The 59,581-nt window shown below is 41.5% G+C and overlaps 4 protein-coding genes and 1 long non-coding RNA gene across 5 annotated transcripts; 2 read left to right on the forward strand and 3 right to left on the reverse strand.

Moving 5' to 3' along the window:
- Positions 1-6,901: 6,901 nt before the first annotated feature.
- On the reverse strand, positions 6,902-9,518 carry LOC124199490. The gene is made up of 8 exons (XM_046595314.1): positions 9,424-9,518; positions 9,012-9,351; positions 8,389-8,949; positions 8,159-8,314; positions 7,966-8,097; positions 7,582-7,901; positions 7,338-7,518; positions 6,902-7,273 (listed from the first exon to the last, which is right to left on the reverse strand). Exons 1-8 carry the CDS (start codon positions 9,490-9,492, stop codon positions 6,984-6,986), a joined length of 2,049 nt encoding a protein of 682 aa, XP_046451270.1. The 5' UTR covers positions 9,493-9,518; the 3' UTR covers positions 6,902-6,983.
- Positions 9,519-10,015: 497 nt separating this feature from the next.
- Positions 10,016-12,558, forward strand: LOC124200383. Its single transcript, XR_006877292.1, has 3 exons — positions 10,016-10,116; positions 10,178-10,778; positions 10,856-12,558. It is a non-coding gene; the product is annotated as an uncharacterized LOC124200383 (long non-coding RNA).
- Positions 12,559-27,796: 15,238 nt separating this feature from the next.
- LOC124199315 (mitochondrial proton/calcium exchanger protein-like) lies at positions 27,797-28,323 on the reverse strand. Its single transcript, XM_046595113.1, has 2 exons — positions 28,068-28,323; positions 27,797-28,004 (listed from the first exon to the last, which is right to left on the reverse strand). The coding sequence occupies exons 1-2, from the start codon at positions 28,281-28,283 to the stop codon at positions 27,834-27,836; spliced, it is 387 nt and encodes a 128-aa protein (XP_046451069.1). The 5' UTR covers positions 28,284-28,323; the 3' UTR covers positions 27,797-27,833.
- A 364-nt stretch (positions 28,324-28,687) lies between these two features.
- LOC124199316 (E3 ubiquitin-protein ligase HERC2-like) lies at positions 28,688-39,582 on the forward strand. The gene is given in 44 exon segments (XM_046595114.1): positions 28,688-28,862; positions 28,934-29,024; positions 29,092-29,226; positions 29,297-29,410; positions 29,483-29,688; positions 29,755-29,956; positions 30,023-30,193; positions 30,271-30,453; positions 30,523-30,599; positions 30,601-30,616; positions 30,676-30,797; positions 30,863-31,024; positions 31,085-31,291; positions 31,367-31,594; positions 31,679-32,699; positions 32,776-33,183; positions 33,254-33,327; positions 33,330-33,444; positions 33,517-33,684; positions 33,765-33,851; positions 33,934-34,119; positions 34,238-34,393; positions 34,477-34,639; positions 34,711-34,831; positions 34,921-35,036; positions 35,104-35,321; positions 35,384-35,585; positions 35,671-35,864; positions 35,965-36,084; positions 36,589-36,636; positions 36,725-36,859; positions 36,862-36,906; positions 36,976-37,013; positions 37,119-37,208; positions 37,327-37,490; positions 37,577-37,763; positions 37,870-37,942; positions 37,945-38,058; positions 38,140-38,173; positions 38,256-38,487; positions 38,555-38,770; positions 38,772-39,058; positions 39,127-39,178; positions 39,304-39,582. Coding segments are annotated over 42 exon segments (7,005 nt in total). The 5' UTR covers positions 28,688-28,862; positions 28,934-29,024; positions 29,092-29,207; the 3' UTR covers positions 39,538-39,582.
- A 260-nt stretch (positions 39,583-39,842) lies between these two features.
- Positions 39,843-41,355, reverse strand: LOC124199314. Its single transcript, XM_046595112.1, has 4 exons — positions 41,228-41,355; positions 40,963-41,162; positions 40,280-40,439; positions 39,843-40,170 (listed from the first exon to the last, which is right to left on the reverse strand). Exons 1-3 carry the CDS (start codon positions 41,338-41,340, stop codon positions 40,363-40,365), a joined length of 390 nt encoding a protein of 129 aa, XP_046451068.1. The 5' UTR covers positions 41,341-41,355; the 3' UTR covers positions 39,843-40,170; positions 40,280-40,362.
- Between the last annotated feature and the right edge of the window lie 18,226 nt (positions 41,356-59,581).

The raw sequence follows: 59,581 nt of genomic DNA on the forward strand, positions 1-59,581 counted from the left end.
AAAACCCACGCTCTGTCTCTTCCCGGCAGAGTCGTCCTAGCAGTGTATCCCTAAACAGCATCAAATATAAGTATCTTTATTACAACTATACTCAGTGTTTGTGTTTTCTTATTGTAGTTAAGTGTTAGTTTTTCTTGAGATACGAATCATCACACTACGCGACAATTTCCTGGCAGTCGATATTCCACCAGGGGCGGCGGAGTTCTTTAGGGGATTTGGGGCTATGGTGGGTTGGGATAGGCGGAAAAGCTTTTTGCTGCTACATTGGATTGAGTCTGTGAGTTTTGGTTTGATTTTAGGTCGGACATTTCTTGGAAGGATTTAGAAGAGAGTGAGTCTTCGAGGTCTTTGTTCCACTGGAGCTAGCTGGCTTTGTCGAATATCCAGGTTGGAGGTCTCGAGGACAGGTGGATTGGGTCGGTGTTAAGAGTTTGAGAATTGAACAATTTTTTTGAGAGTTTAGAGCAAATAGGGATGATGTGATGATGGGGTCGTTAGTAAAGAGTTTACAGGAGGATGGGTTGATTCTGATGCCCAAATTAAAAGTAGTGATGAGTAATGCGTGAGTGTCTCTCTCCTATAGGTTGCAGGTGCGCAGTCCAACCCCCCCCCCTCTAATCAGTTCGACCTCTTTTACAGAGAAATTGGACCGCTTTAAAATTTCTTAAAAAGTGGGCCTATTTTGTAGGGTCCTTTTTGACGGGCCTATTCCATCGGTGTCTATTTCGACCGGTCCTATTTCTTGGGCTTCCCAAATACACAGAGTATATAAACTATAATGCATAATCTTGAAAATCATATGAACTTTTACGCTCTTACCGAACTTTTACCCCTTCGATCCTGTTATCATCGAATCACAAATCAGAATAACACCATTACGCAATCATCGTCATCATCCTTTTTTCTACTTTCTTCATCACCAAAACTGTCCGACTGATTGATCGACTACTTTTTATTTGGGAATCGAAAAGAAGAAAAAATCGTGCGTTTCGCTCCAAATATAAATAAACGTGCCTACAAAAAAATCATGATGATCAAGCCGTTCCGATTCCGAACCATTGAGATCCTGATTAAGTATCACGTATCTCCGTTTCTAGGTTTTTGAAAAAGAAAACATTTGATGAAGCTCCTGCTAACTCCGTCTGCTGGAAGCTCTCTGCATCCGAGAAAAAGTCGAAATAAAAAAGCTTGCGAGTTCCCCGACGCAGTTTCAGCAAAATGCCTTTATCGACGTCGCATAGCTAAGAGTCCCTCTGATGTTTCATTCGATTAGACTGCAGAGAGAAAAGAAAGAGGGGGAGTTGCAACCTGCCCTTACGTCTCGCAGCGTTAGGTTGACTTCTGAGTCTCCCCCAAGTCCGAGGCGAGTGGCGAGTGGAATCTGAGTCAAATTTTAATCACTGATGAGCTAATGTCGTGGACACAGGACCTTTAATCTTGCAAACCATGATATCTGGCATCATCCGAAAGTAAACATCGACGGAAAATTCGTCTCCATTTGGAACAAAGTTTTACCTTTTTCTGTAAACAAATCGCTGGAGTTAGTGATGCAACGTTGTGCTTTTTTGGGTTCGTTATCGTTATCGTAAATATTTTTTTCCGATTTCTCAATCGTTTCTTTGTTCGTTTCGTTAACTTTAACGAGTAGCGTTTCTTCGTTTTTTTGTGACTCGATAAGGGAAATAGCACTGTCGTTTTCCTTCAGGAAATGTAAGGTTTAAAATTGGCCCTTGACCTTGGAAACAGTGGAAAGAGCCTATCTTTTTGTAAAGGAAAAAACGATTTCAAGCAATTAACTCGTCAATTAAAATATTTTTTACATCTAACCTTTTTTATCATTTACGTACATTGGTTTCATAGCATACTTTAATCACGACATCATACAGAGATAGCAAGCCTCTTGGCCGTAGTAGGCCATGAAACCAAAGTACGTATACGACAACAAAGATTAGATTGAAAAGTGAATTCTTTTTTTTTTGCTTAATTTACGTTGATTGTTCTCAATTTTCGTGTGACGCTAAACCTATTAAGATCAATAAAAAAAATGGTTATCTTTAATTCGTATGTTTATTTGCTCCACACAAACAGGACACATTGTTATGGTGAACCTCATGATTGAAAACGTTTTCTTTGATGGAATTATTGATCTTTCTTGTCAAATTTTTAACAAGTACCAAAACCAGTTTGATAATTCAAAGCCACTTGCCAGGCGTTTTTGAATTTCTCCTTGCTTGTAACCGTAAAGTAATTTTTGGAATGCAGGTTGCGGCGAATAGGGAGATCGGCAACTCCTGTGTTCCTTCCAGAAAAAAAATCAAACTTCAATGTTGTACCTAGCCGATCCTTCAAGTTCCCTTTTCAGTGTGTCCAGGGGAATGAAGTGACTCCCAGGAAAATACTGTAAACGTCATTCACAGTTGCTTTGATCATCACATTTTCTCGTTGTACGTACACGATATAATATGAAAGGTACACTCTCGCGCTATCCCAGTCTTTTGGAAGAAACGGCGTTAGTAAAGGGTCCCAAAATTTCCCGCCAGGTCCGCTAGGTTAGGAGGCCCCTCGCCTCTCGGGGTATAGCAAAAATATGGGTTTTTCGTTCGTAATATATAAAATTACGAATCAATGGGTCCAGAAATTCATTTCATTAAAGCTTTATTGAATTCCCTATCCATAAATACCTAATTAAATATATTAGGCAATTTAATATATTTTAAATTCGTGATTGAAATTCACATTTTTTTTAAGTTATGCCCCAAAAAAAACAAATCAAATGTATTTTTTATTACTGATTTATGTTCATTCTATTTTAATTAATTTTCAAATCTATTTTTAATATTTTAAAATTCATATTTAATATTTTTAAAAATAGAATAAACAAAAATTTAAAAAGTTCAAATCTCGGCGTTCCAAAAAAATGAAAACTTTTTTAATTGACATTCAAATCGACGTTTTTCGTTACTTCTTTAATTATATGATAGGATAGGTAAATGATAGGAAATCATTAATAATCACCAATGAAATGATTTCATTGACGTCACGAGCTCACGACATTCGGTCAAAATTGACTTGCATGAAAAGTGATTCAAAGTGACATTAACTTTGAATTTTTCCCGCTTTATTGTACAGGATTTGGACAACTTTTTCCTTTTCTCGTCACTTGTCGAAAAATTGACGGTGAGCCTAAGGCTATTGAAATACGGTTATTCTTTTTTACCCGCAAAGGAAATTCCTGTCTGGTTTCATTCACATTTTTTTTTTTTGGGGGGGGGGAGGGGGGGCGGGAGACATAACCAGTGGCTAAATGAGCCTATTACTTCTTTTTCTTTCTTCCCACCTTTCGCTTTGTTCCTAGCCCCCAAAAATTAGGACCAAAAAGCCTAACATAGTTTCCGCATGACAGATAGGTGGCTTTTAGGTTGTTTGGATTTTTTTGGACCATACTGTATAGTGTTTCGCCCAAACAAAGTAACTTTCTTTTGGTTCGCTCTTTGCGACCTTGCGGCTGGTTTCAGGCTGAATCGCGCTCTTTTGGTGGCGTCTCCTTAAACGACTCCAGAGTCTAAAAGCGCGTTGTAGAATTCGTTCTCATCAGCCAGCTCAACCGGCGGCCCCAAAGTGCTAACTTTCTTGTGTTCAATGCAAAATTCAACATCTAACAAAGAAAAATTGAACAAACTTGAAAACGTCGACTTTTATTATAGTCGGACTCACCTGCAGTTCGCTGAACATAGTTATAACGAACTAGTATTTATTTCCCAATTCTAACATGGCAGAAAACTGCGTCAGATTTAAGCTCTGGGGGGTAGCGTTTTTCACTTTATTTGGGCGTAAGTTACGTCTCTATAATATTAGTTGAATTTCATTTTTAAGTGAAAAAGCTTAAATGCGTTTGGGGGACATCTTGATTCCCGTTGGAACGACAATAATTATCGTAGCCGCAGTTAAGTATGCCCGTGTGTCCACATCCCCCTGATGCTTACATGACTTGAAACGTTATCTCGTCTGTGGAATCAATGATCTTGTTTTTAGCTACACCCTCAACCGGTTTTTTAGCTTTCACTTTCTAATCCCGTTCATTATTATAGGAGTAGTTATTATCCATCTCCTGTTTCTTCATCAAAACTGAATAAAAAACGGGACTCGCCTGGTTTGTTGGGCAATTAAAATACGATAGTAAATAAGTAAACGGAACAGTAAAAAAGAATTATGAATCCATGATACCTTTGAACGTTACTTACTGCAACGGTAACGGAGCTTAGGAGAAGATTGATTTCGTTTTCAGATGTCAACATGTCATTGTCCAATGGTGACATAACAACAAAATCACCCAGTCCATAAAATTTAGCGATTGAATGGCATTTGAAGATGAAAATCATGGCTTTTGTTCATCAAAGATTGAAACACTTGGTTTTTTTTCTACAAACGATTCTTTTACCCAATGATGTGTTAAAACAAAAGTTTGTCCTGTAATGTTTTTCAAGTGTAACTACATTTAAAAGAAATACATTTTTAGTGTCACTTTATTATATAACCTGCAAAGCTGATGTCTTCAGACGAGGATTTCCATTCTCCATTTAGATAAATAATTAGATTTTAAACAAAGTAAAAAAAAATATTTTTATTAATTACGTCTGCGAAATATAACAAATTCATTCCAATTATGAATGGATGTGTGTATTGGCCCTTCAGTTTTCGAGACCACCCTAAAAAAGTAGGTTCGAAAAATCCGCATTGAACAACCGCCATCATTTATGGCCATATGAAATTCATCTCTTCTCTTTTTTATTTTGAATAAATCTTGAAAATGATCGTCAAACGATACAGTCTCAAATATTTCGCATATAAACATGAACTGATATAGATGACGAGAAATCTTTACTATTCGTTCAAATTGACGGAATGCTGATGACTGAGATTTAAAAAGGATAGATTATTTCTTTAAATTGTGTAGAACCTACCATTATCCACTTGAACACATTTACCTTTACCAACAAGTTTCTAATATTAAGTATTGTGGTTATTTCCCCAGTAGCTCATATCTTATCGATGAAATATTACACTGTTTGAAACTGGATATGGACTGATCATTTGAATTTTAAAAAAATTCGTTCCCCGACATCGAAAACTATTGGCATTGCCACTGCTGGTGTCTTTGTGATAGTAAAAGGGACGAAAATGTAGTTTCACATTTCTTTCTTTAGCTGTTATAAATAACCATGTTTGGCTTCATAACGCATACACCAGTATTATTCCAGTGTCGCAATCTCACGAATAATTCTAGAATAATGCACTAAATGGCGCATCTTTGGAATTATGTCCAGATTAAAACAATTTTTAAAATTTCAAGAAATTCATCAACAATTCTTTCGTAACAACTCTAAATTTGAATATGGAAGAATTAAAAATAGGTCTGCATAAGTTAAAAAGAGTTTAAAAACAATCCCATGCCATGTCATCCTTTGGAATTGTTAACCAATAAACAAGAAGCAACAGCGCTTCTTGGTATCAAATGTTCCGCCTAGGATGTGGAACCAGTAAATAAGTTGTTTGTTTGTTTTTTATTTTAAAATTTTAAATATTGAGGTTCAATTTCAGATGGCTTATCTCGAGTTCTTATATTGGAATTTTTCAATTAGACCGTTTAGCTCTTCTAAAGTAAAATTGTTTTCTTGAAAATGTATTATGCAAGCAATTCACAAAAGTAAATGATAAAACACTTTTTGATATTTCGTGCATCAAATCTGGGACACAATCACCAATTTCATGAAAGTGAAAAGTTCAAAATACAATTAATCTTAATATCATTAGACCAATGTTATAAATCAGGATCAAGGAGTCCAGTACAGTTCCTTATTTCTAGGAATATGGTCACAATAAAAAAAATTTCTTTGATATCCTCTCTAGTTGCAGGCAAAACAAACTCTTTAAGAACCGATTTGCGAACATTGACTAATGCTCACAATTGACAATCGTCGAACATTGGGAAGTTGCCGGAGGTCATGGTGCGTAGACATTGGGAAATTTAATTTGTTTAAATTTGTCTTATGTTTACCTATAAACTATTAAAGAATAATCAAATCGTTGAGAAACAAATATTTTTTTGTTAACTGTAAAACATATTGTATGCACTAGACAAGTGATAACCAACTTGCCTTGGGCAAGAGCATGTTGAGTTGTTGCCCTCCTCGAGGAGAGGAAAAGCTCAAAATAGGATAGTCTTACTTGTCCAGACCAATCTAACCAGAACCAGTCGATCATGTCTGACGAAGGGGTTTGACCTCAGTTGTTCAGTGATGTGCTTTAGGAACAAAACGGTAGTGATGCGGTTCATACCAATAAATTTGATACCGGTGACGGTCAAGAAAGAAACCCCTATCAAATATCTTGCGGGGCAAAACCAGTTTTTCCCGGGTATTTTTCACCAGTTTTAAGATAAAACCCCGTGTTTTCCCCTGGTGAATAACCGCTTCTTTGCGTGCGGAAAACGGTTTAAAACTAGTATTTATAACCGTTTTAGAACCCACCTTCCATATAATACTGAGAGGTAGTACAGTGAGCAAAAAGGTGAAGAAAATCGGTATTTTACTGGTGGTAACTACGATTTATAAGCCAACCTTCCGTTAGAAAAAAAGAGGTAACACAGCGAGCAATAAGGTGAGAAAAACCGGTAATTTTCTGGTAGTAACTACGACTTATGAGCTAGAATTCAAAAATGGTTCCAGGTACCCTACTTTTTAAAACTACTGAGCTTCCCCTTCTTTTATTCAGATAGTTTACTATTAAGTTAAAAAGACGAAAATTGAATTGAGAAACCATCAGCGTTTATTGCGTTTTGTCTTTGCATATGAAACAACCTTAAATAAAACCAAATTACGAGTAACTGCTAAAAGCGAAATTATAAAATGACAATTTTCTGACTTTAGAACGACACTGGCAAAGAAAAAACGTCAATTCAAGAGGTTTGAAACGGTGTTGAATCTTCAATTACAAAGATCTGGTGCTCGAGCAAAAGCAGGCGGAGGTTTAAAATTAACAACTTCTTTTTCTAGAATAGTCATGTAGTTGTAGAGAATAACCGCGTCATTGTCATCATTTGCATTTGGAAGCTGAGGAGCATCTGCTGACGCATCCGTCTCCAAGGCACCTCGCACATTATTCTTCTTCTTGTAGTTTTTGGCATTGTATTTCCGGCAGTTTTTAATCATTTCAATTAGCCTCCAATTATCAACATTTGCAGTGTTCCGCGAAAGATTAAAAATGTCGAGAGCAACTAAAATAGGAGAAAAATAGAAGGAAATAAGGGCTGTATGTAAGCGCAAACAAAAGATGCTTACCTCCTATAACTGAAAGCATATTCATCAGACCAGAGAGTCCGGGCCTTAAGTCATTGACCCGACCAACACTACGCCACTGCATTTTCTGACTAGTTTCGTCACATAAAAACAAACGATACGCCTGGTTTACAAAAGCGCCTATTGATTTGGACGCCTTATATCGCTCAGATATGAAGAAAACCTGTGGAGAAAATAAGATACAAAATTAATTTTGAAATTTAAAAAAAAATTAACAGCTTCTAACCATGCTTATTGCAATTGTTTTGTCCGGGAGAGCTGTGTTGGTAGCAATGAGTTTTTCTACTGTATCGCAAGAAACACTTCCGAAGTTGGACTCCACGATCCATCTATGGTAGTTGGCGTGCTTGGTAGCTTTTAAGGGCAAATCATTTTTGAAAGACTCCTCCATTCTTCTAGAAACGGAATCTAACTTTTCGATTACTTTACTTCCAAGCCCATCGAGCTTCTTTTCTACTTGCTCAATGGCTCTCATCAATGTCTGAACGTCGAATGATGAAAACGCCTGAGATGACTGATAGCCATTCAATTGCAGGAGATCGCCACCTGTGCGAAAAGGTTTCAATAATATAAAAACACTTGGAAAAGCACGAAAATGAGGTTCAATTACCGTTTGCCCATGACAGTGGAGTGTCATTATTTCTGTTCGAGCTACGTGTGTAAACAGCATCCAACCTCGGGAACTCATCAAAAGTAGTAAAAGATGGAGGACTTTCCAACTCTTTGTCATGATGGCCAACACCTACCAACAACAAAATAGTCAATGGAATACGAAGTAGTAAAGTGACGAAAATAAAATTTACCAATATTCGTTGAACGTGTTATAACGTCGTTGTTTTGAGTGCCATTCAAATATGCCCCATGTCCACGAGTTTGTGTTTGTGAAATGGACGGCAAAGCGTTGGAACCCTGAATATCAATATTATTCAGATTCTGCTCTTCTTCATCTTGTACGTGGCCTGTTTGCAAATTGAGACGACATATAAACATGAACATCATATATATATTCAATTAAATGAAAAAAAATAATCACTTGTAGACGGTAAAGGTGCTCCATTGTTGACCATTCCACTTGCTTTGTTAATAGCTCCACATAATGCTGCTTCAGTTCTTGTTCCAACATCATGCGGTTGTGGACTAGGAATAACGGACGGACGAAGAATACTGCTGCCGACACCACTGCTCCCATGGGGCGCCGGTACAGCTGCATTCGGAACTGGCATGGATGAGTTGTTCAATGAAACCAACTCAGAGTTGGTGGTGATGTTGCCCACACAAGCTCCAACATTTAAGTTCGTTGGGAAATTTTCGAAATCAAACGGGGTGTTCGACTGACAAGATCTTAAGCTTTGAGTCCTGATGGCAACAGCTGGATTGAGGTTGGAGCTGGACGATGGTGTCTCTATTAGAGAATTATTATTCGTACTTCTTTCCTTGCCTTTTCCGGAAACCTTCTCTTCCAATGGACGCTTCTGAGCTGCCTTCCTTAATCCTCTGCCCAAAATACGATCACTGTCGGAAATAAAAGCGTCTGACAGTATGGGTTGACGATTAGCTGCAGCTTTGGCGGCCTTTATTGCTTTCGTAAATTTAACTGCATAAATAAACATTACGGTACAAACAGGTGTGTAGAAACAAATACATTAATTAACTTACCAGCCTTGGTTTGGTTTAAAATGGCATGAATATCATATTCCATCCACGACTCGAATGGTATTTGGAATCTTCTGAATGTCTTCTCTCCCCAGTCAATCGGACTTTTACCCCCTACTGTGAATCTGGGTTGAGGATAAAGTAGATATTCCATGTTTCTCGAAATCCATCCAGTTGGGATAATACCGTGCACTTGTCGCTGTATGCGGTCTTCTCCACATTCCACTGTGGTAACAATGAAAAACTTCACTTCACTCGATGAGTTACCTCTAAGTGGATGACTACCAACTTCAGGCAAAATTTCATTGTACTTTCCCTTCCAGAATTGCTGAATTCTTCCAACCTGAGATAGAAATCATTAGTTACAGTAAAGTGAACAAAAGTATTATGTTTCTAAAATTTCAAAGAAAAATACCTGAAATGTTTCTTCGTCAGATGAAAACGAAACATCTTGTGGTTCATCACTGTCACCAGAGGATGACATCTTCAATATAAAACGCTATATTATCCTGAAAAAGAACCATTAAGAAGTTAATTAACCGATTAGTTTTGCAACCACGTGTAAAACATGTGATTACCACGTGAGAAATTCACAAAAATCGAATGACGGGAAAAAGTAAAAATCAAATATGAAATATGTCATCTCACAATCAATTTAAGTTTTGAAACGTGAAGTTTAAAGCACAAATCACATATTTTGATGAAATTTTACCTGAAAAATCGTCGAATGAGGCACCTTTATTTGCCGTTTTCAACTAGAATAGTTGTGTCAAATGTCCAAGTTGTTACCGTTCAGTGATGTTCAAACTAATCAAATACTGTTGATTGCTGGATACTTTAAACGTGAGCCCAAGAAAAAGGCTGGTAACGTAACAGCGGAATATTCAAGAATCTTACAAAGAAAAGCACGAAAGTACATCGACGAGTGGCTTATAAAAGGTGTCCCACCAGTTACGTTTGATAAATTAGCAAGATCAGCTCCATGGATTTTTGAAAAGTTGAGGAAGTGAGTTGACAAAGTCTGTAGTTGAAGAAAACATATCAACCCAGCCATGTCAATCGACATCAAAGTCAACACCTGTTCCAGGAAACACAACTACACTTAATGGTAACCCAATCTAGTACCGTTTCCTTACATTATTTATTATTAACAACATATACTTCATTAGGCTACCAGCATACATCGCAGGATACTTATGAACAAGAAGGTGGAACGTCACACATTGCTGAACTGTTGTTTAGTGAAGATGATGATGATGATGGAGATGATACGTCACATGAATTTGAAGGAATGCCAGCTAATTTTTTATGTGGTGGGGAGTATTTGGAAAAAACACTGACTCTCAAGAAAATTTTACAGCATTTTGCAGTGTCGACGAATCAAAAGAAAAGTCATATGACATACTTGTTGAAACTTTTGATTGAATATCAGCCTCTTCCAGCCTACGACTCATTGCCAGCTACAGGCCAGCAGTTACTTTATATAGATGGGAGAGATGTAGTGAATCAAAGAAGCGCACAAACCTTGAATTGTCACAAACACCTAGCTCTACTGAACAACCGACGAGAAAAAAAAAGAGAAAACCGATACCTTTACCCCCTGTTATAAATTTGGACGACGAGGGCAATACCCTATACGTGCACTTTGGGCTAGAAAACGCATTATGTGGTGATTCTGTTGGCATCTATTTTAAACACGCGGATATTCTCCAGTATGCTGGCATCTATAGGACAAATCCTGAAGCTTTGCCCTTTTGTTTAAGAAACAAGGTAATTTTTGTTTTTATTTGATGAAACAGTTGGCAAAAAGTCGTTTATTTCTGATCTCCTTTATTTTGTTTTCCCAGATTTACAAGATGGATAAGAAAGTTGAAGTGGAGCAGGCCAAAGCATTTCTTCAAGGCCGTCGCTTGGATGATACGGACAACGCAGTTTTGATCTCTCGTCATGTGACACACTTTGAGGTGGATTTAAGTGCGGATGGAGTTCAGTTTTTCGACAATTCAGAACAGTCTGAATGCATCCCTATCTGTATGATAGTCCATTCAGTGAGTGAGTCTACTGATCTATCCAAGTGCAAGCGTATTTTACTTAAAGTGCGAAAACCTGTTATTATTGGCGTTGCTCATTGCAAAACAAAACCAGACGTGAAGAAATTCCTTGCCCCTTTGATTCAAGAATTAGTGCGACTTGATCCGACGAATCTGGATGACCAAGTTACTGCTGGTCGACAATTTACAGTGTCAATTCGGTGCATCATAGCCGATTGGCCTATGCGATCGTATCTTAAACGAATAAAGGGACATTCAGGTTATTGGTCCTGCGAACGCTGTATTCAGGAAGGTGTACGATGCATTTATCATCCCACAGTGCCACTCAAAGCAGGAGAAGAGCCGAAAACTAGTATTCAATTTTTGGAACTGAACGCCCCCCCCCCCAAGAACTGATGAGGATTTTTTGTCATATTGTGAAAGCGATGAAAGTAGAGATAACCACATAACTAATATTAACGATATTAGTCCATGTGTTGAATTGAATGTTCCAATGGTTACTGCATTCCCCATTGAACCGATGCATACAATGTATGCATGTTGTTTTGGCAGATTACTAAAGGGAATAGTATCAGTTCAAAAGGAGGGTAAAATAAGCAAAAATCTTTTGTCTTTAATAGATTCGAGACTGCGACTTTTCAAAAAGTGCAAGCCATTTGAGTTTGACAGATACCTTCGATCACTTAAAAATTGCGTAAACAAGTATAAGCATCATGAATTAAGAGATTTGTTGATTTACTTTCTTTTTCCAGTATTTAGTGGCATTTTGAGTGAAAAACAATTTAACAACTTAATGTTGCTTCAATATGCGATGCTCTTAATGGGAGGGTTTAACCCAAACCCGGTACCAAAAGAGAATGCCTTGCGAGCATCGCGTGTTTTGAAATTTTTTGTTCAGCAACTTATCGATTTTGGCTATCCAATCAGGCCGACTACACACGCAGTTATTCATCTTCCGGAAGACGTTATTCATTTTGATTGTGGAATTGAATCTTTGAGTGCTTTCCCTTACGAAAATTTCTACAGATTCTTTAGAAACATTCTTTCTTCGGGAAATAAACCTTTAGAGCAGATAAGAAACAGATTAGTATAAAGATCGAAGTATCTTTTGCCCACTTCTTCTGATGGAATGATCATTAATTCATCACAACAGCTTTTGTTGGGAAAAGAGCAAGAAATGAATTCTAGTAACAAGGTCGTTTTAAGTTTCAAAAATGAAAAAGGGCCCGAGAAGGAGAAAAAAATCACGTTCCACGATTTCGTTTTATCAAACAAATTCCCTAACAATGTTGCTCTAATGAAAAACGGAAATGTAGTCGTCTGTACTGATGTCATCGAAAATCCCCCGGAAAGTAAAGTGTTGCTCATCATTGGTTCCAAATTTTCCTTAAAAAAAGATGCGTTCCATTATCCTTATCCCTCATCTACCTATGGGACTCATATTGTTTCTAAACTTGAAAATAGAATAGGTGAATGGAATTAAAATTGCTTACAGGGGAAAAAGTTCTACTGTTTCTTACAACTTCACAAGATTTATGTTTACATTCTTTTAAAAATCAAGCAGCATTTTCAAATTTTAATGCAAGATTCTGATCATATGAAACTGCTGAGCATGCTGAGGAGCATTCCCTATGAGTTGTTTCTCATTTTTACAGGGATGGGTCTCATAACAAAAAAAGGACGGTGGAAAGAACCAGTTAAAAACTGAGTAAAACACGGTATTTAAACCCGTTTCTCAAAATGATAGTGAAGGGGAAAAATACCCTTTTTTAACGGAAAACTGAAGGTTCTTAAACAGTGGAAATCACTGAAACTGAAAATTTACCACGTTTAAGTACTAGGGACGTGGATCGTCAACTGATTCAACTTGGAGATAAGAATTATGAAATTAATTTGGAAAATCTTTTATCGGCGAAAGCATCAGAGCCACGCAAAGACTTCACTGCGGTCGATATATTTCATTGTGGGGAAATGACTGGGGAAATCCCCATTCGGCCCTTCCCCAAGGAGTAGCTCATTACCTTAATCATATGCCCTGTCCCGTAATGCAAACGATCTCAATGGATTTATTGAATTGTGTATAACTATACCTATATCATGCAGGTAGTTTTAAAGATCCGGAAACCACGTCATAACCGATTAAGTTTTTCATGAGCTCCGTCTGAATGAGAAAGGTGAAGTCAAAGTTTAATTGATTACCTGGTTTTGAACCAGAAACATTGCTAAGGCCCCCCCCCCTTTCAAGACTTTTTAGCTACAAAGAGAGAGAATGCCAAAGTGCGAAGACGATTCGAAAACCATGCAAGGTTTCACCGGAAGTAATCAACAACGAAGAACAATTAAAGATTGTCTGCATTATTCAGCTACAAATGGAAGCTTATTGTATTGTCTACCTTGCTCTATTTTTTGAAAAAAAAAGTAATTTGGCCTCTTCAGTCGGATTCTGTCATCTGTGACAAAATTTTCATCAAAAACTGAATGAGTACGAAGGCTCATCAGATTATCGTAATGCAATTACAACATTTTTTTTCTTTTGTGCGATTAATTTAATGGTCAAGCATGAATCGACAGTCAGTTTGTTGCTCCTACATAAGAGAGAAATCATATTGGAAATCATTTAGTAATCGATTACTATCATCAATAAATAATAAATAATAAATTCTTCTTGTCACTGAGAGGTCATGACTTCCGTGGTTCAAACGAAATCATTGGTTCTCCCCAAAACGGCAATTAACTTGGTTTGTTAGAAATAATTGCTTAATACTCGTCGCTTCCTCTTTTGAGCACATGGTGCTACTCCTCCAGTGCAACTCTGTCAGCATTCGTCTTGCTGTCATCTACCGCCCGCCACCCCTGTCCACGAAGTGTAGTGACGGCCAGTTTCTGTCAGATTTCTCTGATTTTCTACAACTTCTGGTGTTAATGGGTAGCAAGCTGCTTATCGTCGTTGCAGACGTCGCGAAAAACGCCACTGCCCGCAAATTTCTTTCCCTTCTCGACTCTTATGGCCTTACCCAAAACTTCCACAACCCTACGCATCTTGATGGCCACACGCTTGATCTGGTGATCTCGCGCCCTAGTGACAATGTCGTCACTAACTGTGTGGTCTCTGCTCTGATTTAAGACCATTTTGCTGTACACATGTTGGTTTGTGCTCACCGGCTGGTCCGGCCACAAAAGAAGATTACGTATCGGGAGTTGCACCGCATCGATGCCGACCTCTTCTTATCCGAACTTCTCACTCTGCCTCTTTTCGTCGCACCATCAGATAACCCTGATGAGCTTCTGCTGCTTCTCTGACCTTTTTTTCTGTCGACAAACATGCACCTTTGCGGTCAAAAGTTATCACAGTACGACCACTGAACCCTTGGGTTTCTGATGAAGTTTTCGATATTCGAAGGAAATGCAGGTCTGTTGAGCGCTGGTGGAGGCACCGTAAGAAGAAGCTGATTGCGTTAGAGGTGAACGGAGAGATTGTTCGCAATATTTTAACGGTGAAGCTTCGTCTGCTTAAGAGGGACAAAACTTTTTTCCTCAATGAGAAGATAGCCGAGGCTTAGGAGAAGAAATCGCTATTCAGCATCGTTGACTCGTTTCTTCAAAAAAAGACTGGCCTCAAGCTGCCGCAACACGACTCCCTCTCCGGACTGGTGGAGCGCTTCGGCGATCACTTTCTAAAGAAGGTTACAGACATTCGAACCAGTCTGGACTCCACCTCCTGTTCTTCTGCTACTAAAGTTCCAAGAAATATTCCTCCTATTTCCCTCTTTGAATGTGTGTCCGTTGATGAAATATCTTCTCTCTTATTAAAGAATGTCCCTCCAAGTCTTTTTCTTCCCGTAACCCGATTCTCACCTCCCTTCTTAAGAAATTTGCTGATGTTTTTTGCTATTCCTATCACTTCCATAGTAAATCTGTCTTTGTCGTCTGGCGTCTTTCCTAATGAAATGAAGCTTGCTTTTGTTACCCCCCTTCTGAAGAAACCAGATCTCTGTGTTGACGAACTGAACAACTATCGTCCCGTGTCTCTTCTCTCTTTCTTATCCAAACTAATTTAGCGTGTGGTAGCCAAACAATTTTCAAAGCACCTTACAGCCTGTGACCTCTACGTCTCAGTTCAGTCAGCTTACAGGCCTAACCATTCATTGGAAACGGCACTGCTCAAGGTTGTTAATGACCTGCTATTGGCTGTGGACAGTTGCAATGATGTCGGCCTGGTCCTTCTTGACCGCGGCTTTTAATACCATCGACCACGTAATACTCTTACTCAACCGACTTATGTGCTGCTTTGGCCTGTCGGGCTCTGTCTGCTCCTGGATTTAATCTTATCTCTCTGGTCGTCGCCAATCTGTTTATATTTCTGGCAAAAACACTGTCGCTGTCCTCCTTCTTTTTGGTGTGCCACAGGGATTGGTTTTCGGTCCCGTTCTGTTAATTTGTACAACAGTCCAATCCACTAAATAACTGAAAAGCACACCATCAGTGACCATTTCTATCCTGATGATGAGCAGATTTACTCGTCCTTCCCTCTTTAGCCCGACCATTCTGGTCAACGCAGGGCCTTCTCCAGGATATCTAATTGGATGGCTGACAAAAAGATAAAGTTTAACGACTCGAAAACTGCTGCATTGGTCGCCTGCAAGAAGGCCAGTCTACGCCAGCTAGAGTACCTCCCCCTGGTGACTGGAGACGCCTCAGTCTCTCCATCAGCTTCCGTCCACAATCTCGGTGTTACCATCGACCGCCACCTCACTATGCAGGCTTTAAAAAAGATCCAGTTGAACGTTTTATTAGTTTTATACCATTGTCTGGTCACTCAGGGGCTGCAATAAATGATTTAGTCATGTAAACACTTGAGAAGCTCCATATTTCTATTGAAGACTGTTTGAATTCAACGGAGCTTGGGTTGATTTTTTTGGTCCATTTTAATTAATTTACAATTTTTTGTCTGCTTCGACTCACGGTTGGGAGGGATTATTATTTCACCTCGACGGTAAGGTACCAAAGTGTCTTTCGGCAACGAGATGGTGTGCTCGGGCATATTCTGTTGCTGCTCTACGTGAAGGATATCCGTTGTTTAGAAAGTGCTCGATGAAATCGCAGTGTAGAAGACACGAGTTTTACAGGGCAATAAAAAATTAATGCTTATAATTTTCACGAAATCTTTGATCATCTTATCAGTGAACTGAACAGAAGAAAACAAGCCTATATTTTGATATAATTGGGTAGTTTCAGTTGGAAACTTTAAATCACCTGCAAAACTTACCCAAAACAACAGATTTGTGTAAAATTGCTGCTTAGACTCGAAAAAATGCTCAAACATTCAAATTTTAACAGAAAAGGAACAAAGAAATGGATAAACTGCCTTTTTAAACTTTTCCGTGGATCGTGGTTATGGGGAAGTTGTTTTTTGTTTTTTGTTTTTTAATATTTGTTTGTTGTTTTATAATAACTTTAGTCTAACGGTTGTGAACAGGGAACCTACAACGTTTTATCTGAAGCTGTTTTGGCGGTGTGTACTGTAAGCTAGTCTAGCTTACAGTCTAGCTTAGCTAGACATCTGAACACATGCAGTGGTTATTTCTAAAATGCGTGTCATAGTTTGCATTCCTTGTTTATTTTCTGAAAATTTTTTGGGTTCGTTGTAAGGGCAACATAATTGTTGTTACTGCTGCTTCAAGTGTCTGTATACCGTATTTTTCTAAACTGCTTCTAGAAGACACAGAATTCAGAAGTTGTCACTGAAGTGGTATTCTAGTGCGAATGTTAGGTCTCCTGTTTCACGCCAAGTTCAGGTCCATAGTCAAGAAGTCATTTTTCCAAGAAGTCAGCACCAAGAAGCCATGGCTTTTAATCAACCCATGAGGTCTGGCTTCTTTGTTCCCAGTGTCTGGCTTCCTGGATTACAATGTCTAACTTTTTTTCCAAGATAGATCGGTCCAAGAAGCTACAGTTAGTCTTCTAAAAAAACCACATTTTTTTTAAATTTAAACTACACTTAGTTGTTCAAAAGAAACAATGTTTTAAATAAAATTCTTCTACTCAACTATCACAAAATAATGACATGTGGTAATGGAAATACTAAGCAGTTTTTCGCATATTTTAGAGCTTCTTTGTACACTTATTATAGAAAGTTTTAGTTTATTTTCTTGTAAAAATAATAACAGTTTTAAAAAATCTCTGGTAAAATCGTGATTTAAAAAGAATTATATCATTTTGATTTTTAAATTTTGCCAACGACGTTATAAGATCAAAGAATGTTAAACCAGTGATCCAAACGTCAGAAAAAAAGGAATTGACATTTTTTAAAAGTCAGTCAAACGTCACGAAATATTCTTCCGTTAAAGAAAAATATGGGAGTGGCAATTTGTTCAATTTTATTGTAAATAATTCTCCTTCATGCTTCCATTATTATTCTCTTTCAAAATTCATCCACTGTGTGAGTCCTACTCTCATGCACATCCTCTTTTCACGCCCCGGGTCCCAACGGTACTTTTACCGCATATGGTATACAATCATGACATTTTTGCATGATAAGGAATTAAACCCTGTACTGTGTAACACGCTACGTTAATAAGCAACACTCTATAGTGGCATGCATAAGATAGTTAAGTTAGCATTTAATTTTTTTATCATTTACGAAATATACTTTTTGTTGGTTAATATTCGCCATCGGCGAATATGCACCTAAAAAAAATAAGAATACTTTTTGTTGACTGTTTATGTTAATGCCCAATTATAGTAATGTTTTTTTAATTTTTTTCAAAGGTGAATGCTTAGCACTTTGAACTGATCGTTGAAGTGAACAGCGGTTCAAAATTTAAACCATATTAAGATTCAAAAATTTTTTTTTGCATGGCATTTTAAAAAAATATATCGCATCTACATTGAAAACCGACGTGTTTTGAGCAATTCAACAACAAAGGGTAATTCAAACAATATATATCTCACTAATTTTTCTAAGGGTAGCCAGATTAGCAAAGTTCCCTCTAAACTAGGGATGCCAGAACTGAAAACTTTATCATGTTCTTTATTAAATGTTAGTGTGGCCCGACACGCCAACTAAAGTATTTAATATTTAATATGGTCCTTCAAACCGTAAAAATTCAAATCAGTGTAATTTCATGTCTCACCCGCCCAACACATTCAAAGTCCAAATTCTTCTCTCTCTCTCGCATTCTTTGGTCATACGATTGACAAGCAGGTCACGGGAGTTTGAGGCTAAAAATTCCTTTAAGAGCCCTTAAACGACATTTATTTGTCTTTCCCTTTGATTGATACCTCATACTTGGGTTTTTCTGTCATCTTAATACTTTTCTGATGTGACATGTCACCAGCCGTGCTAAGGTACACTAGAGAAGAGATTCTTGCCTGTCGCCCGAGGCTTAAAGGCGAGCTGTCTGCAGAGCCCGATCCCAATCTCGTTGCTTGTGATATAGTGCGATCTTGCTTGATCAGCCCAACCACTACCACCGAACCTAAGCTTTTCCTCTTGAACGCAAAATCACTCAAGTTCTCGTGAGTAGTCAGTTCAAGTGCTCAAGTCGAAGAGTGATTTTGTTACGGAGCTACTATGCAGCAGGAGACCGGATCTGCTGTGTGTAACCGAATCCTGACTCACTCCACTGAATGGCGATCACCTTATTGCGTCCATCTGCCCACCAGGTTACTCGGGCCTTCATGAATCAAGGAGCATCAAGAAGGGAGGCGACGTGGCGGTGATTTTCAGATCGTCTCTCGCTATTCAACGAGTGTTCGACATACCGGCGTGTGATTCTTTCGAGTTTCTGAACCTATCCATCATGTATCGACCACGTCGCGTTCGTCTGTTGGTGGTTTATCGACCCCCTGCGTCTTCGGCGACGGTTTTCATGACTGAGTTCCAGGCGGCACTCGAGATTTTATCCACCCTGCCGGAGAAGTTCATCATAGTGGGTGACTTCAATATCCATGTTGATGCACCCTCTGACAAGCTAGCTGTCACTTTTCTTGAACTAATTGAGACGTTTGGGTTCTCTCAGCTTGTTAAAACCTCTACCCATAGCAAGAAGAAGAAAGTGACTAATCAAGGCCATACTTTGGATCTCGTCCTTGCTAGGCAACTTGACGATGAGTTTGTGCGAAGCGTCCAAGTGGGCAATTTTGTTAGCGACCATCGACTGGTTTCCTGTACTATGCAGGCCCTATCTCCCGGTTGGCCGGTATGCGAGGTACAAACTCGGCCGTTAAAGTCGATTGATCCCGTCGCTTTCCTGGCTGACATTCGTGAACTGTTTCTGCTTGTCTCTCCCTCTGACTCGTTGGATGGTCTTGTGCAGCAGTACAATGACGGCCTTCGTTCAGTGCTAGATAAACATGCACCTCTGCGCCTGAAGAAAGTTGTGCTTAGGCCTACTGTTCCTTGGTGGAGCAACGAAATCAATCGAGAAAAGAGGAAAGTGAGGAAAGCAAAACGTGTTTGGAGGAGGGGAAACTGGCAGTTTTCTTCGAGATCTACATCGCTCGGTTGACAGACTTTTCCACTCTCTTGCAGCGCATCAAGACCGAATTTTTCTGCGGCAAGGTAGCTGAGCTGAAGGGAAATCGTCAGGCTCTTCATCAACTCATTGAAGGGTCATTAGACTGCAAGAGGCGTGCGCCTGTTCTGCCCAGCCAACTCGACAGTAAGAGCCTTAGTGCGGAGTTCAGCAACTTCTTCTCTTCAAAGGTGAACAAGATTCGCTCTGCCCTTGATTTGGCTGTCGGCTCTCTTCCTCTTCCTGGCTCTCCATCTACGCCTACTTCACGACGCTCAAATCGACCCCCCTCCCCTGGAGTTGTTTCAACTCCTGCTGGACGGCGTAGGCGTGTTTTGGCATGGCGTGCAACGACTGGTGCGTCGTCGACAGTCTCGACACCCTCAACTCGGCGTCTCTTCTCTAGTCGATCAGATTTCAATGTGCTGCGCGACTTCAAACATCTGTCTCCAGACGATGTGACCAGGCTTGCTAAATTTTCTCCGTCAAGCTCATGTCAGCTCGACCCAATACCGACATTTCTCTTGAAGAAATACCTCCAGCCACTGGCTCCGTCAATCGCAAAGATCATCAACCATTCTCTTTCTTCGGGATCTTTTCCTGAGGCGCTTAAACATGCCTTGGTCAAACCGCTCTTGAAGAAAGCAGATATGGACAAAGAAGTTTTCGCTAACTACCGCCCAGTCAGTAACACACCCTTTCTCTCAAAGTTAATTGAGAGACCGGTGGCGTGGCAACTTCTCGATCAAGTGAATGACATTCTGCCGGAGCGTCAGTCAGCCTATAGGCCTAACTTTTCAACCGAAACATCCCTGCTTTGTTTATTTGATGACCTACTTCGGGCGGCGGATGACAGTGATGGTACGGCTTTGATTTTTCTCGACTTAAGTGCAGCGTTTGATACGATTGACCATCGAGTTCTTCTTGATCGCCTCTCTGGTAGTGGCATCCGTGGTGCCGCTTTTGGATGGTTTGGCTCATATCTTAGTGATCGATCCCAATCTGTCATCGTCGATGGTGTAACATCCGATCCAATGGTACTGGAGTGCGGTGTTCCTCAAGGGTTGGTTCTTGGCCCTCTTCTTTTTCTTGTCTACGTCGCTGCTTTGCCGTATGAGACGCATATTAACGGCGTCGTCGTCGATCAGTTCTCTGACGACACTCAAGCGAGAGCAAGATTCTCTTTCCGGATACCATCCAACCAAGCTGGTTGCTCTTCTACACCTTCATCCTTTTCGGTTCGTCGTAGCCGTGGCTCAACTCGAGGTCGGCGAATTACCGGTCGTAGTCGACGCCGCAGGTGCAGTTCCACTTATTTCCCATCTCAAGCAGATGCTACTGCGGCTTTATCATCGTGGGCTGTTGTCGCCGATGAGTGGTTTACTTCGAACAGAGTGAAGTGCAACATTAGGAAAACGATCATGATGTTCGCTGCACCCAATCAGTCATGCGTGAAGCCAGTGAGTCTCCAGGTTGGTGCGTCTTCTCTCCTTCCCTCGCCTGAGTGCCGTCATCTGGGCGTTATCATCGACGCCCAACTTACTCTAGCGTCTCACATCCGAGCTGTTTGCAAGAGCGCTCGATATCACCTCTGGAGAATATCGAAAATGCGCCGTTATCTGGATATAGATTCAGCGAAGTGCCTTGTGCATTCGCTGGACTTGTCCCGGCTGGACTATGCGAACTCCCTCTTCTCTGGCCTACCTGAGAAAAAGCTGGATTGTCTGCAAGCTGTTCAGAATGCCGCTGCTCGACTGATTTGTGGTGGCAACAGGCGTGACAGTGCTCGTCCTCTCTTGAAGCGACTTCATTGGCTTCCAATCCGCGAGAGTCACCTTCAAGCTTTCCACCATTGTTTTCCGATCACTATGTGGAACTGCCCCGGCATATTTAGTGCAACGCCTGAAAAAGCACATACCAGGCCGAGATGGTCTACGTAATTGCTCGGTAGCCGCACCGACGTTGGACATCCCTCGCTCCCGTAAAGCCCGCTGCGGTGATCGGGCTTTCTCCGTTGCCGCAGCCAGAACTTGGAATTCCCTACCTGAGAGTGTCAGGGCGTCCCCGACCCTCGGAGAATTTAAGACGAAGCTTAAGACCCATTTGTGCTCCCTTGTATTCGCTGTAAACTCATGATTTTCACTGTGACTTGGCTCAATCTTTTGTAACAATGCCTCATCGCCGCGTCTGGTGCGACACTTGATCGTTGGAAAGTGCGCGTAATAAATACAAATCTAATCTAATCTAATCCCATCATTATCTCCAAAAAATTTCTGGCCAAATTTTCAAGAAAGTAGCCTGAGGGGGTAGCCATTGTCCCATCAGGTCAAGCCTCGTGTAGGCCAAAGGCTCTGACACAACTCAAAGAAAAGTAGATTACCGCCATTTGTTTTCAATATATTTTTGAGTGGGGACACATGCTTCTCCCCCCCACACCTTGTTTGGCTTGTTATTGGCCAATCAATTAAAAATATTTTGTGAGCCGTTCCTTCTTAGCGGCCATTCAAGTAAAATTATGTGTGACGTATCTACCTCAGCGTCCAATCAAATTAAAAAGTCGTCACTCTCTTTCTCTCAATAGCTCCTCAGCCGTCATAACTGAAAAAAATTCTCTCCAACTCTCCAATTACTAGCGGAGAACCGAAAGGGACTCAAAAATCCTTTAAAAAAATAGGCAAGAAGAAGCAAAGAATACGGAGTACGCAGCTACGCCGAGAGAAGGTTTTACCGCCTTGGGTGGAGCCACCGCTAGCCGCTTCAGCACGGCCTCCGATATCGTACGAAAATATGCCGTCAGCCGCCCGTGCTCCCCACTTGTAAAGCATCCTGTCGATAGCTCTTCAGTCCTTTACAGCGGAAGAGTTAAGAGACGCCCTACGCCATCGCTATTACGGCGATATTTGATGACGGCCGGTAGAGGAGTCAGCGCTGGCCAGAACCAGGTCGGGATCTCCAATCCCGGTATCCATCCATTCAAGCTCAGTAGGAGAGTAAGGAGCCAGAATCATCTCCGATCAGGCTTGTAGTGGACCTAGACAAAGACAACGAGGACGAGTGGGAGCCAGCCGGTGTAGCGGCTCCAAGAATCTGAAGAATCCAGCCAGTAGAGGAAGAGGAGGACGAAATTCATCGGTGCCTTCAGAGTCATATGACTTCAACTCAAAACTCATGATCCTTCGAACCGGTTCACGGGACTGAGAACGAAGACTAACCCAATCTTCTTGTTTCTTTTGCAGTGGAAAAAACCAACAGCTCCGTTCGGCCAGATTGTCAGTGCGACATCCCCGAAGCGTAGTGGGCTCAAGCGCTCCAGCAGGCCAATGAAGCGTAAAGTCCTGGTTGATATACGAGACGCACACGGCGGCTGGGATATCCCGGTTCGACGTCCCGTTTTTTAGTTGTTGGGCACGCAAGCCCCACACTCTCTCTTAGCCCATCGTGCAAAGAACGAAGCAAGAGAAGCAGCTCCCAGACAGCGTAGAAACATAACACAGCTACCACCGCACCTCCAAAGGGAGTTTGAAGAAGTGGAGGAGACACTGCGTCACAAAGCGCAGTTCGTAGAGATCTATAAGACCACAGCTCATACCGCTGCTAAGAGAAAGGCATTGGTGTATAAGAAAGCTGCTCTTCTCGAAGATGAGCTTTGAGTTTTTAACAAACGCCAACAGCTGGCAGTAAGGCGGCAGAGAAACGAAGCAAGACTAGCCGTACACTGCAACACGGTAGCAGTTCGCACGCCACCAGCCTCCACAAAGGCCGGTAGAGTGGTCGAGCAAACTGGTCCAAAAAGGCCACGTTGCACAAAGCGCCAAGATCTGTTGCAAGCAGTCTACCTCATGACACTACATCCGCTCCCACAGCCGAAGTAATCAGCGATGGCCCTATCCGGATCACACCGCTTTTTATTGTGACGCCACTGCACACAACGACTTCAAACACCCAACACCCTGCTCAGTCAGCCTCTACAGCTGGTAAGCTCCGTGAGCAACCGTAAAAAAAAAATAATGATAATTTTTCTAATCGGGTCAAACCCTAGAAGTAGCCGCTCCAGCATACCACGCCTATCAAGGGACCTCTCTATTGCCTAGAAGCTTAACAAGAGAGCGTAAAAGATCACGCCATCGGCACCATCCTACGATTTTCAACTATGAAAGGAAGGTCACGTGGCGATCCAACAAAACCAAGAAAAAAAGAGCTCAGCGCAGAACTTGGCCCTCAATTGGTCAAGGAGGGAAAAACCCTTCACCCAGTGGTGGAGCGACTCCCTGAACCGCTCAGCCCAATTATCAAATAAGGCAAAGGTATTCAAATTTATCCGTCTATCTGAACTTTGATTAGATCTTGAGTAATTGAAGGGTTGCTGTTTAGAAACTATATAATCAGCTATGTTTTGGTTCTCTCTGCCCCTTTTTTGTTTTCATCAGCTGTCAGTTTCCCTTGTTTCTAAACAGCATCCCTTCAATTACTGCTTCGAACGTCGACATTTCAAACTTAAATTTCTGCATTATGACTTGGAGAATATCTTTTCGTGATAATTTTAAAATATTGTACTATAAATAAACTTACTTTTTGTTAAGTACATTTATGATCATACCTGTCTAAGTATTAAAAATAAATGTTTTAAATCCCGTTACATGTAAATGTGCCAAAGAGGCTATTCACGTTGCGGTTTCGCGAGTCAATTGTTTCGATGTCCACCATTTTCTGCCGTTGTTTTGGTTGTCTGTATCGGCTGAAAGTGTGTTTTCCCAATACAAAGTGGATTTTGTGTGTTGTGAATCGGTGTGTTATTTTTTTTTTATTTTTTTTATTTTGTCAGTTAATTGCTACGTATCTTGGTTAGTATGTGTAGCAATTTTTGTCTCCAGATCACATTCCTTGTATTTTTTAAAAAATGTTTTCCCCTGTTGTTTTACTTTTTCCGCGACCAAATCCACAGAGAATTGGCCCGAGGGAAGAAAAGGGAGAAAAGGAAAGTATGAAAAAAGGGGGGACCCATAATTTCATCTTCTCCCCTTTCTTCCCTTGGCTGACAAATTGCACTAGTCATAAAACGCTCACGAATTCTTTAATACTTTGCAGTTTTCGGAAGTTTTTTATTATTATTTGTTTGTTTGTTTTTTTGTTTTTTTGTTTTTTGTTTTTTTGTTTTTTTTGTTCTTGTTTTTTTAGTTATATAGTTATTAGTTTATGCGTAGCTAGCCAAAGATGACGTTCGGCATACGGTGGAATTTGCAAGTAAGCCATCTACCACGGCTCATCAAACACGACTACTATACCGATAATAGCTGCAGTTTTTTTTTTTTTTTTTTTCATTCATTTGACCCGATTTCTCAGCTACTAGAACCCAAACGGGCATATGACAATGGCCAAAATTCTCCATCCTTATAAGCACCTTGAAAGTTGAAACATAAAGAGCTGGAACGCCTTCACCAATTTCTGGGTTGTTTCGTGATACCAAGAAAATAGATTTAGGAAAACTCGGCGAAAGGGAACAAAAATAAAATTTATTCAAATAACGCCAAACACAACTTTAGTCGAACGTGGTTCATCTTAAATGAATTAGTTCTCTGAAACGTGAAACGCTACACTATCATGTGCAGGACGTTCCACTAGTTTCATTTTTTTTTATCAACCTGTCGGTTGTTTTGATAAAACTTTTTCATCACAACTACAAAAATGTTTCGGCTACAATCGCCGACATTACTATCTTGTGGGATCCATCACCGTCTATGTGAGAAACAACCAATGAATCTTAATTGAATCGCGTGAGCTAATTTCCAAAATAATTCCAGCGCTATAAAAAAAACAGTCAAATGACTGGATGATGTACGAATTCGCCCTACTGGTTCTTCTGCTCTGCTTCTGCTGCGGCCCATTGTATATATGTTGTTGTATCATTGATATAATTGCGCGTGCGCATATATAAATATATCTATACGTCGTGCGCGTATTGGGCAAGATTGATGAATAAAATTATTCACCGTAATACGGCGCTTATGGTGATTTCATTTAGACACAAAACATGTGACGCGGTGACTTTTATTTATTTATTTTTTTTTTTTTAATCATTCACCAGGGGAAGTGGACAATCGCGTGACTGGAAATGATCTTCATTGACAATTGCGCTATACTGTCGTTAAAGGACAACGGCTGCATCTAAGGTCCTTTCACGCGTAAATCGATATCGAAATAGATTCGTGCTTATATATCAGATTGTCTGGATGTCATCACAAACAGCTAGGTACACACACCGTATTTATTTCCACATACAGAAACCCTCAAATCCGTCGACTTCCCTCGGCAACGGCTTTTCTCGTCCGTCTTCCATCTAAGCAAGTGGGTCGTCGAGTCGTAGTGGGTAATAATAAAAGCGATCGTCCATCCACTTCTCGTCATCCAAGAGCTGTCAGTACACAATATAAAACTGCTGTACACACGGGGAACAACATAACAAGGAACTCAACACGGAGGTTCACATCGAAATAATAAATTCAAAGCCGTTATGCTTGTGCTGTGAGAGAGTGGAGCGATAGAGAGAGAGAGAACACACGTCATCCTCTCTCTCTTTTATGGTCAGGGTAAAGTTCCGTGTAGAGTTGATGGCCAATCCCGGCCAATCCATCAACAGTGAGTGCGTATAGTAGGCCTATATTTATGTCCCTCTTACATTCGTTCTTCGTTGCTTTCAATTTGTTTTCATTATGTTCTGGTGTTGTGACAAGTAAAAAACAATCTCTGCTGCTTCACACCGGAGCGAAATCAAGGGAAAAGAGAGAGCGAGGACAGATAGATGTAAAAATAATAATATGGCCATGAGAATTGTATTTCCCGAAGTATTTCCTTGAATAACGTTTCGTTGTTGGGAAAGAAATGGACAAATCAGGTGAACGACAATAAAGCAATCGGGCAAACTGAATATCGTGGGGTATATGATGACGTATCTATCTATCGACAACCACTGATCCCGCTAATGTATAATTTTTATATAACAGTTCCGTCAAATCGGAAACCGAATTTTGACTCAGTCGAACACTCGGACGCGATACATAACCGTTTGAAACACGAGAGAAGAGAAGAAAAATTTAAAAAAAACACTGACCTGATTTTTTGGCTTGAGGGTTGCAGCAAACACGATATACCTCGAGTGTATGTAGCCTATACACCTACTGCACATGCACATCGGGTAATTTTCTCGCTGACGACTGATGGATATACCTATACTCCACTCGCATTTACCGCTCATCTTCGGTTGGGTCGGGTTGGGTGTACTGTACTTTTTATTTATTCACTTGATTGTGTTCGGACCGTCTCTCTCCTGTTATTGTGTAGATCAGGGCCGACCAACAGGTACCTGCTCTCCTACAATTCTAATACATTTGATGGGGGAGGGGAGGTTATTTTTAGGAGAATTTTTGCTCTTCTTCCTCTTCTCTTCTTCCCTTTTTGCTTTTTCTTTTGGTAAATTATCATCGCCAACACCCGACAGGGAATGTATACAGAAAGAGCATACTGAGGAATAGGTTTTGTGATCATCGCCGAAAATGGCGAAAGCATCCAGAAAAGAAATCTATGCACTATCATCAGTCGCACTGGACAGTGGCTGTCGTGTATACTGTTGCTGTTGATATAGAATACCGTCATTATCGTCTCCTACCCATTGCTCGCTCGCTCCATTTTGTTATTTCTTTTTTCTTTCTCGCCGTGATTGTTTTCCTTTCTCATTGTCCGCGTTCAATGTCTGTGCGTGAATTTGTTTTCAAGGGTTGCCGAAGGAACATAATAAATGCAAGGTGTATCTAATGCAAATGTTGGGAACCCCATAAAAGTTCGCCCTTCAGCCTGTGGGAGACCCCAGTGTGTGACCTGACGGCTATATATTTACTACTGAAACTCACTATGTTTAATTATTATTGTTTTAAAACGGAACGAAATTTTTTAATCCCATCGCCATCTCTCCAAATGCTTAAAACTTTGAATTGCATATTTCCAGCTACACACCTCTCTATATTATCTCTCTTCTCTCCGGTCTGTAATACTTTCGTTTCTCCTCCGCTCGCTGACTTCTCTTTTTTCTTTTTCTTTTGCCTAATGGTCCCCCATCAACCATCGATAATGTATTAATGTCCTCTTCTATTCTGGATGTTGTTAAAAAAACGTACATAGCAGGGAGAGAGAGTATGTCTGTATTATTTTTGGTTGGAGATGAAGAGGGACTTTTTTTGTCTTATTTTCCCGTCAGACTTAGTTGGACACTAAGTTTGATGTTCACTCGCCATCCTAGCAGCTGCTATTTTGGCCTGACCAAGAGCTTTTTCAACTTTTCCTTCTGATTCAAGAATTTGTTCTGTTTTGACCAAATTTAGAATTTCAGTCATTTGCTTTGAGGTAATCTGGAATTTTTCATCACTCAGCAACTCAATCACCTTGAAACAAATAATGTACTATTATGAAAGAAAACGACATGTATAAAAGTTGTGACAAAATACCTTCATGAGATCATCAACTTTCACGACACTATCACAATCTTTGTCTATCTGACCAAGGAGTTGTACAATTTGTTGGAGATTAGCCGAATTTTCAACGACTCGCAGTTTTCTTACTGAAGCAATTAATTCTTCAATGGAGACGATCTCTTGAACTCCAGCAACTTTTTCTCGTTTTCCTTCTAAGCGATCTACTGTGCCATCAAGTTGATGGATCATGCGACTAACAGTGAGGAAAAGGCGTCGGGCTGCTTTGGATTCACGATCTGTTACGGGAGCAGCTCATCAAGGCTCTGCAACTGAAATCCTCTCGAGCTTTTTGTTGCATCCGGAATGCTTGCAGTTGGCTTTGATGAGCCCCGTTTCTGATGAACCATCCGAGGCGGCTGCTTTACAGAGTTCATCGCCATTCCAGACTCCAACACTCGTTACAGTGCGCACTGCATCCGCCAGTTTGGTAAAATTCATCTTTCATTTTAAATTGATCTCTTACGCAATATTTATCCTTTTTTGTGTTTGTTTTCAGTCGGGCCCTTATTCTCTGGCGTCTTCTTTGCCGGCCGTGACTAGTCTTTCTAATTTGGAATCACCTGGACAAAAGTCTCACTCCCTTCCGAAGTTAGACCAACAACCGCGTTCTTCTAACGGAGGTCAATCATCGACGGATCGGTTGCTCCTTCACCATGTACTACAAAAGGCGCGACTATCCTGCCCAGTCAAAGCTACATTAACCAGGGAGGAGCTTGAAACGGCGACAGAGGATTTACTGCAACATTTGTCCTACCTTGCTCAGACTGGGTAAGTAATTTTTCATTTAATGTTTCTTTATTTATTGAATTTCAACCGTTTGGTTTCTTTGTTGGGTGTAGCCAAATTCCGCCAGACGCCAAAACCACCCAGCCCACAGAAGAGTCTTCTACGTTTGTAACTGACGGAGGTCGAGGATCCACTCCAGTGCGGGTAAGTGACGTCCGTCCGTAATGAATAGGTTAGTCTTGATTGATTTCCATCTTATTGTGTATTACAGGATCCACCTTCTGAAGATCAAGAATTAGCTGAAGAGGAAAAACCAAATAACGAGGGCCTCCATCTCCTCTCATGTTGCAATTGATGGAAATTGGATTCTCGAGAACTTCAGTCGAAATGGCTTTTAAAACATTGGGTACATCCAACAGCCTTTTCTTATTTAAGATTTAAGATTTGTTTCACTATTCTTTTTGTTTTCAATTTAGGGAGTGAAAGCGTGTCGAGTATTGAAGATGTTATCAACTGGTTATTGGAAAATCCGGATATGTCGGGCTCAGAGATGATGGAATCGGACGGAAGGGAGGCCGCTGCCGTTGAGGGTATTGCAAATTGTTTGTCTTTTAAAAAAAAACTATCATTTTCACTGTTGAGTTTTGTTGTTATGAAATCAGGATCAGAGGCAGTTCTACAGCCGATATCTTCATACCTGCGTCAATCAGACTTTGCCAGCAGCGACGATTACGCGGCCTACATTCGCGATCATATTGCCATTGGGATGCACGTCCGCTGTTGTCGCAGCTACGATGATCTTGGTGAAGGCGATGTCGGGCACGTGGTTCAGCTTGATCGTGATGGACTTCACGATTTGAACCTCCAAGTAATTCTTATTCTTTTTTTAATGTTAAAAAAATGAAGATAATTAATGTCAATTTTCTCTCATCAGGTTGAATGGCAGCAAAAAGGAGGCACTTATTGGGTCAGATACGTTCACGTTGAAATAATTGGATTTGTAAATCCGGGCACAGCTAAGAACTCGAAATCGGCAAACATTGGCGTCGGCGATCGGGTTCGCGTCAAAGCACAAATAGCTACGCCAAAGTATAAGTGGGGATCTGTCACTCATCGCAGTGTTGGTGTTGTGATTGGTAGGCGTTTCGAAATTGATTTTCTTCTCGCTAAGTTGACAGTAATTGATTGAATTTGTTTTCTAGGAATTGAAAGCAATGGCGACATTACAGTCAATTTCCATGAACAAAACCGTTGGACCGGATTATTGGCCGAAATGGAGCGCGTCGAACCATCGGAATCGAACGTGACCGCCAACCCTCCGTCCCTCCAGTTGGGATCTTTCGATAGCGCCACCGTAGCTGCAACGTTGCAAGGTAGACTGTCGCTTATTATCAGATTTTCGATTCATTTTTGTACTGAATTAAATCAAAAATACTTGCCGATCAATCAGATCTTGGAGAAACTTCACTGGTGGTGGCTCATCCACTTGTCCTGTGCGACGGCTGTGACTTGATGCCCATTCGAGGGCCACGGTTCACCTGCCGAGTGTGCGAGGAGTTCAACCTTTGCCAGCAGTGTTTCAATTCGACTAGCATCGGGCATCGCCATCCATTCAACAGAATTGGGCATCCAGGTAGTAGTGTCGATACCATCACCCTCTCAAATCGATTATTTATTGATTGTTCGAACTTTTAATTCCTAGGTGGAGCTTCGGGTTTACGCCGGTCGTCCTGGACGGAAAGTCCAACCTGCGCCAACAGTCAAAGATTTCATGTGCAACACTCGAACGAACGCAGGTAGCCGCAAAATTCATCACAGAAAATGTTGATTAGTTAATTCAATTAATGTTGTTAAGGACTCATTACTGACTGGGAGTGCTGTGTCAAATCTCTGTGGGTCTCCTCTCGTGAAAACTGGGCCCACAGACTACTGGATCGCACGTCTAGCTTTTGGCAGAGCTGTGGAATGCAGGGCAAGGTATGTAAAAAGATGTCGAAGATCAGCAGAGGAGCGTTGGTCTCAAAATAATCTGATTTATGCAGCATTGGATTCGGATGGAGTTGCATCCGGATGTCGTCGTCCATTCATTAAAAGTGCTGGTTGATCCAGCCGACGGAAGTTACACTCCATCTCTCTTAATAATATCAGCAGCGGATTCTCTGAGTGGGATGAAAGAGGTGGCCGCTGTATCGGTTGGATTGCAGGTAAAACAACCAACGACGGATGAATCTCATTTCGGATAAACTTATTATGTTGAACTACAGGATACGTGGGTGAGTCTCGTGTCACCGCAGCAAATGCAGCAACCTTATCGGTTCATCGAAGTGGCCATCAAGCAATGCCGCAACGGAGGGATCGATTGCAAGGTTCACGGCATTCAATTGGTGGGGAGAAACGTCGGCAATTCCTTGCCGCTGGACGACAGTGCGGCATTGGCTCGACTGCTACCCCCAGATTTCGAATTCGAACAGGTAAAATTTACATCTCAGCTTTTTTGGACTTGATTTGACTAATAATAATCTGATTAGTGTATTAAATTAACGCAGGGAGATTCTGCGTTCAACAAGAGCCAGCAATCAGTCATTCAACCCATCAGCTCCGTTAGCGGCGCCAAACGAGTCTACGTGTGGGGTCTAAACAACAAAGAGCAACTCGGCGGCCCTAAAGGTTCCAAAATCAAAGTCCCTCAAGCCGTCGACTGGACGGTTTCACTTCAACCAATCAGTGTGGCCGGAGGATCGAAATCGCTTTTCCTCGTCACACAGAGTGGCAAGGTATTACAAGCATGAAAACCCAGTTGTTTCTTTCTAGTTATTTACACTCGATTTTGTTTTATTAAAAATGATTTCAATATATAGGCCTATGCTTGCGGAGAAGGTAGCAACGGACGACTGGGACTGGGTCATTCGAGAAACGTCAACTCGCCACATCAAATCACCGCTCTGTCGCAGCACGTCGTTCGGAAAGTAGCTGTGCATTCCGGCGGACGCCACGCCTTGGCTCTGACCGCCGATGGCCGAGTATTCTCCTGGGGTGAAGGGGACGATGGCAAACTCGGCCACGGAGATGTCACTTCCCTGGACACGCCCCGTTGCATCGAAGCTCTCAATGGATTTCGCGTACGAGACGTGGCTGCCGGAAGTAACCACAGTGCAGCAGTCACATCATCCGGTGAATTGTACACGTGGGGTCTCGGAGAGTACGGCCGTCTGGGACATGGAGATAACCTCACACAGCTGACACTCAGCAAGCGCGTCGAGTCCCTGGTCGGCCAGCGTGTTGTTCAGGTGTCGTGCGGGAGCAGAGATGCCCAAACTCTGGCACTGGTCGAAGGAGGACTCGTTTATTCCTGGGGAGACGGCGATTTTGGCAAGTTGGGACGCGGTGGATCTGAGGGTTGCTCATCCCCTTGTCTGGTGGACAAACTCTCTGGACTGGGAGTCTGTCACGTGGAGTGCGGTGCCCAATTCTCAGTTGCATTGACCTGCAACGGACACGTCTACACCTGGGGCAAAGGGGACTATTTCCGTCTAGGCCACGGATCGGATCAACACGTCCGTTGGCCAACTTTAGTGGAGGGTCTCAGAGGCAAAAAAGTGATTGGAGTGTCGGTTGGAGCTCTGCATTGTTTGGCAGTCACCGATGCTGGACAAGTCTTTGCCTGGGGAGATAATGACCATGGCCAACAAGGCAACGGGAGCATCACAGTCAATCGACGTCCAACTCTAGTTCAAGGCATAGATGGAATTAAGATCACGCGGGTGGCTTGCGGATCGTCGCACAGCGTCGCCTGGACGGCACCCGAACCACCAAGTGTCGCTCCGCCCGAACCCGTTCCGTTTCCCACCATCAAAGATCCTTTAGGCTCTTCTGCAGCTGGTAAATTTAAACTAAAAATTAATTTGAATCGATTTCACACTAATTGTTGTTACATTTTTGGTCTTATTGTCTGCAGGATTGACTGAAAGTTCGGCTGAAATGGGACGCAACTCTACGCAGCCGACTAAAGAAAACAATGCGTCGCTGAGCCGGGCATTGCTGTCGCTGAGCAGTCTGGAAGCTCAGCAGCGCGCCCTCCATTGCGTTTTGTATTCGATGCAAATCCAGCTGTGCCGCGATGCCGTCGTCGGCATATTCAGCCAACAGGCCGTGGTGAATGGCGACTCGCCATCTCAGACGGGACAGGCCCAGCTCTCGCCGACCGACAGCATCAACGGAGAAGCTCCCGTCGAACAGTTTGACTGGACTAAATTGATCAAACACAAGGAAACGGCGGCGTTGTGGGAGCTCCTCAAATTGTCCAGCTCGTCCTGCAAGCCGACGTCTTCCGAGGCCCGGACAACTTTGTCCAACGCTCTTCTCGGTTAGTAGTCGATTATCAGAGATTTTTAAAAATTTTAATGCTCATATTTTCCATTGATGATTTGGTTTAGCTGCCGCGGCGGAAGAATCGTCGGTTCGCGATTTATTGACGGAATTCTGCGTTGCCGAATTGGAGGAGGTGAGCACGAAGGCACTAGCATTCATCATTTCAATGCCGCTGGATTCGGCGTTGGCCTGGGTTTCCCTCAACCAATTGTCCAGGAATCATCGCATCCCTACACCGACGATGTGACGCTGACTGGTAATTAATAACATATTACTTGATCGAATTTATAGTTTTCATGCCGTGCATTTAACGGGAAACCTTTTGTAGGACATGTCGTGTTGCCTGGTGCGGAATCGCTGCGGGTCGAGTTTGATCGCCAGTGTTCGACAGAAAAGCGACACGATCCGCTGACCCTCTCTGACGGAGTGGGACGTATACTAGCCATTCGGTCAGGAAGAGATTGGGCTGATTGGTCACAAGAAGTTCGCGTTCAAGGTTTTCAATTGAAATTTCACAAGAGATTTGCACCGAGTGTATAAGGTTTTAACCGACAATTACTTGGATATTCAATGCAGGTAATGAATTGCGTTGGCGATTTACTAGTGACGGGTTTGTAAATGGCTGGGGCTGGAGATTTATCGTTTACCCAGTTATTTCACCAGGTAATTTTTTCTATTACCGTTTGTTTTTAATTTGTTATTTCCCCGGTGGTTTAAAAATTGCATTTCATAAAATATCAAACAGGGGCCACAGCCAGTGGAGAAGTCCAAAGTGAACGTCTGTTACTAGCGCGACCTTCCGTCTCGGTGGTTGCCTGTCTGCTGGATCCTCTGATTAAATATCTAATATGCTCTCAGTCCCGAAAAGGCCGTTTACCAACCAGACTGGCCATGGCACTCGCCGGGTGTGCTCAACGAAGTGGTTCTTTAAGTATGACATTCAAAAAAACATCAAGCGGTCTTTTGTTTGTTTGTTTTTTTCCGTGTCCGATGGAATTAACATGAATGGAATACGTAATTTATTGTTCGTTTTATTTTTATTTTTACAGCTCCTAAAGACCGAATGTGGGCTCTGCAACGCTTGCGTAGAATACTTTCCACGCCCGGCACCTGCTGCGATGCCTCGCCCGCCGTGATAAGTCTTGAATCGTCAGAAAATCCTGTTGCTCGATCGGCGGTATCTTCGGCCATGATGTCACCGCGAGGTATAAACATAAAAACTCTGCGCATCCGCTCTGTAATATCTTCGATAGAGTCGATAATATTTGAATTGGTGCGGAATCTTTAGACATAAATCACGGCACACTCGGGAAACTGTTGAGAAACCTCCCAGAAATGTTGTTGCAACAATACGAATACGAAGAGGCTGCTGTGCGCGGAGGCCAGCAATTGTTGCATAGCCCTTTCCTCCAAGTTTTGATTGCGCTAGCCTGCGATCTTCGCTTTGATCGGTTCGATAATTATATCCCTGTCCATCTTGCAATTACGGGAAAACATTTGGTTTGTTTTTTCCCCTGTCTAGATTGCCGATTTGCACTAATGACGGATCACGCTGGTCATGGTTTCGAAGATATTGCGCGGCGGCCAGAGCAGCTACGGGACTCATGCAAAGAATACGGCTGCCGGAATCATTTACGGCCGATGTAAACATTTATTTGATTATTTTAGGGATCTAAACCAGCGAAAATGAAAGGAAAAATTTTGTTAAATGGAAATGTTTTGAATTTTTCAGGTCAAGAGAAAAATTTCGGAAATTCAAAATGACGGGGCCAACGTGGGCAACGATCATGAAGATCCAGCCGTGTTTAGTCATGAGCACGATCAGCAATTGTTACAATGGATGAACAGGTATACAATTGCTTATTACGAAATTCCTACTGCAAAATTCCAAAATCATGACGTCATAATTATTCAGTCCCCCGGAAGATTGGACGCAAAGCTGGACGGCCGTCGGAGGAGGTCAAATTTACGGTTGGGGTCACAACCATCGTGGGCAGCTTGGTGGCGTTGAAGGGGCTAAAGTCAAAGTGCCGACAGTGTGTGAAGCGTTGTCCGCCCTCCGCCCCATCCAGCTGGCCGGTGGCGAGCAAACGCTTTTCGCCATTACGTCCGACGGAAGAGTCTACGCCACTGGTTGATCACCTGAAATATTTTTCAATATCAAATTGATATTTTATCCAATTTTTAATCGTCAGGATATGGAGCTGGTGGTCGGTTAGGCATAGGAGGAGCAGAGAGTGTGACTGTGCCGTCACTCTTGGAATCCCTGCAGCACGTTTTTGTTAAGAAAGTGGCCGTTAACTCTGGAGGCAAGCATTGCCTTGCACTCTCGTCCGAAGGTGAAGTCTACAGCTGGGGTGAAGGAGAAGATGGCAAGTTGGGTCATGGAAACAAGCTGTAAGGATCTCTTTCATCATTTTTCATTTCAAATCTTTCAATTTATTAAAATGATTTGATGTTGTTTGGCCAGACCCTCGGCCAGACCCTGTGATCGACCCCGAATCATTGAATCACTTCGTGGCAAAGATGTGGTGGACGTCGCTTGTGGCGGGGCCCACAGTGCAGCCATTACCGCCTCGGGTGAATTGTACACTTGGGGCAAAGGTCGCTACGGTCGACTCGGTCACGGAGATTCGGATGACCAGCTGAAGCCCAAACTAGTCGAAGCTTTATTACGTAATAATGGCCGAGCAAAAAATAGCTTACGTGTGCTCTTTTGTGTTTTCCCCAGTTGCCAATTGTTTGGATTTGATTGTTTGTTTTTTCTTTTGTTTAGGTTATCGCGTAACGGATGTCGCTTGTGGATCTGGAGATGCTCAAACTTGTGCAATCACCGATGAAGAAGGTGGAACTGTATGGTCGTGGGGAGATGGCGACTATGGAAAGCTGGGTCGAGGTCGGTGCACAAAGTTTCTTCAAATTCATTAATGTATTGGCGATTGAATGTATCTCTTTTGACGCTGGTGTTGAGAGAAGGGAATTAGCATTGAACATGCGAGTCAGACCAAATAAGTTTACGTAGATTGCAGGATCACGTCGGAGTAGAGAACGGGGCATTGGATTTCTAGTTGAAATATTCCGTTAGGCAATCAATGAAACCATATCCTTCTCTCTATAGTTCCTTGCCTCCCATCTCATTTAAAATGACAAGTTTTCGCATGACACAGGTCCTTTTTGCACGTCAGACTTTAGTTTAGTTTTGAAGGAAAACTAATTTTCTTGACATCTTTGAGCGCTTAAATTAATATTAAATTCATTGCGCTACTTTCTATGACCTAGTGCAAGACATTTCCGTAAACCTGAAATAGCTTCTCCCGGGTTAAGATCGCAAGGTTTATTTGTGTAATACGATGAATTATTGTTATCACTTAATAACATATTCTGTTTTTGTTTTTTAAAGGCGGATCGGACGGTTGCAAAATTCCGACCAAGATCGAAAGTTTATCGGGTAAGTGACGACGTGCTTGGTTTAATTTTTTCCACGAAAGACTTGCACCATCCAATGTTGTTTGTTTTTCTTTTCGAAATGTCAATAGGTCTGGGCATCATAAAAGTGGAATGTGGAAGCCAATTTTCGGTGGCCCTCAGCAATAATGGATCGGTTTACACTTGGGGTAAAGGCGACTACCACTATCTGGGACACGGAGTCGACGAGCACGTCCGTCGACCTAAAAAGTGATGACCCTTCAGGGAAAGAAAGTGATATCCATCTCAACGGGTAATGAAACCAAAAGTCGTCAACATTCTGATTTTATACTCACTCGTCGTCTCATCTATTTCCAAATAGGGGCATTGCATTGTGTTGTTTGCACCGACCAGGGCGAGGTATGTTGTTGTTGTTTGTTTTTTTCTGTTCATGGTAGTAGTTGCGGTTGCGACGCTATAGTATCCATGTTCTCGAATGAAACAAATGTCATTATTTTCCTCAAGGTCTGCACATGGGGCGATAACGACGAAGGTCAACTAGGGGACGGAACTACTACTGACATTCAAAAGCCTCGACTGGTGGCTGCTTTACAGGTAATCATTTCCTTTCAAAAGTCGAATGGCAGATGCAATCATGTTACATCAGCAGATTGAATTTGATAATCTTTGAAAACATTTCAAATCTATTTCTGTATTCTTTTTTTCTAATTAGAACAAGAAAATTAATCGAGTTAGTTGCGGTTCAGCGCATACTGTTGCCTGGAGCACCTGCAAAGGATGTTCGACGCCAGTTGCTGGAAGCAGCCGCCTGCCAACCATTATACCCTTGCAATATGATCTGTTGAAAGATATCCAAATACCCGCGCTTCGTAATCGGTAAGTAATTCGCCGGAAGGGGGGAAACACATCTAATTTCGATCCGGAGTAAATAAAAGTGAGTAAAAGTAAAAGTTGTTGCTTAGTTTGCTATTGCTGCATCATTTTGCCGAAATCGTGTGCCCGATATTACCGATGCTACCGCTGAAAACGGTCAACTGCTAAGACATGGATGGAAATGTGCTGGAAGAAACGGAAGGAGTGCTTTGCGGAAACCACGATAGACTGAGAGGCATTCTCATGGCGTCCGCCAAAGAAGCCGCTTTTCGCAAAGTAATAAATATAATTTTTATTTTCCAACAGAAATGGATTAGTTTATCAGTTAAAATTCAAATTATCTTTATTAATGTTTTATTGAATTTGTATTTTAAAATGTCAGGTTGTACAGGCAACGATGATTCGAGATCTCCAACACGGTCCGGTGGTGGAACTGAATCGAATTGCCCTCAGACGACGGGCAACGCGGGTCCAAATTCCACTGTCTTTGCTCAGATGGCCAACAAACTTTCTCTGCTGACTTACGACGTCCTCATGTTGCCATACAGGACGTGGAAAGTCAAATTCTTCGGTATTAAACTTCTCTTTTTGATCCTTTCAAAGTTGTTCCATAATAGGAAGTCCGTTACTATCAAATGATTTTAATCCGCAGGAGAAAGCGTCGACGACTGCGGAGGCGGATACAGGTAAAACATTTTGACTTTACTGGACACTATCCAAAATTGATAGACTAAATTGTTATTTTGAATTGCGGATGCACAGTGAAAGTATCGCCGAAATGTGCGAAGAATTCCAAAACGGAAGCTTGCCACTCTTGATTCTGACTCCAAGCGGTCGTGAAGAAGCGGGAACCAATCGGGATTGCTTCATTTTGAACCCGAGTGCAAGCACTGCGCAGAACCTGAAAATGTTTCAATTCCTGGGCGTGTTGATGGGAATCGCCATCCACACTGGCTCGCCGTTAAGTCTCAATCTCGCCGAACCTACCTGGAAGGCCCTGGTAATTTTCTTCGTTAAACTTTTTTGTTTGTCCATCTAAAAATCCCCAATGATGTTTTTATTAAAAGGTCGGTTTACCTCTGAGCTTGATTGATCTGAATGAAATCGATCGACACTATTGGCCGGCACTCTGCCACATTCACGACTGCAAAGACGCCGACGGCGATATGACACTGAGTCAACCGGATTTACCCTTCTCGACGAGTTCAGCTACGGGGCACGAAGTGGCCCTTTCACCTCACACGCACCGGCGCATCACCCGCGACAATCGCGATCTCTACCTCCAAGCTGGCCTTGCATTTTCGGCTCCACGAATTCGACCCGCACGTGCGGGCCATCCGCCAGGGGCTCAGTCTGGTCGTGCCTTTGCCTCTGCTCTCCCTGTTCACTGGAGCTGAGCTGGAAGCCATGGTGTGCGGATCACCGGAAATTCCGCTGGCCCTGCTCAAATCGGTGACCACCTACAAGGGAATCGAGCCTCACTGCGCCCTCGTCCGCTGGTTCTGGGAAGTCATGGAAGAGTATAGCCACGTGGAGCGATCCCTTTTCCTCCGTTTCGTCTGGGGCAGAACGTACGTGTTTTGGTTCCTTTTAATCACGTAATTCAAAATATAACTGATTTTATCAAAACTTACTCTAGACATCTACCGAGGACGTTGGCGGACTTTCGAGGCCGGGATTTCGTACTCCAGGTAAAAATTGTGGGGTGATTAATTGTGAATTAATCAAAAACTGCTGTCATAATATAATTGGAACTTCTTTAAATAGATGATGTTCAAAATTCATCTTTAACTTAGTTCTGTTTTTTAATCTACAGGTTCTGGACAAGTATAATCCGGCCGATTACTTCCTGCCGGAGAGCTACACGTGCTTCTTTCTGCTCAAGATGCCGCGTTACTCTTGCAAAGCCGTTCTTCGCGAGAAGCTCAGCTACGCCATCCACTTTTGCAAATCGATCGACAATGACGAGTACGCCCGAGTGGCGGCTCCCGAGGTTCTCCTCAACCCACCTGCTCACGAAGACGACGTCGAAAATGAAGCAGAAAACTAAGCCTTTTTTTAAAATTTATTATTATAATTCACTTGTCCTCAATGATAAAAATTGTTATTATAAAATTTAAAGAAATTTTCCTTTTTTTCTCATTTTCTCTGCCGCTTGTGTTTAATGTCACACGTACGAATACAGAAAACTACAAAACATCTTTGGGTTGAGAAATTGTTGCATAAATAATGTCCATATATGACACCTTAGACTTGGCTGCAAGCTTTTTCGTGACGAAAAAAAGTTGAGAAGAAAACATGTGTGTTGTCAATTTTAGCTAAAGCTTATTTTGTTATGTTTTGTTTCTCTTTTGGTTTAAATTTGGTTAAAATCGAGTTGTTAGTGATGGAAAGAGATTTTAGAGGCGAGATAGTACAAGTGGAAGGCGTTACAGGCGAGGGTGACGATGTTGACGACGGCCACGATGGCGTGGAGCTGGCGAAAACGTTGGCACGTTCGGCTGTAAGTGGGGCACTGTTTGAGCAGGGCGTCCGTCGTCGACGGCAGCCTCGGCCCGGCTTCCGGCCCGTGTCCGGCGGCCCGCTCCAGAATCACTTTGGCTCGAATGCGCTCAAGCAAACTCGGCACGACGATGATGCGGGCAATCAGCGGGCACAAGCAGTTGACAATCAAGCCCACAACCTGGTGAAAGAGAAAAGCTTATAATTCGTTTCTTTTTTGACTAGGCAGAAAAACAAGGAGATGGAAAGAAATAGGAAAAAAGAAATGAGAAAAACAAATCAATATTGACCTGGTAATTTTCTTGTGACGACCAGAATTTCTTGGTCTGGACGAAACTAATGAGGACGGCCAGCCCAGTCACTCCGTTGAGAATCATGTATACTTCGGTAAGAGAGCGCTCTGGACGCAGGCAAACGTGTGACGCGGCAGAATGAAGAGCAGAACCAGGCCTATAACAACAACCGTACCCAGACATGTCGTAACAATCAGAAATTATTGCCAGAGGGTCGTGACTTTGACTAAATACAACCAAACGTATTTTAGTTGGGATAATATGAGATTGAACGCAAACAGCTAGCTGTGAAGGTTATTTCATTATAAAAAAAAAAAAAAAAATACTCAAGGGGAAGGTTTGGGTAACATTTGCATATAGGGCGAGGTGGAGAAAAGTGTTGGACGAAGGACAAAAGGAGAAGGGGCGACAACAACAACAACCAAATTTCCCGGAACTGCCCTGAATGTGAACCACCTAGGGGTATGGCGAAATCAGCATTTCTCCTAACGACACGCTGAGTTAGCGCGAAAAATAACCGCTAGTGCAAACTGGTATACGGTCGTTATGTAACAGTCGTAACAAGCCAAATAATATAACACGGTGCAACCAGCGTCAAACATTTCACACTTAGTTATTATGTAAGCGAAATACTAAAAATGAATCTTGCGGATGAAAATAATAAGCGGTGGGTATAGTACCTGAAACGAATGTCATCCACATTTGGGCGCCGAACAAGATGCTGAATGAGGAGAGATAGAGAAGCGGCCACAGTGTAGAGTCGGCCGTCGGTTGGATTACAACCAAGCTCGATTTACTACGAGGGTAAAATAGCATAGCCAAGGCTATGACGGCCGACAAGATGAGCAAATGGGCCGGTTGAGTCGAGCGCCGGAGTACCCTGAGCAAATGAATTAATTATTTTTATTAAAATCTAACAATGAGTCGATCAAACCGGTGACATACTTGAAAACGTTTTCCAGCGTGACTTCGGCGTTTTCCGTTTTGCGGCTCTTGTTTGCCGGTACTGGCCTCCTCCTTGATGAATTGGGAGCAGATGACGCAAGAATGCTCCTCATCTTCGCTGCTGGTCGTTGAAAACTGCTGCTGGACGGACGGCGGCAGCGGAGGAGGTGGGTGAACCAAGTCGGCTCCTGCGGCCGGTCGGCTGCCGGGCGGGAAAGAGATTTTGTTCATCACCGGACAGAGCGCTGATATCCTTGGAACTGCCAATGACGAAGTTAGGCCGACGGGGCAAACGGCGAATTGGCAGTGACGTGATGGGCAAATCGTCGACGTCACCCCCCTGGTTGTCACTGACAATCTGGCACATGGTGTAATATCAGTCGTGAGTCTGCTGCTATTTTCTTCTTAGCTCTCGAATAGTTGCCCCGTTTGCTGATTGACTGAAAAATGAACCCAACGGCTCTAGTCCCGCCAGTCTTTATACCGGCAATCTTGGTCCCCCGCCCTTTTTCCTCAGTTTCCTTCGCTTATGATTTTTCGCTTTCGCCATATCCAATCGCTTCTCTCGCGCTCTACTACGCAAATATGTCGACGAAACGAACCGAGCGCGAAAAGAAAAAGAAAAAATGGCAAAAAGAAAGAAGAAAAAGAAAAATTCATTGGAAACGACGTGGTTGTTTGTATGTTTCAATCAGATAAAGGATCTCGATGGATTTGTTTGTGGTTTGCTGGCCTTTTTTACGGTTATCTTTCTTGACAAATTTTTGGGTACGCATCAATCGCCAATGGATCGACAGCGCGTTCAGCAGCAGGTTCTCAAGAGCAGCAGCAGCTCTCTTAAGACTATAAGTTCTCCCCGGACGAAGTTAGTCCGGGAGTCATGCGGAGCTTTGGGTGCTGGCCAAATAAGACAATTGCTTTTGTGCAGCAGCAGCAGCAGCAGCAGCTTTCTTAAAATGAAGACAGTCATCATTCAGTAGTCACATGGCGAGCGTTGGATAAAAGCCAGAGAGACAACTGAAATTCGACGATGGGTGATGGCCGTTTCGGTAGCCCCTTTGTCAATCGCAACAGCAGCACAAGTCCGGCTGCTGATTTGCAAAGATTCTTATTTGTGCTTGTACACCGTGTGCTGGCCATCAGTATATATTGGACGTGTGGGTTTTGTTTATAAGAGAAGAGAAAAAAAAAGGTTTTTCGTCACAGGTAACACAGGTTGACGAAAGCGCCATATCTCGCCCCCGTCTACCGCATAATGATAATGCATAATCAATTGAACGACGCGTCTATGTGTAGTTATCATAAACAAAAGTTCTCCGCACTGTCGTCGTCGTCTTCTTTCTTCGTCTTCTTTGGTGAGATTCCAACTTTGATTGGCAAAGGAAACGCGCCTTCACGATCACTGAATATTATTCGAATCGAGAAGTCATCAGCGGAGTGACGCAATCAGCCGCAGGAATGCGTGATCGCAGCAACCTAGCTATAGAGCTGCGAAAACACAAACACGCATACACTTTTGCCGAGTGCCATTATTGCGTTAGATATACCGTAGTAGAAAAGGGTTCGGACGCAAAACGAAAAAAAACACGTCGAGATAATAATTAAAAAACGAATCGTGTAGAGAGACCTGGAAATTGCGTGGCATTTCGAGAATTCTATTTTTTGGGAGTACATAGAGACGGACGTGTGTTGATTACTGCAGCGGAATTTGATTAAGGCCAAGCCTGCTGATACCGGCGCATTTTTAACTGGAGCAGTTATACTACTAGTGTGTGCTCCATAATCAACGGATCAATTGATCATTTCATGTGTTTCCGCCTTGGCATGTATAGGCCTAATATAGTCGGCAGTAAGTTTAGTCTCCTCTTCTATCGATCTATATCCGGCCGTCTAGCATCACCCCTTATAACCATACACGCGCCCGGGCAATGCCGACGGACCGGCAAACCATATACGTTTCAGGATTAAATTTCAAAAGGGACTATAATCTGCAATTATGAATAAATTTTACCGGTAGATGGAGAAACTCTAGTTACCATAGAACAAGTATTATGCCTACTTATATACCTACTTCCGCACTTACGTCAATAGTTTTTCAACAAAAAAGATTGGACGACATTGGGAAAGTTAAACAAATTAAGGTAAAAAACAAATGGAAATTGACGAATGCCACGGATGACGGACTGATCCTTTGATACCTCATCGGGAGCATGCGATAGCCGAGAGACGGCGTACTTTCGCACCGTTGAATACGTGAAATTGGTCCCAGCAATTCCAGGGCATCTTCCGGGTCGATTGGGGCCCAACGATTCATTAGATCCACGGCTTGACGGGGATGAGTAGCTTCCCTAACCCTAGGACGCTGCGACGTATAAATGCAGTGCCCCATCTTACCAGATTCAGTCTCTCGGGTTGACGCACTTGGACAACACGAAATGGAACCTTCCCCCAAGAAGCGAAGACTGATCTCCATGTTTTGACCAAAGAGGATCAGGAAGTCATAAGGAAAATCACGGCTGCGTTAGAAAAGCACCTCCGACTGAAGAACCTTCAGAAGAAAGATGTAGAGGACGAGCTAAAGGAACTAAAGGAGGTTGTAAAGCGAGATCCTTCCCTTTGTCTGTATGTGAAAAATATTGGAGTGGGTGTGCCCCTCGAGGCCATTAAGGTAGTTTCTATTTTATTTAGATAATTGCAAAAATTAATTTTTTTTTAAGGAAAAATGTTCGGTTTTCGGCAAGGTGATGGAGGTAGGAGAAAACCCAAACGCCGGATTGATACGCTCCGTGACAATCACATTTTACTCAAGGGATGCCGTTCTCGCTGCTTTACATGTAAGTTTTTTCTATTTTGCCAATTTTACTTTTTATTAATTGTTTTTATTTTTTTTCAGCATCCAGAACCAATTTTACTGAACTCCGTAGTCCTCAAAATCACCGCTTGGCGTCCCGAAGAAGAAGCTGACCCACCTGGTGCTTGTGGCGCCACCTGCAAGCCTGGAAGCACTCGCCAATAGCAGTTCAGTTTAGCCAACTATCCAACTTGTTGATATGCAATAAAATGAAAATTCGTATCCCCCCTTCCCAAAGTTTGGCCTTGTTCCGCGTATGTACCGAAATGTATATTTCGTCCTCTTCAACTACTTTCTATTTCTGAGAAACACTAATTGCAACGTTGCTGAAATAGAATTTTTGCGTGTATCTTCTGTTTGTTTATAAGCCCTTCCTTCCGGTTGAGTACATGCGTGAACGGTTGTTAATTCGTTTGGCTATTCTCTGTCGTGCAAATTTAACGTCAGAACTTGTTATTCTGGCGATTTCGTTGCTGAAGTCTATGTAAGGTTTGTAAAATTTCCTTATCTCAACACCAGATTTATCGTGGCATTCTAACCAGGCGTATCGCAATTTTTTTTCATCGTCAGTTTCCTTCATTATTTGCGCCACATCAGTTGTTGGAAAAAGCCCAACACTTGTGTAAAAAAACACATTAATAATATTGTGTCGCAGCTGTATTAAATCTAAAGAAAGATTGCACTGAGACCGGTTTTCATAAGCGCATGTCTGTGCAGTGCTGTAAATTTTGGCCATGGTGCTTTATTTGTTGAAACTTAAGGAAAAGTCGCGCCTTTTTTAATAAATGGTGAAGGAGCAACCGATCCTTCACCATGACACAGGGTGTTATCGACATTATCAGGACTATTTCAATCATAATAAACATCCGTAAGGGAGAAAATGAATACAATTTAAGTACGTTGTGACATTGAGAATTTGGAAGGGGAGAAAGGCGACGTGACATTTCCGAAAGGTCTCAAAGTGAAAATGGAAATGAATGAGTACCGAAAAGCACAGCATAAAATGTAAAGGATCCGATATCCTTTATCACCATTCCAATACATAATTTTTTTTATTTTCATAGATTTCAATGTCCATCACCGAATAATTGGTGTTTTATTGTATGTGATTAGAAATGTAATGTAAAAAGGCATTTTGAAAAATTGCATCCAGAAGACACTTAGACTGAGGATCAAGAGAAGATGAATCCACTTTGCGATGTGGCTCTTAAAAAGGCGCCGTCAAAAACACCATTAATCATTAACCATCAATCCCGTTGCAGAACCTATTCTTAGGCGTTCTAAAGGAATTTTGTCGTTGAATGTCCCCGCGGAATCTCTTTCCTCAAAATCTCCTCTCGGATAGACGACAGAGAGCGAGATAAATCCTCCTGTCGATGGGAGAGCGTGACGTGTTCTGCCGTTTCTAGAAAAAAAGGAAGACGGGTATTGAATTTGGGGGTGAGAGAAGGCAGCTTATAAATGAGGGAGTGCAACATTGCCACGTAAATTTTGGGAGATAGTTGAATATTTAGGCGTTTTATCTGGCAACGCAGCGTGGAGAAGCAGGTGCGGGCATGTATTTTCAAAGATAATTGAGTAAGAACAAAGGAGTAAGCTCGCTCTACTCCTTTGTTTAGTTCGCGCTTACACTGTTCTTATTTACAATTATTCTTACTCCATGATCTTTGAAAATACATATGATAGCCTATCGTCGTTCGTCGAATTCGTAATTCGTCGAAAACACCCTTGATTTTCAACGTTTTCCCTATAACTTTGAGTCTTATCGGTTGACGGTGAGTGAGTTTGGGGGTCGCTTTCATCGAATTGAGATGGAATCCCTATCGGGAAACTGCTGCTTTTGAATTCATATTCATTCCAGTTGATTTTGAATCCACTAAGGTAGTAAACGGCGTAGTGCGAATCGAATGTGGCGATTTTAACCATCAAGTTTCTTGTTCAGAGAAATTGAATTGGAATGATTATGAGTTTGGCTAATTATGATCTACTGGACTAATCCGATAGGTTTCCCGATAGGTTTCATCGTTCACGGTGTTTAGGTGTTTTTTTTTTCGTTTCAAGCCTTCGTGTTTGGAGATATCCGTGTTTTTTATTTATCACGACTTTTGATTTGCCAGCAAGGGTGACTTAGGTACAGGCGGGGCGCGGCCACCGCTGCTAATCAAATAATTTCTCTACAAGACGCCCGCAAATCGCATACCGTAAGTAAAATCCCCACAAAACGTACAACAATTTTTGAAGAACCTTTGTAGAGATTTCTAAAAAATATTTTCCTTAACTCTCCGAGAGAAACAGCGCCTCCTCCTGAAAAGAAATCGACTGAAAACCCCGAAAACAGCATCGAAAAAAGTTGTCTTCACACCGTCCTGGGTGGGAGGTGGTTGGGGTGAGTGGGATGAAGGTGGTGTGCCGGGGGCCGTTTTGCGATAGAATCGCTATCGAGAAATTCGTTAATATTGCCTCTTTCGGCAGAGTTCCTTGTTTGAATAGATGTGATGCCTTCTTTATAATCACTAATAATCTTCCTCAAACTTAAAAAAAAGAAATGTCAGAATAAGAACAGGATAAAATGAATTCGTTTATAAGGGAAATCGCGAACATTTAACCCGTGCAAATGCCCAAACGTTTATAGATGTTTGTAATATAAATTTATTTTACCTAGCCAATAGAAAGAGATAAATTGTCATGTCACGAATTAAAAAATCTCAACAGTAGCCTCAGCCCGGCTGGCCCTTTGCGGAAGACAAAGCCTGTGCTGCTTAACAGCCATTTAACTCCCCGCGTTTTTTTTCTGGCCAAGTTTCGCATTGACGGAACCACTCTTGTTATTTCCCACATTGGATCATTTCCTATTAGATTCCCATTTTCGTCACCAATTTTGGGTTTTAGATTCATTTGCAAAGTTCCGTCAAATTGTTCTCGATTTCTTTGGGGAAATGGCTCAATATCGTTTTTTTAACATGCTTGAAAATTTTTACGCATTTTTTAATATTGTAAAGTATATTAGATGGGATGGGTTAAATTTGCACGCTAATGAAACAGGATTTGCGACGCAAACATTCCACAGTAATGCCCATATCTGTGTTTGGGACCACTTTTTTTGGTACGCGCAAAACGTTTTGCAGACGGTCTCACTTAAGACGAAATACAACCAAGGACATGGTTGTTTGGAACCCCAACCAAACAATCACAAATTTTGACAGTTTTCTTACCTGCAGTCTAAACCATGACTAACCAATGGTTTTCTCCGTTGTGGATTATTTTAATCCATCACTTATCATTCTGCTTTTGAAAAACAATATTTGCACTAAAAACGGTTTCATGCAGTCCACGGACTAGCGGAAATTGTCTTCCCAACAACGAAGAAAAGAAAAAAAAAACATGAAGTACTTGGGTACGAGCAAGTTTGAAATGCGCGCACATTAAGTAAGGTGCGCATGTTATTGTGGGCAAAATAGAGTGAGGGTTCGCAAATTAGGGACTCCCTTTTAACTCCTACAAAAAATTCTAATTTTGTAAAATCTCGTTATTTTGTGAAATAAAATCTTTTGGCAACGTTTTTATTATAGTTTATTATAGTGTGGATAAATCGACAGCTGGCGGTGGAATTCATTGCTTGTGGTTACTGGATAACTTTCTTTGGACTGGATGCGGAATTGTGTTGAATTGGTTGTTGGGTTTTTAACCCCGAGGAAATTGGTGGTTGTAGAGGGAGCAGTAAAGGGAAAGATTTTTAAATCAGTTGGCTAAGAAAAATTGTTGAAAGATTGTGTGGTTTGGTGACGAGATCATGGATATTGCTAATTATTGTTTGTTCAGATCAAATCTTTGTAATGGATGGATCGATTTCCAATTGGTGTTAATTGAGGTGGAAGTGGAAGTTGGGTTTTGGTTTGGAATAAACTCAATTTTGGAAAATTGGAATTGCTTTTTTGTGGGTAAGTTACGGAATATTCTTTCCAATTTGTTACAGCAAGAAGTGAATGTTGTATATTCCACCCCGTCTTGACTGATTGAAGTCTAACAATCGAAACAAATGGTTAATGTCCGTTATTATCCAGTGGTGTTCGTAGGCATCTTTGAAATCCTTTCCCGTTCGGTGCGTTTAAGTGTTGGGCGGGATGGGAGAGGGTTTATGCTGTGAAACGTAGACCGATGTTGATGAGGAAGGAGAAGAGGAGCTTGTTTATTTTGAATTGCGATTTTGAACCGAGATCTTACGAATATTCGGGTCAAGGATCAAGAGTGTGGTGATATTAAGGGGGAGATTTTTGAGTTGAAAGAATTGCGAGATTTTTGACAGTGTAGAGTATAGAATGTTCAATCAATTAGGACTTGCTGGTTGGGATTTTCTTTGGCAGGGTAAACGTGTTGACAGCTAAGGTTTGCTTCTGTGTAAATACGGTGGGCAAAAGAGTTGAGAAAGATATGATTATTGCGGAGTCTATGAAGGCAAGCCGATGTGGCGCGATCCTTTGAGCTGTGCCACGGAATGACTCCAGGTTTGGACTTCATCTGGACGCAGGGTTTTTTGCTAATCGGCAAGTTGGTGAGGATTCTTCTTTAGGGGGGGGGGGGGGGGTGTTCAGGGATTGACGTAATTTTTCCCTTGTCAAGTTTGTTGTTGATTTTGTTGCCTGAGGAGGAAAGAGCCTCATCTGTTGCTAGCATACCCACAGTATCATTTACGGCGCTGCCGGAGTGGCTGGTAGATTGTCGGTCTTGATTCGCTAGAGGAAAGGCATTTTAGTAGGTTTCTTACATCGGTTATGCATTGGTTACTTGGTAGGTTGGTAAATGATAGGGCTTTAATGACTGTACTGGATAATCTGAGAAGATGTGAATTTCTGGGGGAATAAGTCGAAGGCGTAGATTGCAGCTAGGGCTTAGTGGATGTCATGTAGTTCAACTGTGGAAATGCTAAATCCAGTTGTGAGTTTACATGATTCTGCCAGATTAATGGTGGAGAAGAAGATTGTAGATGAGGACTGGGGATTTCTTGAGACGGAGCCATCATATGCGACAACGTCAGGTGGGCATAGATATGAGAGGGGAATTGAAAGTAGACGCAACTGCTGAGGAGTTTGATTTTTCTTGGTGTTTATCTAGGGGGAACCATTTGGCGATGAAGGGAAGGGACCAGGTTATAGGCGGAGATTTTGGTAGGCCTTTTATTCCTTATGGATAGCAAAACAGAGAAATGCCATTTAGTTTTATTTTGGCGCACTTCATTTTCATTCTGACATCTTATTGGCCAGGTTTCGGTTGAATTGAGCAGGGACCTTTCAGATATTTTGTGTTCAACTGGACGAGATATTTTGAGGATTGCCAATCTCTCCTATTGGATAGAGCTTTGGTCCTAGTTTCAGCATTAATTACTTCGATGGAGGTGGAAAGTCTTGAACTTAGGTTGATTTGATGATGATTTGTTTTCCGCAGACGATGAGGCCGTAGTCCATCCTGCTTCTGAATAAGCTTTTGAAAAGGGTGGAAAGGGATTTAAGAGAGGGTGTGTTTGAAGATTTGGAGATGATGGAGAAGGCGTTTTTTATTTTGACGCAGTTATTAATGTTGGCAATGAGGACCACTCATCATTCCATACGTTCCAAACGTTTGACCTGATAATCTATTTTACATGAATTGAGGAGAAGGGAGCTGATAGAGTCAAGAATAGAGAGGGAGGTTGGGTCCAGTATTGAGCAAGAACAAGGCCCGGAGATATCATAATTGTGGCAGTAAAGATATGGCAGGAACTGCCGTATGACAGCAGAAGGGCTAGGTTGCGCCCTTCAGCTGGACTAAGCACTGAGGCCGGCTGCAGTATGCCTTTCGGCTTTGCATAAGAAGTGTATATAGCTTCTGATCAGTAGCGGATATCAGAATATGAGCAGAGCGTCTGGGTGTATCCAACACTACATCGTCACGGAAGATCGCATCTGGAATACAGGTTTCAGCTGGTCATGTAAAAAAAATTTCAAAAAAAGTTTCACTCTCGTTCAGTAGTTCAGCTCTTTTTTCGGGCGATAGAGGGTTTTTGCGCCATTCCTTCTCGTTTTTTTTTGCCTTTCGTATCAAGGCGGGAGCCGTCAGCTTTAATATCAAGTCGGAAACCTTCAGCCTTGATGCTACCGCCATCCAACTAACATCTTTCTCTTCTTGCACCACCACATCCTGGTGATGGTGCAACTTTAATGTACTTGTGCCTCACTTCTGCAGTGATGGTGCAATCTTGCAAAAGTGTATAAAAACCGACGCTCTGTCTCTTCCCGGCAGAGTCGTCCTAGCAGTGTATCCCTAAACAGCATCAAATATAAGTATCTTTATTACAACTATACTCAGTGTTTGTGTTTTCTTATTGTAGTTAAGTGTTAGTGTTTCTTGAGGTACGAATCATCACACCACGCTACAGTTTCCTTGCAGTCGATATTCCACCAGCGGCGGCGGAGTTCTTTAGGGGATTTGGGGCTATGGTGGGTTGGGATAGGCGGAAAAACTTTTTGCTGCTACATTGGATTGAGTCTGTGAATTTTGGTATGATTTTAGGTCGGACATTTCTTGGAAGGATTTAGAAGAGAGTGAGTCTTCGAGGTCTTTTTTCCACTGGAGGTAGCTGGCTTTGTCGAATATCCAGGTTGGAGGTCTCGAGGACAGGTGGATTGGGTCGGTGTTAAGAGTTTGAGAATTGAACAATGTTTTTGAGCGTTAAGAGCAAATAGGGATGATGTGATGATGAAGTCGTTAGTAGAGAGTTTACAGGAGGATGGGTTGATTTTGATGCCCAAATCAAAAGTTGTGATGAGTAATGCGTGAGTGTCCCTCTCCTATAGGTTGCAGATGCGCAGTCCCCCCCCCTCTAATCAGTTAGACCACTTTTACAGAGAAATAGGACCGCTTTAAAATTTCTTAAAAAGTGGGCCTATTTTTTAGGGTCCTTTTTGACGGGCCTATTCCATCGGGGTCTATTTCGACCGGTCCTATTTCTCGGGCTTCCCAAATACACAGATTATTTAAATTATAATACATCATCTTGAAAATCATATGAACTTTTACGCTCTTACCGAACTTTTACCCCTGCGATCCTGTTATCATCGAATCACAAATCAGAATAACACCATTACGCAATCATCGTCATCATCCTTTTTTCTATTTTCTTCATCACCAAAACTGTCCGACTCATTGATCGACTACTTTTTATTTGGGAATCAAAAAGAAGAAAAATTCTTGCGTTTCGCTCCAAATATAAATAAACGTGCCTACCAAAAAAAACGTGATGATCAGGCCGTTTCGATTCCGAACCATTAAGATCCTGATTAAGTATCACGTATCTCCGTTTCTAGGTTTTTGATAAAGAAAACATTAGATGGAGCTCCTGCTAACTCGCTCTGCTGGTAGCTCTCTGCGTCCGAGAAAAAGTCGAAATAAAAAGCTTGCGAGTCCCCCGACGCAGCCTTTATTGTCGTCGCATAGCTAAGAGTTCCACTGATGTTTTATTCAATTAGACTGCAGAGAGAAAAGAAAGAGGGGGGGGGGGGGGGGTTGCAACCTGCCCTTACGTCTCGCAGCGTTAGGTTGACTTCTGAGTCTCCCCCAAGTCCGCGAGTGGAATCTGAGTCAAATTTCAATCGCTGATGAGCTAATGTATTGGACACAGGACCTAATTTAATTTATTTTTAATATATTTTAAATTCGTGATTGAAATTCGCATTTTTTTAGTTAGTTAGGAAGTTATGCCAAAAAAAACAAATCAAATTGTTTTTTTATTACTGATTTATGTTTATTCTATTTTAATGAATTTTCAAATCTATTTTTAATATTTTAAAATTCATATTTAATATTTTAAAAAATAGAATAAACAAAAATTTAAAAAGTTCAAATCTCGGCGTTCCAAAAAATTGGAAACTTTTTTAATTGACATTCAAATCGACGTTTTTCGTTACTTCTTTAATTACATGATAGGATAGGTAAATGAAAGGAAATGATTAATAATCACCAATAAAATGATTTCATTGACGTCACGAGCTCACGAAATTTGGTCAAAATTTACTTGCATGAAAAGTGAAAAGTGAAGCGACATTAACTTTGAATTTTTCCCGCTTTATTGTGCAGGATTTGGACAGCTTTTTACTTTTCTCGTCACTTGTCGAAAAATTGACGGTGAGCCTAAGGCTATTGAAATACGGTTATTCTTTTTTACCCGAAAAAGAAATTCCAGACAACCTGTCTGGTTTCATTCGTAATTTTTTTTGGGGGGGGGAGACATAACCAGTGACTAAATGAGCCTATTACTTCTTTTTCTTTCTTCCCACCTTTCGCTTTGTTCCTAGCCCCTAAAAATTAGGACCAAAAAGCCTAACATAGTTTCCGCATGACAGATAGGTGGCTTTTAGGTTGTTTGGATTTTTTTTGAACCATACTGTATAGTGTTTCGCCCAAACAGAGTAACTTTCTTTTGGTTCGCCCTTTGCGACCTTGCGGCTGGTTTCAGGCTGAATCGCGCTCTTTTGGTGGCGTCTCCTTAATCGACTCCTGAGTCTCTTGCGCGTTGTAGAATTCGTTCTCATCAGCCAACTCAACCGGCGTCCCCGAAGTGCTAACTTTCTTGTGTTCAATGCAAAAATTCAACATCTAACAAAGAAAAATTGAACAAACTTGAAAACGTCGACTTTTATTATAGTCGGACTCACCTGCAGTTCACTGAACATAGTTATAACGAACTAGTATTTATTTCCCAATTCTTACATGGCAGAAAAGAGCGTCAGATTTAAGCTCTGGGGGGTAGCGTTTTTTACTTTATTTGAACGTTAGTTACGTCTTTTTAATATTTGTTGAATTTCATTTTTAAGTGAAAAAGCGTTTGGGGGGCATCTTGATTCCCGTTGGAACGGCAATAATTATCGTAGCCGCAGTTAAGTATGCCCGTGTGTCCACATCCCTCTGATGCTTACATGACTTGAAACGTTATCTCGTCTGTGGGATCAATGATCTTGTTTGTAGCTACACCCCCAACGAGTTTTTTAGCTTTCACTTTCTAATCCCGTTCATTATTATAGGAGTAGTTATTAATCATCTCCTGTTTCTTCATCAAAACTGAATAAAAAACGGGACTCGCCTGGTTTCTTGGGCAATTGAAATACGATAATAAAAAGGTAAACGGAACAGTAAAAAAGAATTCTGAATCAATGATACCTTTGAACGTTATTTACTGCAACGGTAACGGAGCTTAGGAGAAGATTGATTTCGTTTTCGGAAGTCAACATGTCATTGTCCAATGGTGACATAACAACAAAATCACCCAATTTAGCGATATAGCAATCAATAAAATTTAGCGATTGAATGGCATTTGTAGACGAAAGTCGTGGCTTTTGTTCATCAAAGATTGAAACACTTGTTTGTTTTTTCTACAAACGATTCTTTTACCCTATGATGTGTTAAAACAAAAGTTTGTCCTGTAATGTTTTTCAAGTGTAACTACATTTAAAAGAACCACATTTTTAGTGTCACTTGATTATATAACCTGCAAAGCTGATGTCTTCAGACGAGGATTTCCATTCTCCATTTAGATAAATAATTAGATTTAAAAAAAAAATAAAAAAAAAATTATTAATTACGTCTGCGAAATATAACAAATTCATTTCAATTATGAATGGATGTGTGTATTGGCCCTTCAGTTTTCGAGCCCACCCTAAAAAAGTAGGTTCGAAAAATCCGCATTGAACATCCGCCATAGAACATACAAGTCTGGCTGTCTTTAGGCGAGCATATGTTTCCTGATCAGCTGAACTGGTGTAGTATTCCATAAGAGTTTTCAGCTCAAAACAAGTGCTTTCTACTACACCACCTCCTTGGTGCCCTCTGCTATCAATGGCAGGTTCTCCAACAATTGTTAACACTCCCAGATATTTAATCTTGAATCTAAAAATAATAAAATTTCTTAACTTATGCATGGTACTAGTATAACCACGCATAATAATGAATTTGACGTTTTATTACCTAACTTTGGTGTCAGTTCTTACATCGTGAACATGTTACGTCCCTTTGTCCCACGCTCAGATCGTGAATGCCCAGCTTGTGTTGTTACCTCGCATGGACGAACGTACTCGGATCTCTCCGTATGTTTGCTTGGATGTTGTTAGAAGCAGAAGGTCTGGGTAATGGTAACGTCGAAGTCCAGCTTGAATTGAGGGTTCGTGATGGCGCGCTTAATTGCTTCATCACTTCTTTCATTAGGCCTACAGCACTAGTAATACTAGCGAATTGGTCTTCAGAAAGGCTGCTTCTGGCTTCCTGCCTGACAACTTCAACTTGGGAGATGAAATTTAATTTTATTATAATTCTACATTACATAGTGTAACGTATAAGCTTATTATATCTGTTTGGAAGGGCGCGAGGACGAACTGCAGCAAGTCGGCGATAATTCATGGATTTTTGAGTTGGTGTTTCACGAGATCTTCTATTCTCTGCTTCGAATATTTTAAATCATACATTAGTTACAAATATATGAAAAAACAATTAATACAATTCGACTGCTTACCTTCTGTAAAATCCAGGAGTGTTTCTAGAAATGTCCGCTGTTTGCCGTTATCTCCCATATTTCAAAATGAAATTGTCAACTTTGTCAACTTTGATGACCTCGGATGACCAAAAAACCCAAAAGCAGTTGAGAATTTGAGATACAACAAGACAGCCAAAGCCAAAAGATGTTCAAAATTCCAAAGAGATCCGGATGGAACACAGTCGAAAACTTATATAATGTTTAAGTTTAAGTATGAGTCGTCGCAGTATGAGTATTTTAAGACGGATTTGATCACGGTTTGCTTATCAGACCTTTTTCTACATAATGATGGGGTGTGGCATCAATAAATGTTAAAAATGATTAAATCATTTATGGCCATTTGAAATTTATCTCTTCTCTTTTTTACTTTGAATAAATCTTGAAAATTATCGTCAAACGATACAGTCTCAAATATTTCGCATATAAACATGAACTGATATAGATGACGAGCAATCTTTACTATTCGTTCAAATTGACGGAATGCTGATGACTGAGATTTAAAAAGGATAGATTATTTCTTTAAATAGTGTAGAACTTACCATTATCCACTTGAACACATTAACCTTTACCAACAAGTTTCTAATATTAAGCATTGTGGTTATTTCCCCAGCAGGTCATATCTTATCAATGAAATATTAAACTGTTTGAAACTGGATATGGACTGATCTTTGAATTTTTAAAAAATTCGTTCCCCGACATCGAAAACTATTGGCATTGCCACTGCTGGTGTCTATGTGATAGTAAAAGGGACGAAAATGTAGTTTCATATTCTTTTCTTTAGCTGTTATAAATAACCATGTTTGGCTTCATAACGCATACACCAGTATTATTCCAGTGTCCCAATCTCACGAATAATTCTAGAATAATGCACTAAATGGTGCATCTTTGGAATTATGTCCAGATTAAAACAATTTTTAAAATTTCAAGAAATTCATCAACCATTCTTTCGTAACAACTCTAAATTTGAATATGGCAGAATTAAAAATTGGTCTGCATAAGTTAAAAAGAGTTAAAAAACAATCCCATGCCATGTCATCCTTTGGAATTGTTAACCAATAAACAAGAAGCAACAGCGCTTCTTGGTATCAAATGTTCCGCCTAGGATGTGGAACCAGTAAATAAGTTGTTTGTTTGTTTTTTATTTTAAAATTTTAAATATTGAGGTTCAATTTCAGATGGCTTATCTCGAGTTCTCATATTGGAATTTTTCAATTAGACCGTTTAGCTCTTCTAAAGTAAAATTGTTTTCTTGAAAATGCATTATGCAAGCAATTCACAAAAGTAAATGATATAACACTTTCTGATATTTCGTGAATCAAATCTGGGACACAATCACCAATTTCATGAAAGTGAAAAAGTTCAAAACACAATGATTCTTAATATCATGAGACCAATGTTATAAATCAGAATGGAGGAGTCCAGTACAGTTCCTTATTTCTAGGAATATATTCACAATAAAAACAAATTTCTTGGATATCCTCTCTTGTTGCAGGCAAAACAAACTCTTTAAGAACCGATTTGCGAACATTGACTAATGCTCACAATTGACAATCGTCGAACAATGGGAAGTTGCCGGAGGTCATGGTGCGTAGACATTGGGGAATTTAATTTGTTTAAATTTGTCTTATGTTTACCTATAAACTATAAAAGAATAATCAAATCGTTGAGAAACAAATATTTTTTTGTTAACTGCAAAACATATTGTATGCACTAGACAAGTGATAACCCACTTGCCTTGGGCAAGAGCATGTTGAGTTGTTGCCCTGCTCGAGGAGAGGAAAAGCTCAAAATAGGTCTTACTTGTCCAGACCAATCTAACCAGAACCAGTCGATCATGTCTGACGAAGGGGTTTGATCTCAATTGTTCAGTGATTTAGTTAAAAATTTAAAAAAAGAAAGAAGGGTATGCTCGATGAAAATGCTCAAAGAAATGAAAAAAATTGGCAATCTTTTTCCGTTTAGGGGGAAAATTAATTTTTTTTACGTCTGAAAAACCTGCAGACAATATGCTTTAGGAACAAAACGGTAGTGATGCGGTTCATACCAATAAATGTGATACCGGTGACGGTCAAGAAAGAAACGTGGATCGTCAACTGATTCAACTTGGAGATAAGAATTATGAAATTAATTTGGAAAATCTTTTATCGGCGAAAGCATCAGAGCCACGCAAAGACTTCACTGCGGTCGATATATTTCATTGTGGGCAAATGACTGGGGAAATCCCCATTCGGCCCTTCCCCAAGGAGTAGCTCATTACCTTAATCATATGCCCTGTCCCGTAATGCAAACGATCTCAATGGATTTATTGAATTGTTTTTGTATAACTATACCTATATCATGCAGGTAGTTTTAAAGATCCGGAAACCACGTCATAACCGATTAAATTTTTCATGAGCTCCGTCTGAATGAGAAAGGTGAAGTCAAAGTTTAATTGATTACCTGGTTTTGAACCAGAAACATTGCTAAGGCCCCCCCCCCTTTCAAGACTTTTTAGCTACAAAGAGAGAGAATGCCAAAGTGCGAAGACGATTCGAAAACCATGCAAGGTTTCACCGGAAGTAATCAACAACGAAGAACAATTAAAGATTGTCTGCATTATTCAGCTACAAATGGAAGCTTATTGTATTGTCTACCTTGCTCTAATTTTTGAAAAAAAAAGTAATTTGGCCTCTTCAGTCGGATTCTGTCATCTGTGACAAAATTTTCATCAAAAACTGAATGAGTACGAAGGCTCATCAGATTATCGTAATGCAATTACAACATTTTTTTCTTTTGTGCGATTAATTTAATGGTCAAGCATGAATCGACAGTCAGTTTGTTGCTCCTACATAAGAGAGAAATCATATTGGAAATCATTTAGTAATCGATTACTATCATCAATAAATAATAAATAATAAATTCTTCTTGTCACTGAGAGGTCATGACTTCCGTGGTTCAAACGAAATCATTGGTTCTCCCCAAAACGGCAATTAACTTGGTTTGTTAGAAATAATTGCTTAATACTCGTCGCTTCCTCTTTTGAGCACATGGTGCTACTCCTCCAGTGCAACTCTGTCAGCATTCGTCTTGCTGTCATCTACCGCCCGCCACCCCTGTCCACGAAGTGTAGTGACGGCCAGTTTCTGTCAGATTTCTCTGATTTTCTACAACTTCTGGTGTTAATGGGTAGCAAGCTGCTTATCGTCGTTGCAGACGTCGCGAAAAACGCCACTGCCCGCAAATTTCTTTCCCTTCTCGACTCCTATGGCCTTACCCAAAACTTCCACAACCCTACGCATCTTGATGGCCACACGCTTGATCTGGTGATCTCGCGCCCTAGTGACAATGTCGTCACTAACTGTGTGGTCTCTGCTCTGATTTAAGACCATTTTGCTGTACACATGTTGGTTTGTGCTCACCGGCTGGTCCGGCCACAAAAGAAGATTACGTATCGGGAGTTGCACCGCATCGATGCCGACCTCTTCTTATCCGAACTTCTCACTCTGCCTCTTTTCGTCGCACCATCAGATAACCCTGATGAGCTTCTGCTGCAACTCTGACCTTTTTTTCTGTCGACAAACATGCACCTTTGCGGTCAAAAGTTATCACAGTACGACCACTGAACCCTTGGGTTTCTGATGAAGTTTTCGATATTCGAAGGAAATGCAGGTCTGTTGAGCGCTGGTGGAGGCACCGTAAGAAGAAGCTGATTGCGTTAGAGGTGAACGGAGAGATTGTTCGCAATATTTTAACGGTGAAGCTTCGTCTGCTTAAGAGGGACAAAACTTTTTTCCTCAATGAGAAGATAGCCGAGGCTTAGGAGAAGAAATCGCTATTCAGCATCGTTGACTCGTTTCTTCAAAAAAAGACTGGCCTCAAGCTGCCGCAACACGACTCCCTCTCCGGACTGGTGGAGCGCTTCGGCGATCACTTTCTAAAGAAGGTTACAGACATTCGAACCAGTCTGGACTCCACCTCCTGTTCTTCTGCTACTAAAGTTCCAAGAAATATTCCTCCTATTTCCCTCTTTGAATGTGTGTCCGTTGATGAAATATCTTCTCTCTTATTAAAGAATGTCCCTCCAAGTCTTTTTCTTCCCGTAACCCGATTCTCACCTCCCTTCTTAAGAAATTTGCTGATGTTTTTTGCTATTCCTATCACTTCCATAGTAAATCTGTCTTTGTCGTCTGGCGTCTTTCCTAATGAAATGAAGCTTGCTTTTGTTACCCCCCTTCTGAAGAAACCAGATCTCTGCGTTGACGAACTGAACAACTATCGTCCCGTGTCTCTTCTCTCTTTCTTATCCAAACTAATTTAGCGTGTGGTAGCCAAACAATTTTCAAAGCACGTTACAGCCTGTGACCTCTACGTCTCAGTTCAGTCAGCTTACAGGCCTAACCATTCAACGGAAACGGCATTGCTCAAGGTTGTTAACGACCTGCTATTGGCTGTGGACAGTTGCGATGCTGTCGGCCTGGTCCTTCTTGACCGCGGCTTTTAATACCATCGACCACGTAATACTCTTACTCAACCGACTTATGTGCTGCTTTGGCCTGTCGGGCTCTGTCTGCTCCTGGATTTAATCTTATCTCTCTGGTCGTCGCCAATCTGTTTATATTTCTGGCAAAAACACTGTCGCTGTCCTCCTTCTTTTTGGTGTGCCACAGGGATTGGTTTTCGGTCCCGTTCTGTTAATTTGTACAACAGTTCAATCCACTAAATAACTGAAAAGCACACCATCAGTGACCATTTCTATCCTGATGATGAGCAGATTTACTCGTCCATCCCTCTTTAGCCCGACCATTCTGGTCAACGCAGGGCCTTCTCCAGGATATCTAATTGTGTCGAGGAGAGGAAGGGGTGGATGACTGACAAAAAGATAAAGTTTAACGACTCGAAAAGTGCTGCATTGGTCGCCTGCAAGAAGACCAGTCTACGCCAGCTAAAGGACCTCCCCCTGGTGACTGGAGAC

This window comes from Daphnia pulex, chromosome 8 (genome assembly GCF_021134715.1).
Source record: "Daphnia pulex isolate KAP4 chromosome 8, ASM2113471v1".
Lineage (NCBI taxonomy): Eukaryota > Metazoa > Arthropoda > Branchiopoda > Diplostraca > Daphniidae > Daphnia > Daphnia pulex.

Bases quoted from the DNA above. Each gene is read 5' to 3' on its own strand.
- LOC124199490 (XM_046595314.1), bottom strand. From the start codon at position 9,492: ATGTCATCCTCTGGTGACAGTGATGAACCACAAGATGTTTCGTTTTCA. The intron at 9,352-9,423 runs GTATTTTTCTTT...TTTCTATCTCAG, and splicing joins CTGACGAAGAAACATTTCAG to GTTGGAAGAATTCAGCAATT. The intron at 7,274-7,337 runs GTAAGCATCTTT...CTCCTATTTTAG, and splicing joins TATGCTTTCAGTTATAGGAG to TTGCTCTCGACATTTTTAAT.
- LOC124199315 (XM_046595113.1), bottom strand. From the start codon at position 28,283: ATGATCCATCAACTTGATGGCACAGTAGATCGCTTAGAAGGAAAACGA. The intron at 28,005-28,067 runs GTATTTTGTCAC...ATTTGTTTCAAG, and splicing joins AAGTTGATGATCTCATGAAG to GTGATTGAGTTGCTGAGTGA.
- LOC124199314 (XM_046595112.1), bottom strand. From the start codon at position 41,340: ATGAGGAGCATTCTTGCGTCATCTGCTCCCAATTCATCAAGGAGGAGG. The intron at 41,163-41,227 runs GTATGTCACCGG...TCATTTGCTCAG, and splicing joins ACGCTGGAAAACGTTTTCAA to GGTACTCCGGCGCTCGACTC. The intron at 40,440-40,962 runs GTACTATACCCA...TTGTTGTTATAG, and splicing joins GTGGATGACATTCGTTTCAG to GCCTGGTTCTGCTCTTCATT.